The sequence below is a fragment of the Molossus molossus genome, unplaced genomic scaffold (genome assembly GCF_014108415.1).
Source record: "Molossus molossus isolate mMolMol1 unplaced genomic scaffold, mMolMol1.p scaffold_m16_p_1, whole genome shotgun sequence".
NCBI classification, from domain to species: Eukaryota; Metazoa; Chordata; class Mammalia; order Chiroptera; family Molossidae; genus Molossus; species Molossus molossus.
The window spans coordinates 105284355-105356443 of NW_023425344.1; the positions used below are offsets into that span (position 1 = coordinate 105284355).

Genomic DNA, 72089 nt, shown 5'->3' on the forward strand with positions numbered 1-72089 from the left:
GTCCAGGGAAACGGACCTGTGGTGTGTGCATGGTTGTCCAGTGAGACTCACTTCCCAGTAATTACATGTGGCTGTGGGACCCGGTTCTCTCCAAAACTGGGGCACTGAAGAAGTTGGTTGGCCTCTCCCATGCTTTCTTCCACTTTCCTACTGGGTGTGGCCTGGACATAGCGTGGTCCAGCCCTAACCACACAGAGGACAAGGCTTTGGGGAACAGCAGGGCCCAGAATGGATGGCCGCATAGAGCAGAGCCGCTCATTGGCTCAGAACATTCACCCAAGTGTGCTGCTCTACGGAACCGCGGCAAGTGTACTGATGCCCGCTGCTGTCCCAGGGCTCAAACCCCAGCCTCAGGTTAGCCACTCACAACCCTGGGAATGTTACTTAATCCTCCCCCTCAATCACCACCGTTTTCTCAACTTTAAAATGTAGATAATGGTAGTACCTATTACCTATTTTATTGGGCATTTCTGAGTATTAAATTTAACACCATCTAGTGCTTAGACAGGCCCATAGTAGATACTTTCTTGCTCTTAGATCTTATTGTTTTGCACCTTGTTTATAAAGCTATTATTCATTTCATAGACATTGAGTAACTCTTTCTTTTTTATTTTATTTTATTTTTTATTAATTAAGTTTTGTTACAGATGTTTCTCCTTTTCCCCCCACTGATTCCCCCCTCCTCCTCCCTCCCTGCCCTGTCCCCAGCTTTGTTGTCCATGTCCATTGTTCATGCATACATGCATATAAGTTCTGTGGTTTATCTCTCCCCCACAACCCCCTCTTCTGGGGATTGTTAGTCTGTACCCCACTTCCACGTCTCTGGGACTACCCCATTCCTCAGACTGTTATGTTCATTATATTCCACTAATAAGTGAGATCATATGATACTTGTCTTTCTCTGTTTGGCTTGTTTCACTTAGGATGATACTTTCCAGGTCCCTCCATGTCATCTCAAAGGATAAGAGATCTTTCTTTCTTACAGCTGTGTAGTACTCCATTGTGTATATGTACCACTGCTTTTTTATCCATTCGTCTACTGATGGACACTTGGGCTGTTTCCAGATCTTAGCTATTGTAAATAGTGCTGCTACAAACATGGGGGTACATATATTCTTCCTGATTGGTGTTTCAGGCTTCTTAGGGTATATTCCTAGAAGTGGAATCACCTGGTCAAATGGAAGTTCAATTTTTAATTTTTTGAGGTAACACCATATTGTTTTCCACAGCGGCTGCACCAGTCTGCATTCCCACCAGCAGTGCACTAGAGTCCCCTTTTCTCCACACCCTCGCCAACACTTGTTTGATGATTTGTTGATGGTGGCCATTCTGACAGGTGTGAGGTGATAGTTTCTAAATTCATTGTTGTTTTAATTTGCATCTCTCTGATGATTAGTGATGTTGAGCATTTCTTCATATAAGCCTTACACTTTGCTGAGTTCTGGACTACGGAGAAAATTAAGACAAAGTTCCTCCCTCAAGGAGATGACAGTTTAATTAGGGAGTCAGGTTTAAAATAAGTACATAATGGAATTGGAGCTATAATATAATATACACGAGGTGGGTGGTATCTTAGAAGAAGGACCCTCTGGTCCCAGGCTGTGGGTGGAAAAGGTGAGGGTGAGTATTGAGAACTTGGCTGAAACTCAGATACGCCATTTCCCGCTGTGCTGGACTATAGATGCCCAGCCACAGCCAATGCCAATGGGAGAATGCTGCTGCTGTTCACGGAGTCTCACGGGTCTGAAGCTAGACAGCAGCAGGAGGCGTGTATTTGTCTAGGTGGTTCTAACGCAGAGCTAACCCATATCTATTCAGAGTAAGAAGAAAAGTTCACCGTTGGCTAAATTGTTTACAATGACAAATCATCCTCCACCCCACCCCCATCCCCTAGTCCACCAATATACTTGCCTGGATTTATTCCTCACAGAGCACCCACACTTTTATTTTCTTCCCAAGGTAAGATTTAAAAAAATGATTCAAATGCTTCTATCCCCTACTAGGAGGGCAGAGAGTCTTCATATTGTTACCACAGTGCTATCTGTTTAAAGTCTGTGGGTTGTTAAGTGAGAAAATACAAAATATGCATTCCTAGTGCTATGGTGACTTGAATTTTAAGATGTCTTAGGAGGAGCAGAAAAGGGGGAGGGAGAGGCGGAGGGAAGCTCAATGGATATTAGAAAGCAGCCTTCCAAAGAGGAAACCCAAACCTGCGTTGAATAGTTCTATAGCAGTCATTTGGCTCCCTCTGGTGGAATTATTTAGAATTACTCATCCCCCCAGGTATAATCTGTCACAGTAACAAACTCTTTGGAAAATAGATGCAATCTGTGTGTCAATCCAAACTCTCGGCTGTGTGCCACGGCTGGGGGAATAGGTTAAGAACTTCAGGTCAATCTAGGCAGAACCAGAACTTAATTGAGAAGATAAAATTGATGAAAGTCCACTTTCTATGCAAAAAGGATATGACACTTTAGCATTCTTGATATGTTAATTTTCTAGCTACCAATGCCCCCACCCCCACCCTGCCACCATAGTGCCACTTACAGCAAAAAGCCCACTTAATACATCTCAGCGTCTTCACACACCACCCCACCTCCCAAAGACTCAAGTCCCATAAAGGTGAAGGATGCCCTCTATTGGCTGGATAAATCTCACATGTGACTTTTTTTTCTCATTAGAAATAATCAAAATCTGTACCTACACTAGAGCATTTATAAGTTCCATGACACCCCCACCCACACAATATTACTTCTAATTGGTTGATAAAATATAGTTAATGATAAAAAGTCGATGAAGTTCATGTACAATTGGAATTCTGTTAACTGTGAGTATGTGTTTGCATGTATGTGTGTGTGTGTCTGGTCCACATGCCAACGCTCCAACTGCTGAGCCAAACTGGCCAGGGCCTGGGTTCGGTTTCTGCTAAGGGTACGTACCTCAGTTGCAGTTTGTCTCCAGCCCTGGTTGAGGTCAAGTGGGTGACAACCAGTCAATGTGTCTCTCTCACGTCGTTGTTTCTCTCTTTTTTCTCCCTCTCTCCCTCCTGCTCTATCTGAAGATAAATGTGAAAATGTCCTCAGGTGAGGATTAAAAAAAAAAGAGTTTGAAGTACTTGCACACAAGGCCTCGTGCTGGATCCTGTGGAAATTCACGTCAGTACAACAGTCTCTGCCCTCAAGGAGTTTTCTTCCTAGAAGGGGAACAGAAGACAGGTGTGTATAGTCGAGTGACCAACACAAAAGTGGTGTGCAAACCTGGAATACAGCACTGACTGTCTGGTTGCACAGTAACTACTTGTTTACACACCGGTTTCTTATGTGGAAGAGGCCCGGAGCCTCAATGATGAGAACAAACACGTGTGAGTCAAGTCTGGTGGCCCAGGGGGGTGGGCTCACAGGGGGTCATGGGAGGCGGGAGGCGTCACTGGGTGCCTCCTCTCCAGTGGGTACTTAGCTGTGATAAGGGGTGTCACACTCTGCACCGGACAACTGGGACTTCCCCAGCCAGGCTGCAAACCGTCCAGCAGGCTTCTCTGCCACCTTCCGCCCCCTCCTTTCTGGTCACATCCGCCCACTCTAGCAGATAGACCGTCCTCATCTTGCCTGTTTTGGGTTGTTTTCAGTTTGGGGTTGTTTTGAATATGGAGCTGCTCTGACCTTTCCTGCCTATGCCTTTTGGCGCAAACAGACACAGACTTGGCTGGGTCTTTGTCCAGGAGTGGAACGGCAGGTCTAGGATGTGGTATGCTCAGTGTTAGAGGAGGTTACTTGTTCTGGTGATCTACTGATGCTCATAAATCACCCTAAAACTCAGTGGTTTGAGACAAGCACCACTTGGGATCTATTCTGTGGGCCAAGGATTCGCGTAAGCTCGGCGGGTGGCTCTTCTCTCATGCAGCGTTGCCTGGTGTCACTTAGGTTTGGCCACCACGTGGTCTGGAGGGTCCCAGGTGACTGCACCCACACGTCTGGTGCCTCAGCGGGGACGTGGGAGGCCAGGCAAGGCTGCAACTGCAGGGTCCTCAGGGAGCCTCTCTAGCGCTGCACGCTGGAAGCTTCTTTCTCCTCACCAGCTACAGGCAGAGCAGCTCCCGAAGAATCTGCCTCAGTCTCTAAGGGAAACGTTGGAAGCAATTGAGTCACTGTCTCAGCTTCCACCCCGCGTGACCGAGTGTCGCTGGGCTCCCTCCCTCCCTGGCTGTTCTCTCTCACCCTGGGCCCCCCACACCCCAACCTCCCAGGACACCGGACTTCTCTCAGGCCCCCATCTTCCAACTCCGCCCCTGCTTCTCTCTCAGGTATACTCTCAACCCGACTGTCTTAAAATGTGTTGAAAACTTCAGCATTTGGGCTTTTTAATGTATGTTTAGTGATCAACCCTCAATCGCAAAGTTGATCTCCAAAGAGAACGTTTTATGAAGAGGGTGAGAGAGGTTTTTAATTAAACAATGTATATACATACATTCATACAGGAATCTACACACACATACACACATATACATAAATAATAGAAACTATAAACAAAATAGACTATATTCTAATTTCTTCTGAAGGGTCTTGAAAGGGAGACACATTATTCAATTGATGAAACACAAGTTGCAGACTTGTTACTGGAACCACAAGAGGAGGGGACAGTTAGACGCCTGCTGGTGTGCAGGTCTTCAGAGGACTTTCCTGGATACCCTAGCATGTGGACCAGGGCTAAGCAGACTGTCCAGAAATCTCATTTCTGTGTCTGGAGAATCTTCTCGATACCTAAGTGATTTACTCCCAAAGGAAAACTGTATTTATTGACTTTTGGAAATGCTCCTGTTGTCCATTTTAGTGATGAAACCCCAGGAGTTATTCCGAAATGGAGCAGAGTAAGTCAGGGGTGCAAGAAGGGCCGGGGCCCCTGGTGGGTGGCAGTGCCCCACTCAGAGACCCCGCCTGACTGTCTGCCTGGTGTGGGGCCTGGCCCAGGCTGAGCAGGCACTGAGGGGAGGTGCACCCCAGCCTGTTCCGGGGAGACAACAAATCATAGCAACCGCAACAAGCTGTTTGGAGTCACAAAGGTTCCATGCTGCCGGGTGACTTGCATATCTTAGCTGTGCCCCCTGCCCCTGACGTCTTGGTGCCACAGGCAGGACGGGGCTCTCCTGTTTCCCGGCAATGAGCAGCACACATAGGGCTCTGCACCTCCAGTTCTGTGTCTGGCAACAAGGTTTGATTTCAAAGTGCTTGAGACTGTCGTGCCTGCAGCAAATTTGCATCAAGACTGGTCCACATACGGCAAGAGTCCATGGAATGAAAGCGTGCTGAGGGTGGCGTTCCAACTGTCCTTGTCACCATGTGGCTTAAAGAGCCAGAGAAAGCACACGGTGGCTGCCTCATTCTGTTTCCACAGATTGGACTGACAGCAACAGCTGTGTGACCTTGGGCCAGTCACAATTCTTCTGAACTTCATTTACTGCATCCAGGCAAATTGGAGTTGACTATGAAGATCTTTTTAGATACACAGATTCTAATTTATTTCGATTAGCCTCGAATGGTGGGCATTTAATGAATGCTAGATAATATTATATTCCAGACTGTGCTGAAATCACCCGTTACATTGCATTCTCCTTCTGACAGCCCTCTGAGGTAGGCGCTGTTATCATATCCAATTTTACACATGAGGAAACGGAGGCCAGAGAACTTAACTTTCCTAAAGCCACATAGCTAGTAAGTGGCAGAACCAGGATTCAAACAGCAGCTGGCTGCAGGGGCTGAACTCCTGCTGTGCATGAGCCCCTGGAGGGTCCGTGCTGGTCTTGTTGTCTCGGGGCACCTGTCCACTGGACACTGGGTGGGTCCCAGCCAGAGCAGGTTTGTCTGAACCGAGAGCATCGTTCCCCGTCTGCTGCAGCAGCTCCCACGTGCCGTGAACAACGGCCACGGCTTGGAAACCTAAGTGTAAATTTCATGGCAGGCCATTTGTTATGTGAACAGTGGCATAGCCGCACAAAATAATGTGCCTTAAAATTACACGGGGGAACATTTATTTGTGTGGGAAGGGCCTCAAATATATTAAGTGCAGAAAACAGTTACAGAACAAGGATTGGCTAAAATTCACGTGCAATCATGTGATGATAAAGGAGAGCGAAATACAACTGCGGCCTAACTGGCAAACACGTGAAGGTCTGACAATACCAAGTGCTGGGGAAGATCCACGGACGTGCAAACCTTTACAGACTGCTGGAGGAAGTACTGTTGGCAAACCACCTGGGCATCAGCTTGGCATCTCGAAATGTTTCTACCCTTCAACCCAGCAACCCCAGTTCTAAATACACATCTGAAGAAACCCTTGAAGACGTGCACAGGAAACATGTACAAGTTTTCTTGCCACAATGGTTGGAGTAGTAAAATATTAGAGATGACCTAAATGTTAACAATAGAGGAATAAACAAAATGTGACATGTTTATACGAGGGACTCCACACAGTTGTTTAAACGAAGCGGATGCGCCTGCGCGTGTCCACACCGTGAGCGGAAGGGATGAGGCTCGGGTCATTGTGCGCAGTAACAGCCTTCTGTGCAAATGATGTGAACGTAGACACACATACATACACATGCACACAGCAGTCCCTCCGTATCCTCGGGAGACATATTCCAAGTCTCCAGTGGATGCCTGAAAACTCAGTACCAAAGCCTGCACACTGTTTTTTTTCTATACATACACACCTATGATAAAGTTCAATTGATAAATTAGGCACAGAAAGAGATGAATAACAATAATAAAATAGAACAATTATAGCTCTAATAAAAGTTATGTGAACGTGGTCTCTCTCTTCGGTGACCGAGATGGCTGTGAGTCACTCAAGGTGGCGGGGGAGCGTCCACAGTGTGAAGACGCTGGGCAGGAGGATCCCCATCCCGGGCAGGATGGAGCGGACGGAGAGATCCCATCACACTGCTCAGAATAGTCTGCGACTGAGAATGTACAAATCGCTTATTTCTGGAACTTTCTACTTAATATTTTTGGACCACAGGTAACTGAAACCTCAGAAAGTGAAACCGTGGGTAAGCGGGGGATGCTGGATACATCTCCATGGCCCGGAAGGAGTCTTGCTATCGATTACTGTTGGGAAAGGAGGAAGGGGGCTGTAGCCGTCGAGAGGAACAAAGGGGAGGACAACGTGACCTGGGACATTTCCTTCACACAGACACACAGACACGCACACACACACACACATCACCACGATTCCCGCTTGCCAGCGCTGCTGGGTGACTCGACACTTTCTGTATTAAAATTTTTTTCACCCCCTCCAAGTGTGCTTTCATTTTAATAATATAAAAGTATGTATTTTCATGGGGGGGAAATGACCTCAAAACATTTATAATAATTACCTGTGGGTGTTGGGATTATGGTGATTTAAATGTTCTTCTTTTTGCCTATGTGAATTTTCTAAATTGAATATTTATTACTTTCATAATAAAGGGAAAAAAGTAATTTAATGTAAATTCCTGCTGAATCTAGAATCTATATGAGGAAGGAAGTTAGAGCCCCGAGTGAGGTATTTTCACCCAGCACTTGAGTGTTAGCTGTTGGGAAAAAATAGCATTAAGGTGGACTGTCCCTCCTCTTCAAGAAGAGTCCAGGGTCAGTGTTGACCTTCATAAAATGCAGGGGCAAGGACAGGCTGGTGACAGCCCATTTTCTGTAGACAAGAGAAAAACAACTTCTATCTTCAGTCCCAGCTCAGAGCACATGTCTGAAAGGCCTGCGGCTAAACTATGTAAAAGTTAAAACACGTGAATCCCTTAAAATAATGTTGGCTTCTTCATTAAGACGTTGTTATTTAGTAGAAGGATTTGTATGGACTGATACTCCTGCTAAGGTGTCCAGACACACTGTCATCCATCCTAGGTAAGGTCAGGACCACTGAGGACTCTCAGGACAGTTTCACACACAGGATGTCAGGCCATCCTGACCACGGCCATGGGGATACTCTGTGCAGCCCGTGACCCAGACTGCTGGGCTCCCAACATTCACTCAGTAATGCAAGGAGTGCCTATCGAGCACCTTCTGGGACCCAGGCACTATGTAGGTCCTGGGAAAATAACAGCAACCAAGACAGAGCTGGGCGGCCCCTCCACGGGGAGCACAGCCCTGGCGTTGGAGGTGTCTCCAGGGCCCGCTGCTCTGACGCAGTGTAAGGTCAGACTCCGGCTTTTCAGCTACACCTGAGACTCGCATATTTAAACCCACATTTAAGTCCTCCGTGGTGGGGCGTGGTGGGGGGGAACGAGGACAGGGGATGGGTTTACAGCTAATGATTGGGATAAACTGCAGCCCATAGTCACAAGAAGATTAAATAATTACATCATTTATGAATTGCAAGTGTAATATGTGACTGGAGTCCAGGGTGTACAGCAGGACTGACTTGGTTTAGCTCACAGATTTCCCTAAGAAAGTGACAGGAAGCTGAGGCCTGAGGCGCGCAGGACTTGGGCTGGTGAGGGAAGGAGGTGGGTTCCATGCAGAGTTCCTACATGTTGAAAAGTGAGAAGGAGCACATGGCACATTCATGGACCCAAATGATGCCAATATGGCTGGAGCCTAAAGAAGGACGTCCATGTGTTTGGTTTATTTCTTTATTTTTCTATTTTTTTTCAAGAAAAGAAAAATCACATCCTCTTCTTGAAAGCCTCGTGTCCCTGTGAGCATTTGACGGCAAACAGAGGCTTTCTGGAGGTTCTGAGTAAAGTGGCCTGCGGATGCGCCGGTTCCCTTGGAGGTGCCCTGGACAGTGGGCAGTGGGGGGAACAGGCCCTCCTGGGGCCGCCCTGGGACAGAGTGGGCTCTGCTCCGGCCCTCGTCACTGGGACTCCTACTGCCGGGGTCTCCACCTCAGCCTGGATGGCAGCTGTGCTCTGTCAGGGCCCCTCCGTGCGTTTTTATGAGCTGAGTGGTTTTGATGTCCCAAACTCCCTTTTGCTGCTTCTCCTGTTAGGGTTTTATCTTTCAAGGGAACTAGAAATCCTATGTCCCGCGCAGTCGCGGAGACGGGGCCCAGCCTGGCTCATCAGTGGGACGGGGCAAATCTGTCACTGATGAAAACAGGTGTTTTGCCTCTGTGGGGTGGCTCTGCCATGCTTTCTGGGGTAGGACTTTCACTACCAGCATCGTCACTGGGACCACTGGGATGTTTGCTCCATGACACCTAAGTCGATGAAGGCAGAGCCCCCACCAGACAGCACTGCCCAGCTCCTGGAGCCGGGACCCCCGAGGTGGGTCAGCGTACAGACACCCAGAGCTCTGGGTGCCACGGCAGGGCCGCACGTGCACAGGGTCACGCTCTTACCAGCCACAGCTACACACAGCACAAGGGCAGTGTACGGGGGGACACGACTGCCCAACGTCCTCACGCTCTTTCTCTGACACTCTCGGCTTCCAGGGGACATAATTATGACAGTTATATAAAGCAGTGCTAAAAACCAGATTTTGGAATCAAAGAGATCTGGGTTTGAATCCCAACTGTGCCACTCAAACTCCTTAACTGTGAGCTGGGAACAGGGAGACCTAGTCCACAGGGCTGTAGAAGGATTAAATGAATGATGTTTGTCAAACATTCAGCTTCTCAGTAACAACTGAACCAGGGAGGAAACCTTTTTTCTCTCCCTCACTCTCCTTGCTGGAGCTCATCTGCCCTGCAGGCGGGGCCAGGGACACAGGGCTATGAGGACCGTCAGCCAAAGACTTTCACACTCTGCCCATTGTTATCCACGGCTTTCAAAACTCTGATCAGAGAACTTTTGGAAGTTTGTCCTCAACACCTTGAATTAGTATTCCAAACCACCTGTGCCCCTGCTGTGTGGCTTGATAAGGTCTTCCAAATGACAAAAACAAAAATAGAACGTCCTAATCCCAGGCCAGGTAGTGAGGTGCAATGTAAAGTAAATGTTAAAAGAGGTGGTCACTGAGGTTTTTCAACATTTAAAGCATATTATCAATTTCTTATTGCCTATAACAATAGTTCGAGGTTCCCTAAACATACTTGAAAAGGAACATAGCTATGCTGATGTCTCCTGATCATTTTGGGGAGTCTCTGAAGGGGACCTCAAAGGCAGCCACCAAGCAGTTTATTAGCTGCGGTCACCAGCGCCCACTGCTCCTGGCTCTCTCCTCCCTACCGGGCAGCTCGTGTGATGCTGGTCCCTGGCTGCAACGACACACCACGGGGCTCAATGCTGCCGTGTTGATGGTGACTGCTAGGAGAACACCAACACACATGTGCGCATGCACACATGCACACACACACGTGCACACACACATACACACACACTCTGCCACAGTCTCTGGAGGTAACAGGACCGGTCTAAGGTACCTGAAGAAGCTGGGACAATAGCTACCCCCAACTCTGTGATGTACCATCCCCTAACCCCTCCCCGAGAGCTCAGTCTGCTTCTAGCTCTGATCCTTGTGCACAATCACATGGAAATTTGCATGAAAAAGGTTCTTCTTGCGATGGTTCAAACCCCATGCAGGGTCCAGAGGAGAACTGAGCCCATGCACTACGAAACAAATGCTCCGTGTGTGCATGGATGCGAGTGTTACCTACCCTGACAGCTCCTGGAGCCCAGTGTCCCACGGGCATCGCCGTGCCTCTCACCAGCATTCAGGCAGAATACGCCCCGAGCTGACTCTTATTTTTAACAGTAAAGCGGGGATTACTGATTGAAAATCAACGTAAATCAGGTTAAAAGGCAAAATAACTAAAAAAGTAGACTAAATAACTTAAAACACATTTAAATCACCATGGAGTGCACAAACATTAACAATAAAAACAGTGATTTGAAAGATTTATTTTGGATCAATATTTTTTCAGAGATTTATCAGAACCAATGAGAAAATTTTAAATTGATGGAAAACATTGTTAAGCAAGCAATAAAAACATTAGTAAGCATATTGATTTAAAGAAACAAGGAAAAATATGCCCCAATTTGGAAACACTTTTCTAAAAAATACATAAAATAGCCCTAGAACTCATAAACATTACTATTCTTGCCCAAACACTCTTACATTAGGAAGAAAAAAAATCATGGTAAGAGAAAAAAATTGCTTAAAGGCACATAAAAGTTGCCAAAATTTCTTATTACTACTTATTGCTTTATTTTTTACTATCCTTTCTATCAGTGGTTCTTCAGTGTCATAAACTATTAACCTATTTGTTTTCTAATAAATCCAAGCCACTTACTTTTCTTAAGTGCAGACTGCTCGTGGGGGTAGGGGGCCCTGGGGTCCCCATCACTTGCTATGCACAACAAAACAAAGTCTAAAACATTAGCTCAGACATTGGGAGTGTTGCTGAACTTTCAGTTTTAGTTTAGGTTTTACCAGCCACTTAAGACATTTTGCTGGAGTGAGCGGTTACCATATCCCAGTGTGTTTTGGCAAGAGGGGACACTCAGTTGTTCTTCCCGGCGTCCCCTGCTTTTGGATTGCCTGAAGGTCTTTGCCTCTGCAGTCATTGTTCTGACCCTGGAATGATAGTTTAGCCTAGAATTCAGGGATGACAAGTGTCTGAGGCAAGGTGGAAATGGTCACGGAGGTGCTCTTACTGGGGATCCGCCCTCCCATTCCTGACTCACCCAGGACCCAGGTGTGGTGAGCTTGGCTTCTCTGGGGATGTATCTTCTCTGTTTTGTCTCATCTTGGTGATTCTTCCAGGTGCCAATGCCCTGTCCAGGTGCTCCTGCCCCTTGCCATTTTCATCCCCTGTGCCTGCACCCCTTGGGGTATCACTAGGAATAAGGGGGAGGCAATAGAGGCATCTAGGATGTAAAATGTCAGGTTAGCTGCCTTTGAGGGTCTGAGAGTAAGTGCCTGATGAGCAATGAGGCGCCTCTCCCACCTCAGACCAGTCCTGGCCCTGCTGTAGGCCTCGCCCCCAATCCTCAGTGGTCCCCTCTAGGACGGTAGATGGGGAAGAGGTGATGCGGGCCAGCCACCCACTCACACGAAGCATCTTCTGCAGCTCAGGGACTCCTCCAGTCTGTTCTTCTGCCTAGATCATACCTAAAAATCAGATCATACCTGAGCTGCTGTGCAAATTGATCACCTTGCTTTTGCAAGAGAGAAATCGTTTAACATAATTTCCACCCACAAAGACCATCTAGGGGAGAGATTGGCCTAAGGATTCAGGGATCTTAAATATGCTCATGGCCATCACTAGCTAGTGGAGTCTCTCTGAGATTCTATTTGTTTATCTGGAAAATTCACAGGGGTTGGACCCAGTGATTCCTCATTCCCTTTTATCTGTGGCATTTTATGGTTCTGGGAGTCTGTTGCTCTAAGAATAATCCTGAGAGGATAGCATCTTTAGGCAAATCACCTTGAGGGCTGTGGTTGGGGGCCAGGGAGAGCACGGGGCCCCAGGGCTCCTGCCAGCACCTCCCCGGCCAGGTGGTTTCTTATGGTGACATTAGTCCTGAGCAGTGGAGACTGGAGGGGAGTCCTGGTGACTCCCAGAAGCATGTGCACAGGACAAGGCATCAAGTTCAGCCCTAACGGTAATGATGCAGCAATGGATCCAGCAGCACTGACAGCTGCCGGCCGACACAGTGATGCTCCGGTGATTCCAAGTGCTGCAGGATTGAAGCGGTTCTCAGAGCAAAGCTGAGCCCGAGCCTGTGAAATCAGTCAAGCATCCATGTTTATGTTGTGAAGAGTAGAAAATAGATGATTTTAATTGCTAGTTGTTCTCGAGACCCCTACCAAGATAATTTTTTAAAACGTGGCCTAAATGTTCTCCTCGGTAGGCATGGTGGAGGAATTACAGTTTCTTCAGAGGCTGACATGCTGCTGATTGAAGTATAAAGGAGAGTAATCAAGGTTGTTGTTTTTTTTAAATGTGGCTTTTAACATTTACAAAGAAAATGATTTCAAGGGGTATGCGCTGCAAAGAAACAAGCTGTAAACAGTTACCAATCAGCCAAATACTCCAATTACTAAGAACATTCCCTCCACCCTCATCTCTTATCACCCTTCCCCCATCAGCAGCATCTAAATGTAAGAGGAATTATTCTTTTGTTCCTAACTCTCAGGGAAGGAGGTAAAGGTTCAGGCAGAAGGACATCCTGTGCTGAGATTCCAGGACCTCATCTTGGACAGACACAACCTTCCTCTCTGACAGAGGCAGGGAGGCAGCCTCAGGGGAGGCTCCCACTCCCATGGAGGGAACAGAAGCCCCCCAGCAGGCCTGCCCAGAGGCCAGCCTCCAACCCCTGCTCCCCACAGCTAGAGGGAGCGGGGCTCATTTAGTGCATTTTAATGTGGAAGACATATTAAAAGGTCAGAGAGCATGAGAGGAAATTGGACAGATGTAGAAAACAAGGCTGTGGACTACCCATTCTTTGAAGAAGTTAGCCTAGGATTCAGGGACTATGTCAGAGACAAGGTGGAAATGGTCACCCTTTGGGCTCTAAAAAGGGGTCGATCCTCTCTTCCACTCCTGACTCAGACCCAGGGTTCAAATGCTTTGGGCCACCTCCAGACCGCTGGGTGAGGAAGACGGAGTGGATGGGCTTCAGTCCTACGGCCAGTGATTCAGTCCCTCACGTGTGTGTGAGGAACCTGCACACTGAGGCGGGGGCAGCCTCCTGCGTCTCACCCTATTATGTCTCTTCCCTGACTGGTCTTGCTTTGTATCCTTTATAATGAAACTGTAATAATAAGCATAGCACTTTCCTGAGTTCCACGACTCATTTGAGTGAATAACCGCACCTAAGGGGGGTGGTAGGGGCACTCTTGAATTTGAAGCTAACTGGTCAGAAGTGTGGGTAGCCTGGGGTCCCCCAAACTTATAGTTGACCTCATATAAGGGCAGTGATATTGGGGACTGTGCCCCAAACCTCTGGAGTGGGTGCTAATTCTGGGTGGTTAGTATCTGAATTGCACTACAGTCAATATTTATTTAAATATTTTATTTATGCTGATTTCTGGTCAAGATGGTGGCGTAGGTAAATGCAATACTCGCCTCCTCCCACAACAACATCAAAATTACAACTAAACTACAAAGCAACCATCCTTCAGAACCACCTGACATTGGGCTGAAAGGAAGTCCTACAACTATGAAACTAAAGAAGCAGCCACATGGCAACTGGTAGGAGGGGCAGAGGTGCGGACAGGCTGGTCCCACACCCACGTGTGGTGGATAAAAATCAGGAGGACACCTCGGCTGGGAAGGTCCTTCCTGAGGACTGAGGGGTCCCAGTCCCACACCAGGTGCCCAGCTCAGGGTTCCAGTGCCAGGAAGAGAAGACCCCTAACTTCTGGCTGTAAAACCAACAGGAACTGTGGCTGGGGGAGGCTGAGGCTGCTGGAGCCCCAGACAGTTCCTCTTAAATGGCCCGCACAGACTTACTTGAACCTGCTCTCTCCAGGCTTCAACACAGGGCAGGCAGCTGGAAAGGCATCACAGATATATGGGGAAGACTGAGTTGTTTGGCAACAGGGTGAGAGCTGGAGAGGCAGCTTTCTCCCAGATAGACGTTTTGGAGGAGGCTGTTGGTCCTTAGGTGAGCACCGCCCCCCCCCCCCAAGGGGGCAGGCAGAAGGGCTTTATATCTGGGACTCCAGCAACCTGGCTTACACTGCTTGCTCCGCCCTGGTGATTCCCTGAGACTCTGACCCACCCAACTTTCGGGCCCACCCAAGCTGTTTCCAGTGGCTTCACCATAGGATTGGCCTGTCTTGGATCCTGCTTCATATTTTCCTCAATTCTCTCAAACAATCAGCATCTGACCTCAGCAAGCCCCACACCTCTTACAAAGTGGCCCCAGGCCTGGCACTAGAAGCAGTCAGCCTTGGTTCACAGCTTGGCTTTGCCTGCGTACCTCTAAGCCCAGGATAAGAAGCAGCCATCTGCAGATTGCTTTGTAGCTTATGCCTGGTGGCCTTGGGTAGAACACAGGCAGTGGCTGATCTTGCTCAAGAGCCAGCACACCCAGTGGACAGCTTCAGACTACATCAAAGCATCACCACCTAACCACCTCCACAAGTGACACACTCAAGGGGTGGGCTTAGTGGGTACCAGAGCCCTGCTGAAGTAAGTCTTGCTCTGTGTGGTGGGACCCTGCACAGCTGATCCTCCAAAATGGTCAGTGAGACAGTCAGTTCTTGCAGCTGATCAGCCTGAGTAAATCTCTCCCATTGATGTGCCAACAGCAGTCAAGACTCAGCTGCAACAGAAGGGTATATAGCCCACATGGGGGTGCACCTGGAGTGCCAAGCTGGGGTGACCATGGAGGCTGTGCCACTGGACCCTACAGGATATCTGCTACAACAGGCCACCCTAGGAAGCTGAGGAGATATAGCAACTCTACCTAATATATAGAAACAGAGAGGCAGCCAAAATGAGGAGACAAAGAAACATGTCTCAAATGAAAGAACAGAACAAAACTCCAGAAATAGAACTAAACAAAATGGAGACAAGCAACCTAACAGATGTAGAGTTCAAAACACTGGTTATTAGGATGCTCAATAAACTTAGTAAGGATTTCAAGGAAGTTCATGAGAACTTCAAGGAACTTAGTGAGGATCTCAAGAGTATAAAAAAGGACTAGTCAGAAATGAAGGATGCACTAACTGAAATAAAGAATAATTTACAGGGAATCAATAGTAGAGTAGGTAAAACCAAGAAGCAAACCATCGATTTGGAATCTAAGGAAGCTAACAACACCCAATTAGAATAGCAAAAAGAAAAAAGAATTTTAAAAAAATGAGGATAGTGTAAGAAGCCTATGGGACAACTTTAAGTGTACCAGTATTCGCATCTTGGGGGTGCCAGAAGGAGAAGACAGAGAGCAAGAAATTGGAAACCTATTTGAAAAAATAATGACAGAAAACTTCCAAAACTTGGTAAAGGAAACAAACATACAAGTCCAGGAAGTACAGAGAGTCCCAAACAAGATGAACCCAAAGAGGTCCACACCAAGACACATCATCATCAAAATGCCAAAGGTTAAAGACAAAGACAGAATCTTAAAAGCAGCAAGAGAAAAGCAGTTAGTTACCTACAACAAAGCTCCCATAAGACTGTCAGCCAATTTCTCAAAAGAAACTTTGCAGGCCAGAAGGGAGTGGCAAGAAATATTTAAAGCAATGAAAAGCAAGGACCTGCATCCAAGATTATTCTATCCTACAAAACTATCATTTAGAATCAATGACCATATAAAGTGTTTCCCAGACAAGAAAAAGCTAAAGGAGTTCATCCCCACCAAACTAGTACTATATAAAATGTTGATGGGTCTTCTTGAAGAACAAAAATATGAACAATAAAGTGGCAATAAATACATATCTATCAACAATTGAATCTATAAACATAATGAGCAAGCAGAACAGAAACAGACTCATAGATACAGAGAACTTTTTGTTGGTTGCCAGATGGGAGGAGGTTGGGGGGATGGGCAAAAGAGGTGAAGGGATTAGGAAGTACAAATTTGTTGTTGGACTGGCGAACCTCAAAAAGAAGGGGGCAGGGTGGCGCGAAGAGATCAACCGAAGAACTTATATACATAACCAATGGACACAGAAAATAGTGTGGGGAAGGAAAGAGGAGGGTGGTAGTGAGGAGGAGGGAGTCAAGAGGGGATAAAGAGGGTGACATCTGTAATCCATTCAACAATAAAGCTAAGTTTAAAAATAAAAAATAAATCTTTTTATACTATTTAACATTAATATTTAATATTATATAATATTAATATTTTATTCCTTTTAAAATTAATTTATTTTCCAATTACAGGTGACATACAATATTATATTAGGGTGTGCAACATAGTGATCAGACATTTATATAATTATGGCGTGATCACCCTGGTAAGCCTAGTATTGACCTGACACCATACATAGTTACAATATTATTGGCTATATTTCCTATGCTGTACTGTACATCCCCATGATTATTTTGTAACTGCCAATTTGTACTTTTTAATCCCTTTAACTTTTCCCCAACCCCTTAACCCTCCTGCCATCTGAGGACCATCAATTTGTTCTCTATCTATAAGTATGTTTGTGTTTTATTTATTATTTTTTTTAGATTAGACACGTAAATGAAACCATATGGTACTTGTCTTTCTCTGACTGATTTATTTCACTTAGCATAATACCCTCTGGTTCTATTCATGTTGTTGCAAATGGCAAGATTTCATTCTTTTTTATGGCCATTGTTTACAGGATGGGGTATAAGTCCGTTTTTAGCTGTGAGTACTGAAAACAGTTATTATTGTATTATTAATAATTATTGCATTATTTTCCATACAAACAACTATAAACCTACTTTTGTCCCACATCTTCTTCATCCATTCATCTATCGATGGACACCTAGGTTGTTTCCATATCTTGGGTATTGTAAATAATGTTGCAATTAACACAGGATGCATATATCTTTTCAAATTAATGTTCTGGATTTCTTCAGATAAATACCCATATATGGAATTGCTGGGTCATATGGTAATTCTATTTTTAATTTTTTGAGGAACCACAATACTGTTTTCCATAATAGCTATATTAATTTACAATCACACCAACAGTGCACGAGGGCTTTTCTCCATATCCTCTCCAACACTTTTTTGTTGATTTATTGATAATAGCCATTCTGAAAGGTGTGAGGTGTTATTTCACTGTGGTTTTAATTTGCATTGTTTTGATGATCAGTGATGTTGAACATCTTTCCATAGGTCTGTTGGCCATTTGTATGTCTTCTTTGGAAAAATATCTATTCATAGTCTCTCCCCAAAATGCTCTCACACTTTGATATTCCTTACAGATCTTAAGATATAAGTCAAACCAGTCACTTATGGGGTGTTTGGTTTTTTAGTTAACAAAGAGGAAGAGATGTGTAACCAACCCACCCACACATAATCCAATGATCATTTCATTAGTCATAACTCTCTGTCACTGGTTTCAAGTTCTTACTGTATCTATTTTTTACACTGTATATGTGTGCTAATTTGATGATGAGAGGTAGACAAAGTTCCTGAATATAAGGTTAATCTATCAAGTTGTAAATCCATCAAAAATGATTATCTTCTGTGGCCAAAGGATATAATATCCTATTAAATTGCTATAATTTTTCCACTGCTTTAGTCAGTGCTTCAGTGTGAGAGTGGTACACAGTTAGTACTTGGTTTGCATGGTAGAGGCTTCCAGAAAGCTGGGTAGACTGAGGCAGCAATAACTGTTTTTATTTTGGGGGAAAGTCCTTCTCAAATGAAAATGTAGTCAGAGTGAAAACTGTGGCAAAACAGATCTTGTGGCATACACTCCTGTAATCAGGAAATCCTTGGGGGAAGGGCTACAGAGGTGGACACCAAATGGGCAAAGGTGCTTGTCTGATTAGCCAGTATTTCCTGAATTTTCTTTTTCCTCCGCTCTTATATTTGAGATTCTACGAGAGCCCAAGAGTCTGAATTATATAGTCTCTGACAATTGGATTGACTTTAATTCCTTTGTATGCATTTGGGTGAGAAGCAAAGAAGAGCGGAAGCAGAGCCAAGCAGAATTTGTCTCCTAGAAAGAAACCAAAAGGCACAAAAATGAAAATCGACATTTAATGTTAAGAAAAAATGGCCACCATATAAATACACAATTATTCTTCTTAGAATCCCTTTTTTTTCTATAATAAATACATTTCCTCAAACTGTTAAACAAAGATAAAAAATAAAGTAGTAGAGCCCAACTGCCAGGCAAAATGAAATTGGCACCAGCTTGCAAATGGAATCTGTAGTCCTTAATAATGATTTATACACACACACACACACACACACACACACACATATATTTTTCTTTATTGATTTTTAGGGAGAGGGAGAGATAGAAACATCGATGAGAGAGAACATCGATTGGCCACCTCTTGCATGTCCTTCACTGAGGATCAGGCCCACAACCTGGGCATGTGCCTTGAGCAGGAATCAAACCAGTGACTTCTTGGTACATGGGTCGATGCTCAACCACTGAGCCACACCGACGGGGCATGATTTATATTTTTTATAATATGATGATAAGCAGGTGTTAATGGTAATTTATATGTTTGTGACAAGATCTCAACTGGCTACAATATGAATATACTTTAAAACCCACTAAAGATTGGGAGCCAGAATACAGCAGGTAGTTTGTATTCATTGTCAGTATCCAGCACAAAACATCTTGATTCATCAAGCACCACAGGATGAGTCAAAAGGCTATTAGGACTTCGGCCTGAATTACCATCTTCCAATAATTTGCCAAAATGGCGAAAACAAAGGGAAAGAGGGAAGGAACCCATTCTATTTTCTCTAAACCTATTAGAAAGCATGGAGCTGTTCCTTTGGCCACATGTGTGAATGCACAAGGAAAGTGATACTGTAGACTTTCAAGGGAATGCCCCACCAATGTTACCATGGCAAAGCCAGAAGAGTCTGCAGTGTTACCCAGCATGCATAACCTCAGTGTTCTGGGTAAACTAACAAGGTTAAGGCAAGGTTCTTGCCAAGAGAATTCATGTCCATGTTAAGCATATCAAGCACTCTAACAGAAGAGATAACTACCTGAAACACATGAAGGAAATGATCAAAAAAATTGTGGTACAGGTTACATGACAGCATAAAATTACTAATATTCAGAAAATTGTACACTTAAAATAAGTGCATTTTACTATATGTAAATAATTTGGGGGGAAAAAAAATAAAGGAGTCCTTGATTCTGATCGTGGGTCATAGGAACTAGAATAATGGGGTGTAGGTACCTGTGTTGTAGTCTTGACTTGGCTTCTTATCCATTATCTGATTTTGAATATCATTTACCCTTCCTGAACTTTCATTTCAAATATAAAATAGAAATAAACATAGTGTCTTTGTCTCCTTCTCATGAATGTTTGTGAGGGCAAAGTTAAAATTGGAGACTAAAAATTGTGGGCTATTATCCAGGAGCAATGAGTACTTAGCAGCATAACAGCACTTTCACCCAGAAAAACTACAACAGATAAACAAAAATATGGACATTATCTCTCTGTAGGAAGCAGAGATCCTTTGCAGTAACAAGAACTAAAGGGGCCTAGATTCCTGTATTAGTTTTCTAATGCTGCTGTAACAAATAACCAGAATGTGGTGGCTTTAAAACCCGTATTTATCTTGTGCAACTGTGAGAATAGAGACTCACTGGGATAAAACAGATGTCAGCAGGGCTGCATTTCTTTCTGGAGGGTCTAGAGGAGAATCCATATTTTTGCCTTTTCTGGCTCCTAGAAGCTACTCCTCATTCCTTGGTTCGTGACTCTCTTCCTCCACCTTCAGAGCCAGCAATCTAGCATCTCTTTGACCATTCTTCCATCATCACATCTTTGTCCTCAGCCATGAACGTTCTCTACTTTTAAGGACTCATGTGACTAGAACAGACTTACCCAGATAATCCAGGATAATCTATCTCCCTGTATCAAAGTCCTTAACTTATTCACATCAGCAAAAACCCTTTTGCCATGAAAGATAATTTATTTACATTTCCCAGGACTAGGATTTGAACATGTTTGGGGAACCATTATTCTGCCCACCACAACTCCAGGGAGGAAAGAACCCCAAAGAGCCACTTTTATCCTGGGATCATTTGCCAATTGTGAACTCTGCCAACAATCTGGGCTTTGTACCCACAAAGGGCATCTGCTAGGGCACACAGAAATAAGCAGAGCATTAGCAGACTTGGGACCCTTAAGTAAATGGCTAGTTTTCCTCCTAGCACATTCGATGAATGTGGGATCTGGTGGGTCAGGGTGCTAAAACCCTAAGTGGAAAGCCTCTGAAATACAGAGTATTGTTTTTCATCACTTTCGTGAGCAGAGATTAACAGTTCAAACTGTTTTAGGATGAGGGGCCTCACAGAATACACAGGATTTCAGTTGACCTTCTGGAAAGTTAAGGGTAAAACAGAGGTAGACTGAGCTTTATCAGATGTACATCCAGCTTCTGGATATACAATTAACCCAGTCTCTGCCTGAGTTAAAATAACTGGCCACCACTCTATCTACTCAGCATGGAGAAAAGTGTACCCTCTCTAGAGGAAGGTAGTATCAGCTGGGAGTACAACATTTTTTAACATACATAATATTTGAAATTCAATTTGAAAACTCCTAGATTTCAAAAGGCAAGAACACAATTAAAAAAGCAAAAAAACAAAGGTAACCCCGATAGTGAAGTTTAGTTAACAAGGGTTTTTAAAACAGCTTAATATGTTCAAGAAAAAATTAAAATATGAAGGAAAAGTACACTTACGGAAAACTTCACCAGATAACTGGAATTCATAAAAGAGAATCAAATGGTTATTTTTAGGAATAAAAAAGTTTAACATTTAAAATAAAGAATTCATAAAAGGTGTTTTAAAGAAGCCCTGGCCGGTTTGGCTCAGTGAGTGTTTAAAGCGTCGGCCTATGGTCCAGAGAGACACGGGTTTGGTTCCTGCTAAAGGCACGTACCTCGGTTGCAGTTTGTCCCTGGCCCTGCTTTGGTCCTGTGGGTGGCAACCACTCAATGTGTCCCTTTCACATCGATGTTTCTCTCTCTCTCTCTCTCTCTTTCTCCCTGACACTTGATCTGAACAAAAAATGGAAAAATGTCCTCGGGTGAGGGTAAAAAAAAAAAAAAAGACTAGACAAGCAAAAAGATGAGACTAGAGAGTGCAATGACAGAAAATTCCCAAACTGAAGTACAGAAATGTTAAAGAATTAGAAAATACAGAAAAGAGCTGTTGAGCTATATGGAATGCAATAAATGGTCTAAAATTTGTATAATTCAACTTCCAGAAGGAAAGGAGAATAGAAAAAAACCAATAGTGAAGAGATAATAACAGAATTTTCCAAAACTAATGCAAGTATCAACCTAAGATTCACAGAGCTCTATGAATCCTGAGCACAATAAACACAAAGACAACCACACCAAGGCACATCACAAACTGCTGAAAATTAAATAAAAAAATAAATTAATAAAAACAGCTGGGGAAGGAGGGGAACACATTACCTACCTTCAAAGGAGCAATAATAACACTGATAGCTGATTTATCAGAAGAAACAATGGAAGCCATAAGACAATGGAACAAAACTTGAAAATACCAAAACAAAATCTCTCAAAATTAGAATTCTATACTCAGGGAAAATAATTCCTCAAAAATGAAAAGAGACCAAACTCATAATAATTCATGCACTAAATATGTACAAATGTTTTAAATATAAAATTTCCCTTAATAAAGCTTTAAAAATGAAAGAAGAATAAATTTTCTCACCAACAAAAACTGAGAAGATTCACTGCTAGGAATCATGAAGTAAAAGAAAAAGTCAAAGGAGTTCTTCAGGCAGAAGGAAAACAATCACATAGGGAAACATGGGATATCAGGCAGCAATAAAGAGCAACAGAAAGTGTTGTAAATATGCAGATAAATATAAATGATATTGACATATACATTAATAATAATTTGTGTGTAAAATTAAATATTGTCAAAATTAAGTTATGACAATAGTAACATAAAATATGGAAGGGTGTTAATGGAATTTAAAGTGTTCTAAGGTATTCTTGGAGAAGTAAAAAAAAAAAAGTAATAATTTTCATGACTATAACAAGTTAACAATGCATGTTGTGATTCTCAAGGTAACCACTAAAAGAAAAAATTAAATAATGTACTACAAGTGAATTAAGAGAAAATAGAATAATTTTCTTTTCCGACCATAAAATCCCAACGAAAATTATTTAAACACTTTCAATAGCAAATTATTCAAGACACTCAATTTATAAAACACAAGTGTTTTATAAAACACTTTATAAACAAATGCCTATGATCATATAATCTAATTACTTTTTGGCCTTTTATTTAGAGCTTTTTTTTTTTTTTTTTGATACAGAAGTGTTTCTTTAGTTGATTTGGTTTAAAATGTGTATTAAAGAAAAAAAGTAAAAATAACAACAACAACAAATCCCCTTATAGGCACAGACAGTATACAGGTAATTACCAGAGGTAACTCGGGGTGTGGGCACGCAGAAAAGGGTAAGGGGAGGATAAATGTGAATGAAAAGACACTTGACTTCTCATGGTAAACACACAGTACAATATTGCAACAATGTCACTTACAATAGTACACTTGAAACTCACATAATTTTATTAACCAATGTCACCCTAAGGTATTCAACAATTTTAAAAACTATAAATGTATAATGAATCCAATTTTTTAATCCTCACCCGAGGACATTTTTCCATTCTTTGTTCAGGTAAAGTGGGAGGGAGAGAGACGAACAGAGAGAAAGACAGAAACATTGACGTGAGAGGGGCACATCGAGTGGCTGCCACCGCACGACGAACCAGGGCCGGGGACAAAATGCAACCGAGGTACATGACCTTAGCGGGAACTGAACCTGGGTCTCTTGGGACCACAGGCCGATGCTGAGCCAAACCGGCCAGGGCTGAATCCAATTTTTTACCAGTGACTATTTTTCATCCAGTGCACGTCTATCTATTTAGAGCTTTTTTTAATAAAAAAGCAAATTCATAGACTTAGACAAAGAGCAAACATAAATGTTAGTAAATATTTTATTTGAACACTTAAAAGTTTAACTTTGCAGCCACTTTTGTCCACTACTTCTGAAATCTAACAAGTTCCCGTTGGAACTTATTTGAGGGTTGAAACGTTGGAACCAGAATGTTCGATATTCCAAAATTTTGAAAAAGAATCAGGTGGCTTTTCCATCACCACACGTACCTCCCAAAACACAGCTCTCCTGCAGCCCTACCCCTCGGTGCTTCTTTTGATGCTGGATCGTTGATTAACCCCATATTTTCCTTCCTCTTTTCACTTAATCCCTCATGTATATGCATCCATGAAGAACTTTACTGAAATGGGAAGTTCAGGGTTTTGTGGGAATTTTCTGCCTTATAATCCATCAGCCTCCTAAGGTCCCCAAAGACTTGTGCCCTCAGGCCCCAGGCAGAGCCCACGGAAGTCAGTTGACTAGAAATGGCTGCCACTCTGTCATTCTGAGAAATTCCACAGTCAGAGCAGGAGTCAGGGTTGAGTTCATTCCAGATCAATAAATTAGAGAAGCCGTGACTTTGCTTGGTGCCAGCAGCAAACTCAGCCCCGTTTGGTATTAAGTAAAACAAGTCACGGGAATTTTTAAAACTGAGGGTATAAATGAGGAGTGGCAGGGGAAGGGACTCTTGGAGAGTCAGGGTTTCCCTGGTTTGAACTTCAGTGCCACACTGTTGATGCAAAACCTCTGGCCAGCAGGCCCAGGCCCGTCAGGAAACACATGGCCAAGGTGAGCTTCACACTGCAAAGGAAAGAAGCCTCTGTCACTTCTCCACTGAGAAAAAGCTTTTTACACAAAAGTAAACAGATGCACCCACAGGGCCAGCCAGTGTTTGACACCTGTGAGGGGAATAAGTCCATTGAATTTGATTAAGAAATGAAAGACTGCAGAGCACAGAAGTGGTAAAGAACTCTGTCTTATCAGTGAGAATGGAACAAGTCATTGAACTTAGGCCTTGATTTCCCCATCCATAAAACAGGAATAATGACTATACCTATTTAATAGAACTGTTGTGACAATTAATTGATATAATGCATATAAAACATTAACACAATTCGTGGTTAAGTACTCAGTAATGTTGTAGCCAGCGTATTATTTTTGTTGTTGGAGTTAAGATTATGCTGTTTATCTGCTTGTCTTTGGTGTTTTACAAAAGCAGAACATTTGAGCACACGAGGATGTCAAAAGGAATCTGCTATCTGGATGAAAGTGCTTTCTCCTACACGCTCAGAGGGACCAGTGTGCCGATGTCAGCTCCCGTGTTGCTCTGACTGTCCATGACACATAGCCAAGTGGGGGAGAAGGTGGACAGATGCCAACCACCCTAGGCCTTTGCTGCCTGCCCTTGTTCAAAAGCATGTGTAGGGCCAATTCTTTCTTTCAGACCCTCACCCTGCTCCCGGCTCTGGAAGGCAAGAACCAGAAGCGGCTACTCAGAGAGAGGCTCAGGAAGGTTCTTTCTCTCATCTGCAGTGCCCAGAGTGATGGGAGGGAGGGATCGGAAGCGGCATAAGTAGAAATCCCATGTGCTTCAGTGACAACTAGACATGCCAAGGACAAGAGAGCTCTTTGGGGCACTTGGGGCAGCGTCAGGGAAAACCCAACAGACAAAACAAAGACCCTCACCTGCTTGCAGACAATCTCTGTGCGCACCGATCCCATTGAGGTGTCCACACGCCGCAGGATTCCTGTGTTACTTTCATCAGAGCCAGACGTCCCGTGGGCCTCAGAAAATGAAGGCCATCCGGTGCCGGAGGAGTACTTTTTCTTGGAACTAAGGAAGACATTCCCAGCACTACCATTATGAACACACAAATGGCATGTTATGCCCCAACTCATTTTTCTACCGAGCAGATCTAATGCCCTCCACCTCTGCCAGACCCCAAGGCCAGTGACGTGACAATCAATCCCACAGGAATGTGTCCACTGCACCTTCACTATTAAAACCACTGTCCCATCGCAGTGAAAGGATTTCTTGTTCCTTTGATGCCAAAGACTTCCTCCTCAATGTCCAACAAGGACCTAAAAACACTAGGAGCTTTGTGAACTGTTGCATATTAAGAAACACCGATCAAATCCATGTGTTGTAAATGTAGAAAAGGGGGAAATCAAAGTGAAATAACAGCGGGAAGGAGAGGGTCATGGGGAAAAAAGGGGGACAGCTGTAATACTTTCAACAATAAAAAATAAGTAAATAAAAATAAAAAACAAAACAAACAAAAAACAAAGTGAAATAACAGTGGTTGAAGGAGGGCGTAATGGGCTTGGCAGATCAGAGAAGCGTGAGGTCTGACAGAAAAGCCACTTTCAGCAACAGAAACCGGGTTATCTAAACACAGAAGCCTGGCTACCCGCAGGGATCCGAGAGCAGCTAGCAGCTGCCACTTTCTAACTGTGTGAAACTGGGCAAGCTGCTTCTCCACTCAGCCCCAGTTTTCTCATCTGTAAAATGGGGATAATACCTACCTTACAAAGATGCTTTGAGAACTGAAAGAGCTACTCTGTGTAGCACACATAAGTGCTTGCAAACAAAAGTTCACTATGACTACTATTGTTAATAAATAAGCCTGGCCGCTCTGAGTCAATCACTGCAGTGGCCCTGACCCTCCTGGGGAGGTCCCATAGGGACCAGTGATGCTGAAGGCTGGGGAAGGCAGAGAAGCTGGCAAGAGAAGGAGGAGGAAGGCAACCAGCAATTGGCCTACCAAAGACCCACTCTTAAGTGCTTTTAAAGATAAGCTCCCTTAAATGCTGCTAGAAAAATGTATTTATAAATTTGAAATGGCAGTGAAATGGCTCTTCTGAGGAAAAATGCGAAAAAGGAAAAGAAAAAAAAAAAAAGCTGAGCAAAGTGAAAAAAAATAATATGGCAAATATCAAATCCCTAGACCATGTACAGGGAAGGAAGTTCAGTTTAGAGCCCAAATCCCAGCAGAAACATCCAGTGTAACTCAGTGATTCTCCAACATTCTGGTCTCAGGACCTTTTAATACTGAAAAGCTACTGAGGACTGCTGAGAGCTTCTGCTTACATGAGTATGTATATCAATATTTAACACATTATAAATTAAAACTGAGAATTAAAAAATATGCATGCATTATTTTATTTTATTTTATTTAAATTATGTTTATTAATCAGTTTTTGTTACAGATGTTTCTCCTTTTTCCCCCACTGACAACCCCCCCCATCCTCAGCTTTGTTGTCTATGCTCGTTGGTCATGCATACATGCATATAAGTTCTGTGGTTTATCTCCCCCCCCCCCCCCAATATCTCCTCTTCTGGGGTTTGTCAGTCTGTACCCTACCTCTATGTCTCTGGGTCAATTTTGTTCATCAGTTTGTTTAGTTCATTATATTCCACAAATAAGTGAGATCATGTGATATTTGTCTTTCTCTGCTTGGCTTGTTTCGCTTAGGATAATACTCTCTAGGTCCCTCCATGTCATCTCAAATGATGAGATCTTTCTTTCTTACAGCTGCATAGTACTCCATTGTGTACATGTACCACAGCTTTTTTATCTACTCATCTACTGATGGACACTTGGGTTGTTTCCAGATCTTAGCTATTGTAAATAGTGCTGCTATGAACATAGGGGTACATATATTTTTTCTGATTGGTGTTCAGGCTTCTTAGGGTATATTCCTAGAAGTGGGATCACTGGGTCAAATGGCAGTTCCATTTTTAACTTTTTAAGGTAACACCATATTGTTTTCCATAGTGGCTGCACCAGTCTGCATTCCCACCAGCAGTGCACTAGAGTCCCCTTTTCTCCACACCCTCGCCAACACTTGTTGCATGCATTATTTTAAAAAACAATAAATTCATTACATAATATAAATGACATTTTTATGACAATGGTTATATTTTCCAAAATGAAACAAACATTTAGTGAGAAGAGCTGCACTGCTTTACACTTTTGCAAATCTCTCTAATGTCTAACTTAACTAAGGGCAACTGAATCTTCACACGTGCCCCCGTATCCAACCTGCTGCAGTGTTGTTCTGAACTGAAGTGAAGGAAGTGTGACCTTCCAGATACGTAGTGAGAAAAGAGAGGGCCTCACAGGTCCCCTAAAAGGGTCCCAGGAGCTCTCTGGGACCTCAAACCGGGCTTAGAGAACCACAGGTATGACTCTGAGGAGTAAGGGCTTCAACCTCTGAAAGACTTGGGTGTGAATCCAGTCTCTGCCTGTTACATCTATGTAACCTTGGCAAGTTACTTTATCTTTTAAAGTCTTAGCATCCTAATCAAGAGATTAGTGATGATTTCACAGGGCTGCTGAGAGGATTCACTGAGATACCTTCGGGATAGCATTGTGTCAGACACATGATATGTCAGTCAGTAGCTAGTATTTTTTAATATAATTATTATTATTAATAACAGATATCCATAAAATTTGAACAGCTGTTGTTAGCACTTTCAGTCTGGGTTCTTTGCGATTCTTTTGCAAGGTTTTGAAAACATTCATCCGTGCCACTCTGGCTCAGGGAAAAACATGTTAAGTGGTTTTTTTTTTTTTTTTTTTTAATCCTCACCCGAGGACATTTTTCCATTTTCTGTTCAGATAGAGTGGGAGGGAGAGAGAGAGGTAGAGAGAGAGAGAGAAACATCGACGTGAAGGGACACATCGAGTGGCTGCCACCCGCACGACCAACCAGGGCCGGGGACAAACTGCAACCGAGGTACATGCCCTTAGCGGGAACTGAACCCGGGTCTCTCTAGACCGCAGGCCGACGCTCTAACCACTGGGCCAAACCAGCCAGGGCTTAAGTGTTTTTTATTTTTATTTTTTTATTAAGTGTTTTTTAAACATATCCTTTCAACCCTCAACATTATATATAAACTAGTGATCATTAAAGAAATTTCAATGGAGAATGATGAATATAATAAATTTTTTCAATAAATGAATCTAAGACTAATGAAAAGTCATTTAAAACATTTTATGGGAAACAATGAACATTTATTGATGCAATTAACAGAATTTGGATATTTTGCCAAGTAATGTGAGAGGGCCACCATACATAATTTAAGATTAGAAACCTAAATATTAGGGTCAATTAGAAATTCCAATATACATACTGAAATAATTAGCAGATTATAAGGCCTGCCTTTGAAAAACTAAAACCATTCTGGATCATCACTTCTCATATACTCTTACATTTATTATTCATTCCTGGAAACTCTACAGCCTTCAAACAAACAGCACAGGAATCTGGTGATTACTGACAACCCTAGAATCTTAGAAAATTTTCTGTTCATTCGAAGGAATGAGTCCCCAAAACAGTTTTAAAGAATGTTAGTTACTGGTAATGTGTAGGACATCAGATGTCACATAAAAAGAGAACTAATATCAGGCTCTCTGTTCTCTTCTAAGATTTATGACCATGAAATATGTGATTCCACAGTAGATTTTAAGAAACACTTCCAGAACTGGGAAGGATAAGGAAGGTGGAGAGAGGAAGTAGGAAGGGGGCGAAATCACAAAGTGACAGTCTGGAGTCCTCAGGGAACTGATAACATCCTGAGCGTGTTCTTGACCCAGAAAACCCTGATTCAAAGGCCTCTGATTTGGAGAGTGGGCAGCTCTGCTAGAACACGCAGCATATTGGCTCCGTTTGAAGGCAAGTCTGCAAGCAATAACGAGCCCATGTGCCTAGAGCCAGTGGTCCCATATCCACTTGACTCTAACTATTTAGTTTTGGTTAACTTACTTTTCACCTCCTTTTGACTCTGTACAAACATTTGAAGGAATGTTTATCTTTCTCTATCCCTGCACCCTATTATTAAGGCTGTAACTGGGAATAGAGAGATGGGGAAATGAGAGGCAAAACAAGAATAATTCCTAAGACTAGTCTCTTGAATGGAAAGCATGCTTAGGAATAGATTCTTCATTTATAGATTTTCATTAATTAGAATACATTCTCATGAATTCTTCATCATCGAAGATACATTCATGTATGCAGCGCTAAAAAGGATCTACCTCTATCATTGCTAACATTGCTGGTCTTGAGTGACTGGCATGTGCCAGGCATTGCTCTGGTGCTCTTCTGTGTATTAACTCATAATTCAGCTAATCCTCCCAACAACCTTATAAATTTGGTACTACCATCATGCTCATTTTACAGGTGAGCAAGTTGAGGCACAGAAAGGTTAAGAAACTTGCCCAAGGTCACAAGGCAGTGGAGCTGGGATGTACATCTAGGCAGCCTTAACCACTCTGCTACACAATAAAACAAATGCATCTTTAAAAAAAAGTATATTCTGGAACTTAAGTGATTCTTATGAATATATTCTTATTTCTCTTAGTCCTGGCTGTAACAGCAGCTGGAAAATGGAACAGAAACAAACTCAAAAGTCCTTAAAAAAAGAAAATAAAAGCTTTTCAACTACGACTAAGTGATTGAAAAGAAACAATAAGGTTGGTGAACTGGCAGTTCGGTAAACTGGCCACTTGGTACACAGGCTTTGGAGAACTGTCTGGTTTCCTGTCAGTCTTGGTTGCTTCACTGCCTCAGTGACCTAGGGCTGGTCATTCACCTTCCTTCATTTGGACTACTGCTGAGCTAACACAGTAGCTGGTGGCCTTATAAGTTAAATTAATTAAAATAAAATAAAACATTCAGTTTTTCAGTGGCATTAGCCACTTTTCAAGTGCTCAATAGCCACATGAGATTAGTGGCTACCACATTAGACCAAGCAGATACAGAACATGTCCACCGTCGAAGAAAGTTCTACAGGACAGAGCTTTCTGCCCTGGTCTCTAAGATCCTCCCTGCTCCAACATTCTCTGATTCCATGTCTGACCTAGTGAAGGGATGGTGGGCACTGTGTAGGAAGAAGGTCTTGTAAGGTCGGCAGGCTCTGAGCAGTCACATGACTTCAGTGAAGGAGACGGCCCAAGGAGAAATCGGAACCACCAATCAAATACCTCCTCTCTTCGTCATGCAGAATCACCCCACCTTTCCCCTCGACCAATCAAGTACCTTCCCTCTTCATTCCTCGACCTCCCCTATAAAACTCTCCAAGCCGGACATAACAGTGCGACTTCCCTGGCCCGAACCCCTGGACCAGCGAACCTCGCCCGGGAGTGCTCCAATAAAACTTTCTTGCCCGCTTTTGCGGCTCCATTTCACTTTCTTCCTTGGCGAGAAACCTTACAGGTCTCAACCTTACTTTTGCATAAACTAGAACACACAAGAAGTAAAAAAATGAAGACTACAATGTAGGAGAATGTTCTTACGAGGATGCCTTCAAATCTTGTGTCACACACAGTCCAAAGACAGAACATGTCTTGTTGCTATACAGTAACAGGCAGCCTCGATGCTTTTACAACACAGCTTTGGCTTAAAGCAGGTTGGCCATCTCAAGGTCTTACTTCTCCTTAATAGAACAAAAGAGCATAATTGATGTCTCAGAAATACATGTCCCACATGTTACTATGTCTCCTAGCTGTCCCCAGGCCATCCTGGGCTGACTGCCGTCTTAGATATTGTGTCAGTGGCCACTGACAGAATGAATGAATCTGGGAAAAGGCCTTCCTTCCATGAGCATGAAGGAAAATCAATCCTAATCATTCCTTGTCCTTGAAGGTGGGGTCTGGCTTTCCAAATTCAGTCCACATTAGCAGGAAAGCCCTTTCTGCTCAAAGCCCAAAGGACATGATGAAGAACTGCCTAATGGAAGACTCACAGAGCTGGCTTGATTTATATTTTATTCTAAACCAATTTAGGGTTGATGTAAAAGAAAAAAAAATCTTTGAAGTTCTGAAAAACAAGACTTCAAAGATATTTTCCTTTCTTCTCCATTGAGTCTACTTTTTAAAAAACTGTTTCCTGCATGTCTAAACAAAAAAGTCTTTGTTGAGAGATTTCAGATCCTGATTGACTCAAAAGAGGCTTTGAAATCAAGGGACAATTAAATTTACTTTTAGCCATATAGAAGAGGGCATGGTATTCACTATTGTCAAGCATTGTGGGGAATCTGTCCTCATAAAATTCTACATTTCCTAAATTGAAGTATAAACCCATTTTCCCTGAGAGAGATATAGTTTTAATCACATATCCAAATAAATACTATTACAGTTTAGATTTCTTTAAATATTTTCCTAGTAAAAAATTCTAATAGCTTTCTCTTATAGTTCCCACCAAGTTTTACTATTTTGCTATTTCTCAGGGATACAGAAAGGAAGAATATAGGCTAAGAAGTCTTATAACTGCTCTAAATGCTAGAAATGAGTAAGACAAGCAAGTATCTTATACAAATAGCTCTCCTTATAGCAACCATGCCAAATGAGAAGGACAATGAAAAACAACATGAGTACGTTTTTATCCAAGACCTCAAGTGAGGCAGAGCTGAAGGATCTTCGACGTCTGTTCTCCTTCACTTACTTGATCTTTTCTCTCACCTGAAGAGTGGGCTGTCGCAGCACACACAGTGATACATTCCTGGCTCCTTGTTGTTCAAGTAGATCCCGCTGAAAGGCTGAAAGTCAGTTAGATACATATGTTCAGGTTTCTCATCATACCATCAGGAGATAATACAGTACCTTCAAATCCAAGGTGAAGTCCTCAAATAAAGAACTTTTTGTACTAATTTGACAAAGTGGAAATATCACAAGAAAGTTACCACACACCCAATGGAACAGCCTGTGGGCTCATTTACAACCCAAACTTTATTGTGCCAAATATTCTAATCATGACATTAATAACGTCCTGTATTTACATAGCACCTTTCATCTGGGAACAGTCCTCTGGATTGTGTGAAATTTCAGTCTCCATTTGAAAAGAGTCAATACAACAGGAATCTAGTCCTTTGTCGAAAACACTTTGAAATCTCCAATTAAAGACAGAATATAAATACATAAGAAGTATAGCTCAGTGACATCAGGGTTGTGACTTTGATATGCTTCATGTACTGTTTAGGACACTGCACACTTAATACATGTTAAATAATAAGCTAGATTCTCCCAGTGCCTAAGTGACGACTTAGATGAAATTACTCTGCTAACGCAGAGTCTGCAGGTTCTCAAAGGTCTCCTGAGAGGAACATAAGGAGACTTGAGGCAATGAGTGAGCTGAGTCAATGCTTCTTCAAATGTTATTTTACAAACTGAATTGCATTGGTTAAAGAAAAAAAAAATGTTTGTCTAATTCTTTTTGTTATCTCCTGTCAAAGAAAATTAAAGAAAAAGGAACCCTTTCACTAGCCCACTATGAACCACTGTCCCATTTTACGGGAAGGAAGGGAAGCAGAAGTACAGAATGGCTCACTGAGTCACAGTGTTAACTCAGGAAATACCTGGGACTCTTCTGGCCACTCCAGATTTCCCAATTCAACAAGTTCACAGGTCAAATGTTCAAATTCCCTGTGGTGGTATTACAGCACATTTCCAGTGAGCTGGAAGAATGGGTTAAATGGACTTCAAATGAAACTACTGAGCCTACCATCTGGGCACACTTGGATGTTTTCCCTCTTTAAAGACCCTAAACTTAGCTGAAGAAATCTGTACAGTAGTGAGCTGGTGGTTTTATGGCCCGTCCCCGTGAATGCTTGCTCCCAATACTGGCACAAATGAGCACTTGTCATGACGAGGAAGTTTCACATCTTTCCACCTGGGCTGATGAGACACACATGTCCAAGGGCTCCCAGTCCTAAAGCTGATCTAGAAAAACCTACTTATAGGATCCAGACAGACTGATAACATTAAAAATCTAATTTTGTCATTGCATCACTGCAGGGGACAGCTGGATAGAGAAAGTGACAGGTAACTGGTATTGTAGTTTTTTAAAAAACGGAAATAAAAAGGAAGCTCTAGCTGACATACTTGATGAAATGACATCGCTAAGCTGCCCCCTTGCCAGATTTCCTGATGTCTCCCCCAGTTTTATATGAGTCCTAGCTCTTACTCAGGGCCAAGCTCAGCTTCCATCTCAATTTACTTGAAAACCTAGTATTTGCCCAGTGGAAACCTAAACTGGGTGTGCACACAACATCTGCAGGAAGAATGGGTTGGGGCAGGGGCAGGAAGACACTGGGGGCAAAGAACAATCAAACAGCCACTAATGCAGGCCTGGATTTGGCTGTGGCAGAAGCAGTGGTAATAAAAAGAAGAGGATAAATTCAAGAACTGTTTACAAGAGAGAACTAAAATGACTGTAAGGGGATGGGGACAGGGTCAGAGACACCATGACACTTAAGATGCCCCTTGGGTTTTCAAGGTCTGTGCTATGGACTGAATGTTGAAGTTCAATCCCCAGTGCGACAGTATTCGGACATGGGACCTTGGGAAGTGACTAGGTCATGAGGGTGGAGCCCTCATAAATGGGACTAGTGCCCTCATAAGAAGAGATATGAGAGAGAAAGCTGTTCTCTTTCTCCACCATGTGAGGACGCAGCAAGAAGGTAGCCATCTGGAAACCAAGAAGAAAGCTCTCTCCAGTCACTGCATTGCTGGCACCTTGATCTTGGACTTTCTAGCCTCCAGAACAGCAAGATATAAAAGTTTGTTGTCTAAGCCCCCCAGTCTATAGTATTCTGTTACAGCAGCTCGAACCGCCTAAGACAGTCTGTCTGGACCCATGGGAGGTCTCCCTCATTTGATCTTCTCAACACAATATACTTTTTGGAAACAGGTGGCACTCTGAAAAGAGATGATTTGTAGATAAAGTAATACAGAACTATTTACAAAGTTGGGGACAGGGCCAATGGAAACCAACAAGGGAGGGTGAAACACCCCTGGGCCAGTGACCGTAAGAACACACTACCCCTATCAGGCGTGTGGGACAGAGGAAGGGGCAGTTACCAGAACCTGTGACGCTGCAACTGTAGGTGAGGGCTGCCTGCGGCAGCTGCAACCTGCACTAGAGGAACACAGGGAGGACCCTGGGTCCCAGCTTCTCTATCCTGCCATCTGATCTCTCTGGTATCTCCCACTGGTCAAACTCAATCAGTGGCCAGAGGGCAAGGGAGATGGTCACTCTTCCCCGAGCTCTGAGCAGGGTAAAACAAGTGGAGAGCAGATTTGGAGGGCAGACAGAGGACGGCCTGCATTAAGCCTACCTTCTATTGCTATCTGACATTTTGTCGTTGCTCAACCAAGCTGTAAAAGCCTTCATCTTACCTAGCAGGGTGCCCATTACTGCTGCCCAATAAAAACACGTGGAACTCAATTTTAATTTTGAGCCACCAAATAGAAAGCTTAAATGTTTTACTTCTCTTTCCTTAGCCTCATGAAGCTAACAAAGGATTATATTCTAAAAAATTCAATGTGGAAATGGATCAAATAAAAGGGATTTATAATATGAGTTAAAATAATGAAGCTCATTTTGTAAAATGGCCAAATGCACATCTGTTTAAGAATCCCACAGATTTGTTCCCCTAAACATCTGGCAGCTCATGTCCAGGCTCTGTGTATATACCAAACTCTGCCTGAGGACAGGGCAGGCTTAGAGTATTCTGGGAATACACACAACTGTACAGAGCATCAGTGGCTCCCCTGTGCCATTGCAATAGTGGCACATATAGTCTCTTTCCCTGTGAAGGCTTTATTAAAATCCCACTCACAGAAAGTTTTCAAAAATATCAGTCTTTCACAAAAATCTTTTGGGATATGCTACCTGTCTTATGACTTTAGCATAAAAGTTGAGAGTGAGACCATGATTGTAAGACCACATGCACATGGATGGCCACTTGAACTTTTCAGGGACTGCTAAGGTAAAGATATAAATACTCTACAACTTTGCAAAACCACTGTGCTGTGGTCCACTCTGCAGGGTTTGCTTCACAAATGAAGGCATCTAATAACAAATTCGACAGCTACAATCCAGTGGCCATATTTGAGTCTAAGACAGGCCACTTGCTAAGAAATGCAGGGCTATAAAAATGGTATTATAATAAGAAACCACTGAGGACTGTTCTCTCAAAAGATGCATACAGGTGAGACTGTTGAATGTAGTGTAAATAATGTTTCCGCCTCTTAGCCTTTAGTTATTTAACATTCGGAAACTTTGTTTTTTGAGTGCCAGATACCACGTTATGTGCTAGGAATATGCCAACGACGGCCAATGCTATGCAGGAAAAGGACTGGTGAAGGCAAACCCAGCGTGGGGCTGAGAAAAGGCTTCCCTGAGGAAGTGAGGTTTGGGCTGAGAGCTGAAACACAGGTTTGAATGAGTTGGGGTGGCGGTGGTGATGAGAAAGGAGAACAAAGGGTACAAGGGCCCTAAGGGAGAAGGGAGCTCAGGGTGTTCGGGAGGTAGAGGACAGTGTGGCCAAAGTGCAGAGCTCGAGAGGTAAAATGACAGGATCTGAGGAGGGGGATGGGAGGTAGGGGTCAGAGCTCTTCGGGCCTAATTAGCTGTTTGAACACTTTTCTCTTTACCTTGGAAGCAGTGGGGAGCCACTGAAGGGTTTTGAGCAGGGGCCTGATGGGATCAGATTTGCGTTTTGAAAAGATCTCTCTGGCGGCCGCGTGGAGAACGGCTAGATGAGGAGCAGGAATGGCTGTGAGTACAACGGTTGAGACTATAGCAGTCCAGCCAGCGAGGGATGGTGGGAGACTGGACCAGCATGGCAGCTGCGGGTGGGGGAGCAGAGTGACTGGGAGGTCACTTAGGAGGTAGAACAGATGGCAAAGTGATGCAGGGCAGAGAGTGACATGTCCAAGGGAAAGTTTCTGGCTTCTACAGCTAGATGGATAATGATGGCCCGAGAAGAACAACGGGGGGACCAGGTCTGCAGAGTGGATGATGATGATGTAGATTTTGTAACTAGATCTATTCCAATCCCGATCTCCATGTAGCTAATCAGAAAACGGTAAGTTAGTTGAGCTTACCGGTTCAGTTCCCTTTTCTCTGGTGACATGGAACTGCTCCGGGGTCAGCTTCTTTCGCCACTCACTCTTGGCAAGAGATGGCTCATTCTTTGTGAGAGACCCTGTATTGTTAGATAAGATTTAAAAAAACTAAAGCCAAAAGGTGCAATGACCTTTTCTTCCTCAGCCTTTCTCCTAAAGCGCACTATCACCCAGCAGAGTAAGTCAGCCCCTTCCCCTCTCCCGCTCCTTCATTCTTCATAGGGACCAGAAAGCTCTGGTACAAAATGCTTTAATTGAGTCATTAGTTTAATAAGAAATGAGTAATTGGTAGAGAGCCAGTCTTCTCGCCCTGGGGCATAGAAGCTACAGAGGCAGCTGAAATATGAAATAATGCAGAGTAAATTCTCCTCGGGTACCTAAGGGTAGAAATTGATCCTTCTTCCATTACTATGTTCAAAGGAGTAGTTCCTGTCAGGATACCGCGGGGAGTGGTTGAGTGATTGGAGAGAACAGAACATTGAGCTAGTGGGTTATTAAACTCCTTTCCCTCGTGGGTTTCTAAAGATATCTCTGATTTTGTTTGTCAAGGAAGGTCTTTATTAAAAAAAATCTTCTTGTGTGGAAAAAAGAAAAGACTCCTATAGCATATACTCCTGAGAGGGAAACAGACCCATTATAATCTCTTCTAATGCTTCATGGTTTTTGTTCACATTTTGCTTTCTTTCTTCTACTCTCTCTGGCTCCTATCTTACTATTTCTATTCCAATGGGTGTAAAAAAATATATTTTTTACCCAAAGCTGAGAATCTGCATATGCAGAGGGCCAACTAGTAATGTGCAGATTTTTTACTGCACCCCAAAGCCCCATGTTGTTCAAGGGTGAACTGTACTCTCTTTAGCCAAAGGGGGACAGGAAGCCAACATGTATAATAAATGTTTTAATCATCCAACTTTAAGAGTCTGAAAGGATCTTATCTGTCCATCTGAACTTTTAAATGAGAAAAGGTAAGTAACTGGACCAAAGCACTGAAGATGAATGAGATGTTCAACACCTGTGAGCTCACTATCAAATATCAAACATGTCAGAAAATCATATTTGAAATTCATTTCTGGTTGCAAAAAATCCCTAAATAATCTTTCAGCAAGAAAAGACATATATCTTCATCACCAGGTCATTTTAAAATGTGCAATGTGTTACTTCCACATTGCACACTGTTGATTGCTTATGGTTGTTTGCATTTTATTAATAGGTTTTTACCTGTTCAAATATATTAAAAGTTGTCTTTTCTTAAGTAGTTTTTATAAGGCTACAGGAATGCCTTTTTTCCTATGGAAATATGCCTCTGAAATTTTCCTATGGAAAAATAGCTCAATTACACACAATTTTTCAGGAACTCATCTCTTGGGAAACAAAGCAATATGTATTTATATGGCAATTATTACTGGTCAGTGGCTTTCAGAGTTATGAGGCAAAGTCCCAAGTAATAAATGAAGAAGAAATGATAAAAAATTTTAAATCACTAAATTTTTGCAATCACTAAAATAATAACTGGTTCAAGTAAGAATCATCAGGGGATTCTAAACCATCTGGGTGAAAGACTGTTGAAGAATGGATTAGTCAAACATTTTCAAACTATGATGCCAAATATTATTAATTATAAGGAAGAAAATATTCCTTCACAATGGAAAAGTGAAGAAGTCATCCCCTTAACCAAGTAAGCAAAGTTAGCATCAGCAACACTGGGGCAAGCTGACATAACGTGCCGAGGACACAGCACCCTTCGCCAGCCACTGCACTGACTCTGTTCTCAAAGGGCTCAGAGGGCTTCTAAGTAAAAGAAGTGTTCCAGGGTACGCCGCATCCTCACCTCCTTTACTTCTCGATGATACTGACATTTGATATTCTCTCTTTTGGGGTATATTCTATTCCTTTGGCTTCCATGACACCAAATTTTCTTGAGCATCCAGTTACTGCCTTTCCGTGTCTTTCCTCAGCTCCCTTCCTCTAGCCATCCCTGGAATCTTGGTGTGTTTCAGAGGAATCTGTCCATCCTAGGCTTTCTTCTATCATCACTCCACACTTGCCCCTTGGGTGGTTTATCCATTTTGTAGCATAAAGATCCATCTACATGATGAAATTCCCAAATCTACTTCTCTCTCCATCCTTGATCTCTCTGCTGAGTTCAAAAGCTGTATACAAGTTGGGCAAAAGTAGGTTTACAGTTGTGAGTGACACTCTTTTGGATTAATAAAGCTATTGTGATAATCATAATCTGCATGCCTTTTTTCATATGAACAACTATAACCTACTTTTGCCCAACCTGTATCATCGACACCTGGTTATCTCCACCAGGATGTCCCATCACAAACAACATGCACCCCACCCCAAATTTGCTCCTCCTCTCACATGTTCTAGCTCATCCACCCCACGTTTCAAACCAGAAAGCCAGGCCATCGTCCATGACTCTTCCCTTTTCCTTGCACCAAGCCCTGTTGGTTCTACTTCTAAATACTTCCAGATCTCTTCATTCTCACTTCTCTGCTACCACCTTGCACTGGCCACCATTATCTCCAGCATAAATTATGACAAAAGTCTCCTCATTTGTATGCCCTTTCCTATCCTGACCACTTCCTTTCATTCTCTGCCCCAAACTGTTCAATACACCATAATACACTCAAGTTAAATTCCAGACTCCTGAACGTGACTTGCAAGGCCCTGTATGATTTGGCCCTGGTTACCACCTTCAACTCTTCCCTTCCACTACGCTCCAGTCCTTCTGAGCTGCAGTTTTCTGAGTTCCCCAGGACATGTCATAGCTTGTTCAGCTTTCACTTGTTAAGATGGAATGAACACTTCCAAAATCCTTTATATTCTGGACCAGAAACTAGAGGTCTCCAATCTCTGATTTTAGTGTATGTTATATTCTCCAGGAGACCTTTCCTGATCACGCCCCTTCCCCAAGACTGAGCTGCAAGATCCTCCTTTGTGTTCACACCCCTTAGTATTTCCTTGATAGACTATTTAACCACAATGATTGGAGATTCATTTTTCAGGAACCTCTTTAGCCTAGAAGCTGAAAGTCTGCAATAACTGTGTCTTTGTTCAGTGTATCCCTAGTATACATGTACTGCTTTGGCATTTAATAAATATTCATTTTTTCATTCATTTAGTTAGTCAACAAATGTTTATAGAGCACCTACTGTATGCGAGATACTATTTGAAATGTTGGGGATTCAGGGGTAAAGAGAACAGACAAGAATCATTGCCCTTAAAGAGTAGAGGTAAAATTAACTAAATAAGTAAAGAACATAGAACTTCAGGTGATTTTTCAAAAATCACAAAGGCAAACAGAGTGATGATGTGTGTATAAGTATGTATGTATGTATGTGTGTTTGTGTATGTATGTGTACATGTACACACACACACAATTTCCAGCAGAGTAGTCAGAGAAGGCCTTACTAAGAAAGTGACATATCAACAAAGACTTGAAGGAAATGAACCAACATGCCATGTGAATATCTTGAAGAGCATTGTAGGCAAGAGAAAAAACATTAAGGAGACCAGAGCCACTGGGGAGGAGTGAACAGGGGAAGGTTAGTGGAAGTGAGAACAGAAAGGTAATGGAAGCCAGATCATTTCGGGCCTTGAAGGCTGTTGTAAAGACATTGGCTTTTGGAGAAGTTCTAGATGACTGCGGAGTAGGTGGATCCTTCTTGCACCTCCTCCTAGATCCATACTGGAAACAAAACTAAATTGGGAAACATTCACCCTGAATTACCAACTGAAGACTTGCTGAAGAAGAGACTTTTTTCCTTTCTTTTTTTTAAATCCTCACCCAAGTATATATTTTTTCTATTTATTTTCAGACAGAGTGGAAGGGGGAGAGAGGGAGATAAAGGGAATGAGAGAGAAACATCAACGTGAGAGAGACACATCAACTAGTTGCCTCCTGCTCAACCCTGACCAGGGCCAGGGACAAACTGCAACCAAGGTACATGCCCTTGGCCTGAACTGAACCCGCAACTTACTGCTCTGGGGGCCGATGCTCTACCGCTGAGCCAAACGGGCCAGGGCTGAAGAAGAGATTTTTAACAAGGAAGGGCAGAAACCACCTCTAGACTGGTAGGAAAGGTGGTGCCTCGAGAGGGAGGGGTTGGCCCAGTTCCCACAGGCAGCAGGCAGAGGCTGAGGAGGGACATCTAGGCTGCACGGGGGTTTTTCCTGAGAGGACTGAGGCCTGAATCCCAGGCTGGGCTCCCCAGCCTGAAGCCCCAGAGCCAAGAACAGCTGCCCAATTAACATCCAGATGTGAAAGGCAGCAGGGCTTCTATTCGGCAGGGGGAGAGACAGCCTATTGGAGATAAAGCCACTTAAAAAAAAACCAACAAACAGAACACAAGATTTCATTTGTAGCCACTCACTCAGTGGAGGGAAAGCTGTGCTGACTGAAGTTGCCTGGGGAAAATCCATGGTGAGAGGCCCACTGTGCATCTCAACCACTGCTCAGGAGGCTGCAGCAGAGGCCAAGCCTACAGTCTGGGCAGTTTCAGGAGGCTTTTGGGTGGGGACATTCCCTGTACTGTACTGGAAATCTGAAGGTGCTCCTCCCTCAAAGGAGAACTGATAGAAACTTCTGCTACCAGCAGACACCACCAGACTATATACGAGGGACTCCACCCTCCCAAGGTCAGGGGAATATTATGGGACAGACCCGGGTATGCAGCTCTGGGATGGAGCTCTGGGATGGGGCTCTGGGATGGGGCGGGGGCACACTCACCATCTTCCCTGAAATCTGAACAACACCTCCCCCTCATGGGAGACAAAAACGCCCTTTCAGAAACAGCTTTTTCAGTGGCTAAGTCTGACAACTGGCTGGTAGGCAGAGGCAGGCAGAGGTGGAGCCCAAAGTTCTTTGGGACATTTGCTGAACTGCCCCTGGCCACTGTGCCACTGAAAAACTGGCTCTAGAATACAGCTTGGCCTTTCCCAAGCACAGTCAAGCCCTGTGAACGCAGCCACAAACTGTGGATCGCATAAGCTTTGAGCAGGTTGCGGACAGCCAAATGTGGACAGCTTCTAACAGTGGCTCACACCACAGTACCTCCTGGGAGGTCCGGAAATGGCATACAAAAGAGTGAGCCTCAGTCAACATAACAAGAGGGCCTCAAAGGGTTCCCAGGAGGCACTAAACTCTTCTGATATGAACTGCACTTCACTTTTATGTTTTATTGCATTGTTATTATTTTTGGCTCTTTTTTTTTCTTTCATATCTCTTATTTTTCTATTTCCTTAGCTTACTCTATTGTTCTCTTTCAAATTCTTTTTCTTGTTTTATCATTTTCTTAAATTTTTTTGCTCCTTTCTCTTCCTTTTTCCTTTTCATAATTGTTCCCTTCTCTTTTCTAGTGTTTTCCTTTTCCTATTGTTTGTTGTTGTTGTTGAACATATTATAGATGTCCCTCTTTTTTCCCCACTGACCCCCTCCTTCCCACTCCCACCACATTCCTGCTTTCCCCAGCCTAGTATCTGTGTCCATTGGTTGTGTATATATGCATATAAGTTCTTTGGTTTATCTCTTCCCACCCCTCGCACACCCCATCTCTCTGAGGTTGGTTAGTCTGTTCCCTTCTTCCATGACTCTGGATCTCTTTTGGTCAACAGCTTATTTTGCTCATTGTGACCATAAATAAGAGAGATCATGTGGTACTTTTCTTTCTCTGACTGGCTTATTTCGCTCAGCATTATACCCTCCAGGTCCCTCCATGTCATCTCAAAGAGTAAGAGATCTTTCTTTCTTATAGCTGCATAGTATTCCATTGTGTAAATGTATCACAGCTTTTTAATCCACTCATCTACTGATGGGCACCTGGGCTGTTTCCAGATCGTATCGATTGTAACTAGCACTGCTATGAACATATGGGTACATATAAAAATGGCAGTTCCATTTTTAATTTCTTGAGGAAATACCATATTGTTTTCCATAGTGGCTGCACCAGTCTGTATTCCCACCAGCAGTGTACTAGAGTCCCCTTTTCTCCACACCCTCACCAACACTTGTTTGATGAATTGTTGATGGCGGCCATTCTGACAGGTGTGAGGTGATACCTCATTGTTTTAATTTGCATCTCTCTGATGATTAGAGATGTTGAGCATTTTTTCATGTGTATCATTTTTTCCTTTGTTTCTCTTGACCTAGGTGATGTATTAGTGAAAACTCCACCACATATGATGTCTAAGAGTTTTCTGCCTGTTTTCTTCTAGGATTTTTAAGATTTGACTAGTTTCCTTTAAGTATTTTATCCATTTTGAGTTGATTCTTATGTATGGTGTAAGTTAATGGTCTAGTTTCATTTTTTGGCATGTACTTGTCTAATTTCCCCCAAACCATTTATTGAACAGACTGTCTATTCTCCATTGTATAGTTTTGCCTCGTCGGATATTAATCATGCATACTGTTAGGGTTGATATCTAGGTTCTCTGTTCTGTTCCATTGATCTATATGCTTATTTTTGTGTCGGTACCAGGCTGTTCTGATTACAATGGCTTTGTAGTATAACTTGATCTCTGGTATTGTGATCCCTCCCACTTTGTTTTTCTTTTTCAAGATTACTGTGGCTATTCGGGGTCTTTTATGGTTCCATATAAACTTTTGGAGTATTTGTTCTAGATCTGTGAAATACGCCATTGGTACTTCAATAGGAATTGCACTGAATTTATAGGTAGCTTTGGGTGGTACAAACATGTTAATGATACTGATTTTTCCAATGCATGAACATGAACTTTTTTATATCTTTCTCTATTTCTTTTTTTCAATGTTCTGTAGTTTTCTGAGAAGAGGTCTTTACCTCCTTGGTTAAGTTTGTTCCTAGGTATTGTATTTTTTTTTATTTTTTATCTTGCAATGGTAAATGGGATTGTTTTTTTAGTTTCCCTTTCTGAGTGTTCATTATTGGTGTATAAGAATGCCATCAATTTCTGGATGTTAATTTTGTATCCTGCTACTCTTGCAAATTTGTTTATTAAATCTATTAGGTTTTTAATAAAGTCTTCAAGGTTTTCTATGTACAACATCATGTCATCTGTGAATAATGACAGTTCTACTTCCTTTTTTCCAATTTGGATCCCTTTTATTTTTTCTTCTTGTCTAATTGCTGTGGCTAAGACTTCCAGTATTATGTTAAATAAGAGTGGCAAAAGTGGGCATCCTTGTCTTGCTCCTGTTCTTAAGGGAAATGCTTTTCCTTTTTGCCCATTAAATATGATGTTGACTACAGATTTTTCATATATGGTCTTTATTGTGTTGAAATATGATTCCTCTATTCCCACTTTGCTGAGCAATTTTAGTAAGAAATGGGTGATGGATTTTGTCAAATGCTTTTTTCAGCATTTATTGATAGGATCATATGGTTTTTATCTTTTATTTTGTTTATGTAGTGTAACACATGTATTGATTTGTGAATATTGTACCAGTCTTGCATTCTTGGGATGAATCCCACTTGGTCACGGTGAATAATATTTTTTTAATATATTGCTGGATCCGATTTGCTAACATTTTGTTAAGGAAACTGGCATCTATGTTCATCAGAGATATTGGTCTGTAGTAGTTTTTTTTTCTTTGTAGTGTCTTTATCTGGTTTTGGAAATAGGATTATGCTAGCCTCAATAAAAGAGCTTGGAAGTCTTCTTTCTTCTTGAATTTTTTGGAAGAGTTTGAGAAGAATGGGTGCTAGTTCTTCTTTGAATGTTCAGTAAAACCCCCTGTGAAGCCTTCCAGACCCAGTCTTTTGTTTGCTGGGAGTTTACTGATTACAGCTAAATTTCCTTAGTCGTTATTGGTCTGTTGAAGTTTTCTGTCTCTTCCCAGTTCAGGTTTGGGGGATGTGTGATTCTAGAAACTTGTCCATTTCATCTAGCTTATCCGATTTGTTGGCATTCAATTTTTCATGGTATTTTTAAACAATTCTTTGTATTCCTGTTGTGTAAGTTGTTACTTGTCCTCTTTCGTTTCTGATTTTGATTATTTGGTCCTCTCTTTTTGTTTCTTGGTGAGTTTGGCTAAAAGTTGATCAATCTTGTTTATCTTTTCAAAGAACCACCTCTTCCTTTCATTTATCTTTTGAATTTTTTTTTTTTTCCAATATCTCTGTCATTTATTTCTGTGCTGACCTATATACTATTTCTTTCCTTCCACTTGCTCTGGGTTTTTCTTTTTGTTTACTTTCTAGTTCTTTAAGTTGTAGAGTTAGATAATCTATTAGAAATTTGTCTTGTTTCTTGAGGCAGGCCTGTAGTGCTATGAACTTCCCTCTCAGGACTGCTGCATTCACTGCATTCCATAGACTTTGTTGTTGTGTGTTCATTTTCATTGAATTCCAGAAAGTTTCTATTTCTTCCTTGATCTCCTTAGTAACCCCCATTCATTGTTTAATAACATGTTATTTATCCTCCATGTCTTAATGTTTTTGAGTGTTTTTATTATAATTGATTTCTAGTTTCATGCCACTGTGATCTGAGAAGATGCTTAATATGATTTCAATCTTCTTGAACTTGTAAAGACTTGTAGAAATTTTGTCCTAACATAAGGTCTATCTTTGAAAATGTCCTTGTGCACTTGAGAAGAATGTGAATTCTGCAGTTTTGGGGTGTAATTTTCTGTAAATATCTATTAATCCCATTTGATCTAGTGCATCATTTAGAGTCTCTGTTCCCCTGTTAATTTTTTGTCTAGAGGATTTATCCAATGAAGTCAGCAGGGTGTTGAAGTCCTCTGCTGATTGTATTGCTGTTTTTCCTTTGAAGTCCTCCAGAAGTTTTAAAATGTATTTTGGTGCTCCTATATTGGGTCCATATATGTTAACCAGGGTTATATCCTCTTGTTAGATAGATCTTTTCAATATTATGTAGTGACCTTGTTTGTCTCTAGTTATGGCCTTAATTCTGAAGTCTATTTTATCAGAGATGAGAATTGCTACCTCCCAGCTTTTTTTCATTTCTATTTGCTTGGAAAAAATTTTTTTCCATCCCTTCACTTTCAACCTGTGTGAGTCTTTTGTTGTGAGGTGGGTCTCTTGTAAAAAAAAAAAAAAAAATACATACACACATATGTGTGTGTGTGTATATCATGCTTTCTTATCTGTTTAGCTACTTACTCTGTGTCATTTGATTGGAGCATTTAGTCCATTTACATTTAAGATTATTCCTGATATGTACTTATTTATTACCATTTTTACTTATTATGTCTATGTTTCTTTCTCTATTTTTTTCTGCTTATTACAGCAGTCCTCTTACCATTTCTTGTAGTGATGGTTTGGTGCTAATATGTTCCCTTAGTCTTTTTTTTTTTTTTTAATCTGGGAAGCTCTATATTTCACCTCTATTTTGAATTTTAGCCTTGCTGGATAGAGTAGTTTTGGACTCAGATCATTGTTTTTCATTACCTTGAACACTTCATGCCATTCCCTTCTGGCCTGCAGTGTTTTTGTTGAGAAATCAGCTGACAGCCTTATGGGAGCTCCTTTGTGGGAAACCTATGGCTTTTCTCTTGCTGCCTCTAAGATTTTCTCTTTATCTTTAATCTTTGGCATTTTAATTATTATGTGTCTTGGTATGGGCCTCTTCGGGTTCTTCTTACTTGGAGATCTCTGTGCTTCCTGAACTTGTATGCCTTTTTCCTTCACCAAGTTAGGAAAGTTTCTGCCACTATTTCTTCAAATATATTCTCTAACCCTTGCTCATTTTCTTCTTCTTCTGGCATTCCTATGATGCAGATGTTATGTTTCATGTTGTCCCACAGCTCTCTTAAACTGTCCTCCTTTTTTTAATTGTTTTTTTTTCTTTTCTTTTTGGTTCTCTGATTGGGTGCTTTTTTCCTACCCTGTATTCTAATTTGCTGATCCAATCCCAGCTTCCTCTATTCTGCTGGTTATTCCTTCCAATGTGTTCTTTATTTCTGCTATGTTACTCTTCATTTCCACTTGGTGGTTTTTCATTTGCAATTGGTTGATTTTTGTTGTTTGATTTTTGTTGTTTCTATATCTTTACTCATGCTTTTGAGCCTCCTCATAATCATTACTCTGAACTCTACATCTGATAACTTGCATAACCACATTTGATTTATCCCTTCTTCTGTAGAATTCTCTTGCTTTTTCATTTGGGATTTCTTTGTTCCACCATTTTGGCTGTCTCAGCAGGGTTTGGAACCTGCCAAATTTTGAGTGTCGGTGTCCCGCTGATTGTGGCTCCCTCTGCCGGATTTGGATAAGTATGGAAGGGACCATGCTAAACACCAGTGTCTAGTCTTACTTTCCTGGGTGGAGTCACACACCAAGCAAAGATTCAATTATCTCAGAGCTTTTGCCTGCAAGCTGAATATCAGTCTCAGTTACTTAATACGCCCGCCCGAGATTGTAGTCCTCAGCTGAATGAAAAATCTCACAGGTGGGCAGGGTAAGAGGATTTCCAGTGGGCGGGGTAATTGCTTTCCCCTGGGCTCAAGCTGCTCTAAGAAGAAAATGTTTCTGCACTGTGGGTTAATGGCTCAGCGCAGATACCTAGGCCTCAGCCTTCACAGCTCAGACCCCAAAGCCACGACACCCAACACTGAAAGTCAGACACAAGGCCCAAAGCCTTTAGAATCTTGCCTCTACCTACTGGCTGTTGGTAGTCTCTGACTGTTAATGAGCCTCGGGATGCACTTCTCTGGCTGAGGTGATGTTTAATTCTGAGGGAGGGGCAGTTGCTTCTCCCCCAAGCCAAAACCGCTCTAATGGGGCTACCTGACAGAAATGGCTACTGAAGGATGGGGGAATTGCTCAGCATAGGAACTCAGGCCTCAGCCTTCAGAGCTCAGTCCCCAGATCCATGACCCCCAATACTGAGAGCAAGATCCAAAGCTCAAAGGGCTTGAAGAAGATGGCGACTGTCTTGTGGAGGAGTGACTCAGCACAGAACTCCTGACGGCCTCCTTCCCAGATCTCTCCCCAGTGCCACAAACCCCCAACTCTCCTCACACAGTTATAAACCAGTCTGCTCTCCCTCCACAGGAGCCCAAGATGAGTGGCTGTAGCTGTAATATAGTGCACTGGCCCTTCAGGGAAGTGATGGTGTTCCCTGATCCTCTCCTGGCCAGACAAAACCTCTGCTCTTGTGATTTTCTCAGCCAGGTGTTACTTGGGTGTCTTTCCTTGTTCCACCACTCTGTGCTGGAAAACAGGCTTGGATTTTAACCCCCAACTTCTCAGAGGGAACTGCTCACAGCTAAGACAGCCCTCAGCTACTGCTATGGGCACCCAGCCAGCCCTCTCATGCTTCTGTAGCTCTTACCAGTCTTGATTTGGGGTCTTCTTTACATCCCTGGTTATAATGGCTCTCTCTAGCTGCTCTTCAGTTGGTTTTCCAGACGACTTGTCTTTATTTTAGTTTTAATTCCAGTTTGGTCCTGGGAGATGGTGTGTGTAGCTTCCATTCACTCTGCCACCATTTTCATTCAATCCCTTTTCATATTCTTTATTCCTATTTTTTCTCTTCCTTCTTTCCTTTCATATTCTCTCCCCCACAGCTTTCTTTCCTTCTTGCATTTTCTTCTTATTTTTCCTTTTATTATTCTTGCTCTCTTTTCTCTTTCCTAATTCCCTTTTGTTCTGTGGCTGTTGTTGTAGTTGGGGTGTTTTGTATGTTTTTGTTTTGTTGTGTTGTGTTTCAACCTGTCAGAACCTTCACAACAGCTCACACAACATGAGCCTCACAGCCAGTCAGACTGAGGGGAGAGCCCATTTACAAACAAGACAACAATCATGACCCAACTACAACAGGAGAGCCCAAATAACTCATACAGGAAATATTCTTAGAGCATCCAGGTTAGGAGATCAAAGAGACTGCACCTCTGGGTCCCACAACACTTACTACATATGGCCACCCTACAAAGACTAGGAGGCACAGCAGTACCATCTAATACACAGGGAAAAAAAGACAGCTAAAATGATGAGACAAAGTAACAAACCCCAAATGAAAGAAAAGGAGGAATCTCTAGAAAAAGAGCTAAAAAAAAATGGAGGCAAGCAATTGTTCAGATATAGAGTTCAAAGTAATGACTATAGGAACTTAGCAAAAATTACAAGAAATTTAGTGGGAACTACAACAAGATAAAAAAGGAAATAAAAACCATACACAAGAACCACTTAGAAATGAAAAATACCATATCTGACATCAAGAATACACTGGAAGGGCCCTGGCAAGTTGCTCAGTGGTTAGAGCTTTGGCCCATGGTCCAGAGAGACCCAGGTTCGGTTCCCGCTAGGGGTACGTACTTCGCTTGCAGTTTGTCCCCGGATCCAGTTGGGGTTGTGTGGGTGGCAACCACTCAATGTGTCTCTTTGACATCAATGTTTCTCTCTCTCTTCCTTCCTCTCTCCCTCTCGCTCTATCTGAAGATGAATGCAAAAGTGTCCTCAAGTGAGGATTAAAAAAAAAAAAAAGAATATACTGGAAGTAATAAAAAGTAGAATGAACAAAGCAGAGGATAAAATCAATGATATGGAAGAAAAGGTAGAAAAAAAACACCCAATTAGAGTAGCAAAAAACAAAAAGATTTAAAAAGTTGGAGGATAGTTTAAGGGAATGCTGGGACAATATGAAATATAACAACACCCACCTCATAGGAGGAACAGAGAGAGAAGAAAGTTAACAAGGAATAAAGAACCTGTTTGAAGAAATAATGACAGATAACTTCCCTAACCTGGTGAAGGTAAAAGTCACACAAGTTCAGGAAGCTCAGAGAGTCCCAAGAAAGATGAATCCAAAGAGACCCACACCAAAACACATCATAATTAAAATGACAAATGTTAAAGACAAAGAAAGAATCTTAAAGGCAGTAAGAGAGAGAGACAGAAAGTTACCAACAAGGGAGTTCCTTTGGTTTGGCAGCTGATTTCTCAACAGAAATCCTTCAGGCCAGAAGAGACTGGCATGAAGTATTCAAAGTAATAAAATGAAAACAACTGAATCTAAGACTACTCTATCCAGTAAGGCTATCATTTAAAATTGAAGGTGAAATACAGTTTCCTAGACCAAAAAAAGGCTAAAAGAGTACATTACCACCAAACCAGCATTGCCAGAAATGTAAAAAGGACTGCTGTAAGAAGAAGAAGAAATTGAGAGAGAAAGGAACATAAGTATAAAGAAAAAATAGCAATAAATATCAGTGATAACCTTACGTGTAAATGGATTAAATGTTCCATTCAAAAGACATATGGTAGCTGAATGGATAAGAAAACATGGCCCACATATATGCTGTCTACAAGAAACCCACCTCAAAACAAAAAATTCACATAGTCTGAAAGCAAAGGGATGGAAAACAACAACAACAAAAAAGCTGGGGGTAGCAATACTATATCTGACAAAATAGACTTAAAAATAAAGGCAATAATAGACGAAGAAGGTCACTACATAATACTAGAAGGATCAATGCAACAAAAATATATAACCCTTGTAAACATATATGCACCCAATGTAGGAGCACCTAAATATATAAAAAACTCTTGGTGGACATGAAGGGAGAGATAGACAGCAATACAGTTATAGTAGGAGACTTTAATACCCTACTGACATCACTGGATAGATCTTTGAGGGAAAAAATCAATAAGGAAATGGAGACCTTAAGTGACACACTAGATCTGATGGATTTAGTTGATATTTAAAAAACTTTTTGTTCCAAAATATACTTGAGTAAGCTGCAGAGTATACATTCTTCTCAAGTGCACATGGAATATTCTCAAAGATGGACCACATGTTATGACACAAAATGTCTTAAATTCAAGAAGACTGAAATCATATCAAGCATCTTCTCAGATCACAGTGGCATGAAACTAAAAATCAATTACTATAAAAAAAAAAAAAGAAAAAAAACCTCAAAAATATTCAAAGACATGGAGGCTAAATAGCATATTATTAAACAATGAATGGGTTACCAGTGAGATCAAAGAACAAATAAAAAACTTCCTGGAAACAAAACAAAAAAATGAACACACAACAACCCAAAATCTACGAGTCACAGTAAAAGCAGTCTTGAGAGGGAAGTTTATAACATTACAGGCCTACTTCAAGAAACAAGAAAAAACCTGAATAAACACTCTAACCCTACAACTAAAAGAATTAGAAAGAGAACAACAAGAAAAGCCTCAAGTAAGTAGAAGCAAAAAAATAATAAAGATTAGAGCAGAAACAAATGTAGGGACTAAAGACACAATACAAAAGATCAATGACCCTAATAGCAAGTTCTCTGAAAAGATAAACAAGATTGATGTACCTTTAGCTAGACTTATCAAGAAACAGAGAGGACCCGAATAAGTAAAATCCAAAATAAAAGAGGCAAAGTAACAATTGACATCACAGAAATACAAAGGATTGTAAGAAAATACTATGAACAACTAATAAGCCAACAAACTGGACAACCAGGGTGTAATGTAAAATTCCTAGAAACATTCAATCTTCTAAAATTCAATCAGGAAGAATCAGAAAAATCTCAATAGGCTGTATCATCTAATGAAAGTGAAGCAGTAATTAAAAAACAAAAACAAAAACAAAAAAAACTCCCAGCAAACAAAAGTCCTGGACCAGATGGCTTCACAGGCAAGTTCTACCAAATATTCAAAGAAGAACTAACACCTATCCTCCTCAAACTACTCCAAGGAAATCAAAAGGAGGAAAGTCTTCCAAGCTCTTTATGAGGCCAGCATTATCCTAATTACAAAATCAGATAAAGACCCTACAAAAAAGAAAATTATAGGCCAATTATTCCTGATAAACATAGATGCTAAAGTCCTGAACAAAACACTTGCAAATCGGATCCAGCAATACAAAAACCATCATATACCATGACCAAATGTGATTTATCTTGGGGATACAAGGCTGGTACAATATTTGCAAATCAGTAAATGTGATACATTACATAAAAAAATGAAAGATAGCCCTGGCCGGTTTGGCTCAGCGGATAGAGCGTTGGCCTGCGGTCTGGAGAGACCCGGGTTCGGTTTCTGCTAAGGGCACGTACTTTGGTTGCAGTTTGTCCCCGGCCCTGGTTGGTCGTGTGGGTGGCAGCTGCTCGATGCGTCCCTTTCACGTCGATGTTTCTCTCTCTCTCTCTCCCTCCCACTCTATCTGTACAAAAATTGCAAAAATGTCCTCGGGTGAGGATAAAAAAAAAAGAAAGATAAAAATCATATGATCATATTAATAGACATAGAAAAAGCATTCAACAAAATCCAGCACCCATTTATAATAAAGACTCTCAGCAAAGTGAGAATGGAGGGATCATACTTCAACATAATAAAGACCATATATGACAAACCTATAACCAAGATCATACTCAATGGGCAGAAACTAAAAGTGCTTCCCTTAGGAACAGGTACAAGACAGGGCTGTCTACTTTCACCACTCTTACTCAACTTAGTACTGGAAGTACTAACCACAGTCATCAGACAAAAAGAAAAAATAAAAAGGATCCAAATTTAAACGGAGTAAGTGAAAGTGTCATTGTTCGCAGATGACATGATATTGTACATAGAAAACTCTAAAGACTCCACCAAAAAACTAATAGATTTAATAAATAAATTCGGTAAAGTAGCAGGATACAAAATTAACACTCGCAAATAAATGGCATTTTTATATACCAATAATGAACCCTCAGAAAGAGAAGCTAAAAAAAAAATCCCATTTACCACCACCACAATAACAAAAGATACCTGGGAATGAACTTAACCAATGACGTAAAAGACCTGTACTCGGAAAACTATAGGGCATTAGAAAGTAAATAGAGGAAGAAACAACCAGTGGAAGCATATACCATGTTCATGGATATGAAGAATTAACATTATTAAAATGTCCATATTACCCAAAGCAATCTACAGACTCAATACAACCCCATTCAAATACCAACGTCATATTTCGAAGATCTAGAACAAATATTCTAAAAATTTCTATGAAACCAAAAAGACCCCGAATAGCCTCAGCAATCTTGAGAAAAAAAGAACAATGCTTGAGGGATCACAATACCAGATATCTAGCTATACTACAAAGTCACTGTAACTGAAACAACCTGGTAGTGGCAGAACAGGCATATAAACCAATAGAACAGAAGAGAGACCCAATAAATCGACCCATGCTGATATGGTCAATTAATACTTGACAAAGGAGGCAAGGGCTTACAATGGAGTAAAGATAGTATCTTCAGTAAATGGTGCTGGTAAAACTGGACAAGTACATACAAAAATAAAAATAAAACTAGACCACCAACTTACACCATACACAAAAATAAACTCAAAATGGATAAAAGACTTAAATGTAAGTCATGAACCATAAATATCCTAGAAGAAAACATAGGCAGTAAATTCTCAGACCTCTCTCATAGTAGTATTTTCACCAATACATCTCCTAGGGAAAAAGAAACAAAGGAAATAAACAAATAGGACTACATCAAACCAGAAAGCTTCTGCACAGCAAAAGAAACCACCAACAAAATGAAAAGGGAGAATATATTCGCCAATGATACATTTTTTTTTTTGGAAACATCTTTTTAGCTTTTTTTTTTTTAAATCCACACCAGAGGATATTTTTCCATTTATCTTCAGATAGAGTGGGAGGAAGGGGAGAGAGAAAGAGAGAGAGAGAGAGAAACATCAATGTGAGAGAAACACATCAACTGGCTGCCTCCCACATGACCTGACCAGGGCTGGGGACAAACCGCAACCGAGGTACACGCCCTTGACAAGAACTGAACCTGCAACTCTTTGGTCCGCGGGCATCTGACACTCCATCTGTGGAGCCAAATCAGCTAGGGCACCAATGATACATTTGATAGGAGGTTATTTTCCAAAATATACAAAGAACTCATACAACTCAACACCAGAAATAATCCAATTAAAAGGGCAAGCGGCCTGGACACTCCCCCAAAGTGGACATACAGATGGCAAAGAGACATATGAAAAAATGCTCAATATCACTAATCATCATAGAGATGCAAATTAAAACTACAATTTGATATCACCCCACACCTGTCAGAATGGCTATCATCAATAAATCAACAAACAATAAGTGTTTGTTTGTTGTGCACCTATGTTAGGAATGCAGACTGGTGTAGCCACTGTGGAAAACAGTATGGAGTTTCCTCAAAAAATTAAAAATGGAATTGCCTTCTGAACCACAGATCCCACTTCTGGGAATAAATCCTAAGAATTCTGAAACATCAATCAGAAAGAATATATGTACCTGAAGTTTATGGCAGCATTATTTATAATAGCTAAGATCTGGAAACAGCCCAAGTTCTCATCAGCAGATGAGTGGATAAAAAAAATCTGTGGTACATTTACAAAATGGAATACTATGTGGTGATATAAAAAAAGGAGCTCTTAACATTTCCAATAGCATGGACAGACCTGGAGATTATTAAACTAAGTGAAACAAGCCAGTTACAGAAAGACAAATATCATATGATCTCACTTATATGTGGAATCTAATGAACAAAATAACTGATGAATAAAAACAGGTCCAGAGCCCAGCTGGTGTGGCTCAGAGGTTGAGCATCCACCCATGGACCAAGAAGTCAACAATTCGATTCCCAGTTGGGGCACATACCCAGGTTGTAGGCTCAATCCCCATTTGCTGTGTGCAGGAGGCAACCAACTGATGTGTCTGTCTCTCTCATCAATGTTTCTATCTCTCTCTCCCTCTCCTTTCCTCTCTCTCTAAAAATCAATAAAAATATATTTAAAAAAAAAAATAGGTCCAGAGACATGGATATATGAAATAGAATGACAGCTCTCAGAAGGGAGAGGGATGGAGGAGACGGGAAGAAATAAATCAAAAAACATATATGCATATAGGCATAGCCCATGGACACAGACTTTAGTGTGGGGAAGGCATAGGTTGCATAGGGGTTGGGTGTTGGGGAGCAAAGGAGGGAAAAATAGGGGTCATGTAATACTGTCAACAATGAAAAAAAAGACATTGGCTTTTATTCTGAGTATGTTTGGAAGTCACTGGAATGTTAGCAGAGGTATGTCATGATCTAACATTTGAAAAGGATTAGTGGCTCACATATGTTAAAAAAAGAAAAAACAACAACAATAAAACTGAAACAAGGCAAAGGCTGAAGCCAGGAAATCAGTGTGAGGGTAACGAATGATCTGGCTGAGAGATGGAAGAGACTGGGATGAGGGTGGGAGCTGTAGAGGTGCTCAGAAATGGTCAGACATGAGAAGCATTCTGGTGGCAGGTCAGGAGGATGTGCTGATGGATCAGATGTGGAGTATGACAGAAGGACAGGGATCAAGGGTCACTATTCCAAGGATTTGGTCATGCACTGGATGATGAGGAAGATGACAGGAGCAGTCAGTTTGGAAGCTTGGTGTTAGATGAAAGTTCAACAATGTCGATCAGATATTCAAATGGAGAGGTCAAACAGGCAGTTGGATGTATGGATTTAGAGTTCAAGGAGAGGATCAAGATAGAGAAGTAAATTTGGGACTCCTCAGCATTAAGATGTATTTAAAGCAATGAGACTGGAAGATCCCCAAATCAGTGAGTATAGACAGAACAGAGAGTTCCAAGAGCTTGATTCTACGGCACTCTAAACATACAGGCGAGGATATGGAGAGGGGTGGACATAGATGGTAAGGAAACCCAAAGAATATGGTGTCCTGGGCGCTAAGTATTTTAAGAAAAATTTGCATAATCTACTGTGTTGAAAGACCAAGAAAGAGATGACTGATACTTGACCACTAAGTTTAGCAATGTGGGGATCACTGGTGACCTGAAAAAAGAGCAGTTTTTAGGTAGCGGAGTAGAGGTGAATCTGACTGCAACAGATTTAATAAGAGAAAAGGAAGCAGGAAAGGAGATGGTGTCTACCATCCGGAGGTAGCTGGAAAGGAAAGTGAGGTTAAGAGCATTTTTTAACATGAGAAAATCACAGTATTCTAGTATGTTGATGGGACTGATCCAGTGGAGAGAATAAATTGATGATTTAGGAAGAAAGGAAAGAATTGTGAGCTAATCTTGACCTCAAGTATACCAAATATGAAAAACAATTGAATTAAGAAAAATTTACTGACTACATAAGCTTTAGATAACTATTCAAGATAATATGGGAGTTTTATAAAACGATGCAAGTTTAACAGAATGGTGGAAACATTTTAAAATAATTTTAGGCACTGGCCAGTTTTGCTCAGTGGTTAGAGCGTCAGCCTGCGGTCCAGAGAGACCCAGGTTAGGTTCCCGCTAAGGGCATGTACCTCGGTTGCAGTTTGTCCCCAGCCCTGGGTGGGTCGTGTGGGTGGCAGCCACTTGATGTGTCCCTTTCACGTCGATCTCTCTCTCTCTCTCCCTCCCGCTCTGTCTGAACAAAAAATGGAAAAATGTTCTCGGGTGAGGATTAAAAACTAACTAAATAAATAAAAATAATATAATTTTAGGCTGGGTTTTTAGGTAGAATTATTTTTGTTGCTATTTTAAGAGCAAGTAGGATCAGACTAGTTTTAATAGATGTGAATTATTTCTTTAAGTATAAGGTAAGTGGAAGGCATTCCACTTCAGGCAATTTAAAAGACTGGTAGATATATGGGTATAACTACATTTTGTAAGCCTTCAACCAAGGGCAAGATGCTAAGAGATGACCAGTGTCAATGCATCAGAGTGATCTAAGATGAGACTAGTCACACAAAGGCCACCCTAAAGGGTGAAAAATTGGAAGGTAAGAGTAAAAACAAGATTTGCTAGTTAGAATGAACTGTCCTTGATTTCTCCTCCTAGAACCTAAAGTCTGGTCTAAAGGGATATTTGTGAAATCTGAACCCTAGCTATCACTGACATCTATCAAGGAAAGAAGCAATAGAGCACCATGATGAAAGTTCTCCTTACCCTTCAAATCTCTGCCATGCCATGCCACTCCACATGTATTTTTGGCTTTGGCAAAGATCTTGCATTATTTATATAGATAGCTTAAAGGAGGATCATATTTTGGTGTTAAGGTTCGGATTTATAGCCTACAAAGTTGCCACTATCTTCCTATCTCCTTTTGGGGAGGAAGTAGAATTGTATTAGAGAAAAAAAACCCATTGTCTCCTGGAAGAATTGCCCTAAGTGTCTTTCAACATTCAGTACAATAAAATAGCTGACACTAGAAAATGGGAATTCATGAAGGGCTAAACTCAGTGGAACTCCTAGCTTCAGCATTGAACCTAAGGCATAAATCCTATATGAGCTCCTCGCTCCCTCTCCCCCAGCTCTATATTTTACTACACCTGTTAGAGTGCCCACCTGGTTTCAGACACCCACCTTCTCCCTCTGCCCTGTTTTTAGTTTAAATTTTATATTTAAATTGTTAAACAAAATTACTCCATCTAAATACAATAAGAAACTACATTTTTCATGGCTCTTCTAATCCTTATCTATATGTACCCTTTACACTATTATTAATGTGTGTGAAAGGTTCTATGGGTGGGTATCAATGTTCAGACTAGTTGAAGCTTCAAGCACTGATTATACAATATTTTGTTGTCAATCTGTCAGCCTGGAAGACTGTGTCAAGGGAAGACAGACTGCCTTAATAGCCAAATTGTTAAATGTGGACTCCACTTTTGTCTTTTCCATTTATTTATATAAAAATAATTAACATTTATTGTGTGCTTACTAAGTGCCAATCATTGTAAAAAAGCATTTAAAATTATTTTCCCATTTATTCTGTACAACAACCCTACTATTGTCATTATCCATGTTATAGAAGAAAGAAACAAGTTTAAGCTTACCAAGTTCAAGATGTGCCCAAAGACAGCCAGTAAGTGATACTGTCCACACCCAAGCTCTTTATTACCTGTTAATCATGTTTAATGGATGCCTAATAGTTTGTTGAATTGAACTTTTCATGGTTTATGTAAGCATTCCTTAACAGATGGGCATTGGGTTATAGCCAGTTTCTGGTTCTTAAAAGTAGTGCTCTTAAAAACATCTTTGTACATTTAGCTTCATTCTTTTGCATAACTTCCTTAGGATAAATGCCCAGGAGTGGGTGTCTGATCATTTACACAGCCCTTGTTATGTATTGGTGTCTGCCCAAATTTTAATGTTGCAGATCCAAGGGCAATTCATTAGGCTGTTTCCAACAGCACCAAGTATATTCATAAAGGACACATTTCTGCCGAAACCACTGGCTTATAAAGGGGAATGAGGAGAGCTCGCCCTACAATTGTGATATTTACATCACTGGTGGATCTCAGCAAACCAATGCTTGGCCCACAGTAGGCAGGTAATGTATATCAGATTAGCTAATTATAGACACCAAGGGGTTCTTAAGGCCATGACCAGAGGTCATGTTAGACTAGCCACCACTCCATAATGCTGGCGCTTCTATTTAACACTGCATTTTGAAAACTTCCAGGATCAATAGTTCCAACTGACCGGGTACATTTTCAGCGGTGTTGGGTATCTCTAACTGTCTTTAATGGACACAGAACAGAACTGGATTCAAAGATGACATGGAAGCCAAACCTCGGGGGCCACTAAATTACCCTGAAACACATCCAAAATACAGGGGACTCCGAGCTAAAGAGTGAAACATACAGGTGCCCGAATATAACAAGGCGTCAGGGGCATTTTGCAGAAAACACATTCTCCTGCTCTGTCTCAGCCACTGAAAGACCATGCTTATCAGTTTACCGGGTCCCCCGTTTCCCTGGGTCCTGAAACATACAGAGAAACAGAGCAGGGCAGGTAGCCAATCCTCAGGAACTCGGTCTGAACCGCCTGCTTGCAGGCGCGACAACCAGCCCTGAAGGGGGACAGCGAGAAGACGAGGCGCCGTCGCAGGGGAGCGCGGCGTCGCGTTGGGGCCTCCACCACCTGGAGTCTCAGGATAAGCGTCAGGGCTCCGGAGCCCGACATTTGATGGGGAAAAAAAATGGGTGCACGTTCTGGGCGAGGATCTATACCGGTCCTCCAATTCTCAGCGACCCCCCGTCTGCCCCTCCTAGGTTACAATGCGGTATCCCAGCGGGTCCAGAGCAGCGCTCAGGCACCTACGCCGCGGCACGTGAAAATGAAAGACCGAAAGACGGAAGGCGGCGGCGGGGCCCGCGAGGCCTGCGTCCTACCTGCGTCCCTGCGTCCAGCCCCAGCGCCGAGGACACCGCTCACCGGCCGGCCTCGCACAGCCCGCCGAGGCGCCGCTCGGAAGGGCAAGCTCCAGAGTGTGCGGAGGAGGAGCGCCATGATGCGGGCGTCCGCGGTCCCCGGCCCCGCCCCCGGGCACGCCCCTCGCCCCGCCTCCTCCCTCTCCAATCCACTGCGTCCCCGCCTCCGCCCTCCGCCCGCGCACCCCGCGCTCCTACCCCTCCCGCGTCGCTCCTCCTTCCCCCTCCTGCCCTGCCCTTCGGCACCATCCGTCGGCTCCCTGGCCCCGCCCCCTTGCCCTTTCTCGTACCCCCTCCCCCTCTCCCTGCCTCTCCTGGCCCCTGCCCCCTCCTGCTCCTCCCCGGGACCCTGCCGCACACGACCATGCCCACTCCACTCCTCCCGAGACCAAACTGGTCTGTTTTAGCTTGTATTTTCTAGAATTATAAATAAAGGGAACTATAGATTAGTTTGCATTTTCTTGAGTGGAATATCAATGAAATCATGCAATATGTATTTGGTTTTGTCTAACTTCTTTTACTCAGCATAATTATTTTGACACATTCATGTTTTTTAGTGTAACAGTTGTTCATCCCTTGTCAGTCTGAGTAGTACTCCATTTATGAATGGACACAATTTGTTTATCTAGTCACCTGTTGGTTGACATGTACATTGTTTCCAGGGTTTCCTCATTGGAAATAAAGCTGCTAGGAACAGTCCTGTCCACGTCTATGTACTGACATGTGCTTCCTTTTCTCTGGGCTAAATATCTGGAAATGGAACGAATAAGTCATAGGTCAGAGTAACTTTTTTAAAAATTACAAAAATGTTTTCCAAAATGGTCGTTTCCTTTTATATTACCACTAGCAGATATAGAGTTCAGTTTCTTTATGTATGTACTTGTCAACACTTGACTATCCATACTTTTTCATTGTAGCAGTTCAAATAGTGAATGGAGGTATCTCATTGTGGTTTTATTTTGCATTCCCTAATGACCTATACTGACATCTTTTTCATATTCTTATCCACAGTGGATATATTTTCTTTGGTGAAGCATCTGTTCAAATCTTTTGTCCATTTATTATTGGGCTGTTTCTTATTACTGAATGCTTTATATATTCTGGATACAAATTCCTTATCAAATATATGCTTTACAAAGATTTTTTTCCCAATCTGGCTTGGTTTTTCTATCTCCTAATAGTGTCTTTTGCATTTTTTTTTTTTTTGTGGTACGTGCCCCTAGCGGGAACCGAACCCGGGACTCTCTGGTCTGCAGGCCAACGCTCAACCGCTGAGCCAAACTGGCCAGGGCTCTCCTAATAGTGTCTTAGGAAGAGCAAAAGTTTTAAATTTTGATGAAGTCTAGTGTATTGTTTTTTCTCTTTTATGATCATGCATTTTAGTGTCATATTTAAGAAATTCTTGCCTAACTCATTTTTCTCCTATGTTTTACTCTAAGTTTTATAGGTTTTTGTTTTGTTTTGTTTTGGGTTTGTTTTACATTTAGGTCTATGATCCATTTTGAGTTAATTTTGTATATGACCCAAATTTTTGTTTATTTTGTTTTTACGTATTCTTGTTTTTCCGTTTTTGCATATGGTTATCCAGTTGTTCCAGCACTATTTGTAGAAAAGACTACTTTCTCCACTGACCTGCCTTTGAATATTTATAAAAAATCAGTTTTCCATCCATGTGTGGGTCTATTTCTGGATATTCTACTCTGTTCTATTATTCGGTTTGTCTATCTTAACATCAGTACCGTAAAGTCTGATCACCACACTTGGAATCAGTTAGTGTCAGTGCTGAATTTTTCTGTTATTTCCCAAGGTTGTTTAGGCTATTTTAGGTCTTTTGTATTTTAACATAAATTTCAGATTCAGCTCAATTTCTGCAGTTTTGATTGGGATTGTATTGGCTCTATCTGTAAATTTGAGGATTGATATCACAATAATATTGAATCTTCTGACCCATGTGTACCGTATTCCTCTCAATTTATTTAGGGTTTCTTTAATTTTCAGTGTTTTATAGTTTTCAGTGTATAGATTTTACACATCTTTTGACTGATTTATCATAAAGTATTTTATATTTTTTATATTATTGTATTGTTTTATTAATTTCAATTTCTGATTGTTTATTTTTCTATAATTTGTATCTTGATCTTGTATTCTTCAACTTTGCTAAAGTCATTTATTAGTTCTACTAACATTTTTATAGATTTTATCAGATTTATCAGAAAGAAAGTGTTCAGTCTTTCACATTAAGTATGAAATTAGCTATAGGTTTTTCGTAGACACTCTGTCAGATAAAGGAAATGCCCATCTATTTGTAGTCTGCTGAGAGGTTTTTATCAGAAGGGAATGTTGGGTTTTTACTTAATACTTTTGCTGCAGCAAAATATTCATATATTTTTTATTTTTATTTTATTGATTGAGTTTCAAATGTTAAACCAAATTAGTATTCCTGTCATAAACACAACTTTATCTGTTTTATTATTCATTTTATATATTGTTGGATTTCATGGATTAATTTTTTTTAAATTAATTTTCATTGTTGAATGTATTACAGATATTCTTCATTTTCCCCCCATTGACTGCCTTCTCCCCACTCCCTCCTCCCTCCTGCCTTTTCCCACACTGTTGTCTGTGTCCATTGGTTATGCATATATGCATATAAGTCCTTTAGTTTATTTTTTCCCACTCCCAACCCCCCCTCCCTTTGAGGTTTGTCAGTCTAGCAACCCATTTGTACTTCTTAATCCCTTCACCTTTTTCACCCATTCCCCCATCCCCCCTCCCATCTGGCAACCAACAAAATGTTGAGAATGTTTCTGTTCTGCATTTTGTTTGTAGATTCAATTGTTGATAGCTATGAATTCATTGCCATTTTATTTGTTCATATTTTTTTATCTTTTTCTTCAAGAAGACCCTTCAACATTTCATATAATAATGGCTTGGTAGTGATAGCTTTTTCTTGTCTGGGAAACTCTTTATATGTCCAGCTTTCAGGATAGAGTAATCTTGGTTGTAGGTTCTTGCTTTCCATCACTCTGAATTTTTCTTGCCACTCCCTTCTGGCCTGCAAAGTTTCTTTTGAGAAATTAGCTGACAGTCTAATGGGAACACCCTTGTAGGTAACTAACTGCTTTTCTCTTGCTGCTTTTAAGATTCTTTGTCTTGAACCTTTTGCATTTTGATGATGATGTGTGTTGGTGTGGGCCTCCTGGGGTACATCTTATTTGGGATTCTCTGTGCTTCCTGGATGTGTATTTCTGTTTCCTTCACCAAGTTAGGGAAGTTTTCTGCCATTATTATTTCAAATAGGTTTTCGATTTCTTGTTCTCTCTCTTCTCCTTCTGGCACCTCCAAGATGCGAATGTTGACAAACTTGAAGTTGTCCCAGAGGCTCCTTACACTATCCTCATTTTTTTGGATTCCTTTTTACTTTTTGCTGTTCTAATTGGGTGGTTTTTGTTTCCTTATATTCCAAATCAATGGTTTGCTTCTTGGCTTTACCTACTCTACTATTGAATCTGTGTAAATTATTCTTTATTTCAGTTAATGCCTCCTTCATTTCTGACTGGTTCTTTTTTATGCTCTTTAGGCCCTCACTAAGTTCACTGAGGTTCTCACTAAGTTCATTGAGCATCCTTATAAGCAGTATTTTGAACTCAGCATCTGTTAAGTTGCTTATCTCCATTTCGCTTAGTTCTTTTCCTGGGTTTTGTTGTGTTCTTTCATTTGGGACCTGTTTCTTTGTCTCCTCATTTTGGCTGCTTCCCTGTGTTTGTTTCTGTGTATTACTTAATGAGCAGTAAGGGGCTAGCTGAGACCAGATGCTGCTTGTTTGAAAGAATTTAGGAAAAACCTGAAGCAGGATCCAAGTAAGGCCAATCATATGGTAAAGCCACTGGCAACAGCTTGGGTGGGCCTGAAAGTTGGGTGGGGTGGGGCGGGGCCTCAGGGAGTCACCAGGGCGGGGTTACCAGTGTGAGCCAGGTTGCTGGAGTCCCAGATATGGGGGCTGTCTGCCACCCCAGGGAAGCGCTCACCAAAGGAACAAAGGCCTCTGACAGCACGTCTGTCCCATAGAAAGCCCCCTCTCCAGCCCTTGCTCCAGTGCCAAACAGCTCAGTTCTTCCCTGTATGTCTCTGGTGCCCCTCGAGCTGCCTTCCCTCCAAGCTTAGAGGGAGCGAGTCCAAATAAGTCCACACGTGGGTGCTTTCAGAGGAGCTGCCTGGGGCTCCAGCTGCCTCAGCTTCCCTGAGCCTCAGTTCCTGCTGGTTTTTCCAGCCAGAAGTTATGGGTACTTCTCTTCCTGGCACTGGAACCCTGAGCAGGGCACCTGGTGTGGGACGGGGACCCCTTAGTCTTCAGGGAGGACCTTCCCAGCCGAGGTATCCTCCTGATTTTTATCCACCACACGTGGGTGTGGGACCAGCATATCTGCCTCTGCCCCTCCTACCAGTCTCGATGCAGCTGCTGCTTTAATTCCGTAGTTGTAGGACTTCCATTCAGCTTGATGTCAGGCAGTTTTGAATGATGGTTGTTCTGTAGTTTAGTTGTAATTTTTACGTGGTTGTGGGAGGATGTGGTGCCGCGTTTACCTACGCTGCCATCTTGACCGGAAATCCTCATGGATTAAAATTTTGCATAGAGTTTTGTATTTATGATCATGAAGGATAGTGATCTATAGTGTTGTTTTTTGTTTTGTTTTTGTTTTTTTCTTTTTCTTTTTCTTGTAACTTTTGTCTGGTTTTGTATCTGAGTAATAAAGAAACTAATTCAGATGCAGGGAAGTTAAGTAGCATGTCCATGGTCATACTGCTAGTTAATGGAAGAGTTTGTAAAGCCCCCCTAAAGTTTAGAATTTAGAAACTATAAAGGAATAGCAGATATTTAACCTACCCATCTTCACTCCTCAATCACAAAGTTAAGAAATTAATTTAGCCCTGGCTGGTTTGGCTCAGCGGTTAGAGCATCGGCCTGCGGTCCGGAGAGACCCGGGTTCGGTTCCCGCTAAGGGCATGTACTTCGGTTGCAGTTTGTCCCTGGCCCTGGTTGGTCGTGCAGGTGGCAGCCACTTGATGTGTCCCTTTCACGTCGATGTTTCTCTCTATCTCTCTCTCTTCCTCTCTCTCCCTCCCACTCTATCTGTACAAAAAATGGAAAAATGTCCTCGGGTGAGGATAAAAAAAAAAAAAAAGAAATTAATTTAACTTGTGACATTGTGAAAAAACATGGAGTCTGCTCTAAGACCCAATTTAGGATATCTTACATCTAAAATGTGCATGACCTTGGTCAAGTATTCAATCTGTCTCAGCTTCAGTCTCCTCATCCTTAAAACTGAGTTATTACAAGTATAAGAGACAGTATATATTTAAGAACCTAGCAAACCCTCTGGCACATAATTGGTTTTAATAAATGTTAGTTATTGTTATGAAGACTTAATTAGGAAGACAGTGATGGGTAAACAGAATTGATAACCAACCGGTGCCTGCATTTCTGTGCTTCCCACACTCACAGAACGACATTCTAAATACAGAGTGAGTACCTCCCTCTCTACTGCTATTCTCCCTCAAACTGCTGTGAGAACTCTTGCCTCATCTTTGCTCAGGCCCTTTCTGGTCTTGAAATGCCCCCAGTGCCCACCACCGTTTGTCTGAATCCAATTTAATCATCAAGACCATACACTATTTCTCTAATTAACTGTATTGTCTTAGCCTGAATAAACTTTATGTTGTACCTTCCACCTAATACACTGAGTGGAAGAGAGAATACTAGTTTTTCTGCCCAATATCCATTTTCCTCTCTTTATTTACAATTAGGTATTTTATTTTACTGAGGGTAGCAATGTGCCTAATTAAAATGTTACACCCACCCACTAGTTCCCTTGTAGCTAGTGCTGGTCATTTCACACAGTTTGGACAACAATAGAAGCAGATATCACCAGAAGGCTTCCAAAAAAATTAAAGAGAACCTGACTCAATTAGCACCAGCCTTTTGCTCTTTCTTTTCTTTATGCCTGGAAATTAGTCATGGTGGCTAAAGCACTAGCAGTCTTCTGATACATGTGATGATAAGACCCACACTCTGATGTGAAGAAGTAGATGTCAGGAAGGGGCCTGGATCCCTGATGACTCTATGGAATCAATATAATGGCCCTGGATCGCCTGCCTTCAGATTTCCCAATACATGAGATATAAATTTATATTTTCTTTAAACCAGTGTTATTTGGATTTCCTGTTGTACTTTATGTCTGGTATCCTGAATCTGATTGTGAGAATCTCCTGAAAAAGCAAGATTCTGTAACTTTAGCTCCTTGTGGGTCTTACATACTTCCCTTCAGACTATGAGTGCACAAGAAACAATTGTTCATAATAAAATCATTTGATACATAAGATAGAGTGACCCAGAAAATGGGCGATTGGTTCAAAAGCCAATTTGCTTTTCCTTACCAAAAAAAAAAAAAATTCAGGAAAGTATGATGTAATGGAATAAGCTTTGCACATTTTCTCCCCACTGAAGAAACCGTATGCCCAAAATTCAACCTCAGTTACCACTCTTTTTCTACTACATTCTAGAAAATTCCAAGAAATAAACTGGAATATACCTACCATCTGTAAAAGAGAGTTTTAAAGTGGTAAAGGCAGCTGATGAAGGCTTGAATAAATGGTGTGATAGAAAAAGTGTGGAATAAGACAGGCTCTGGGCTTTGTTTCCAGCTATTCCCTCACCAGACACAGGTTTGGAGGCCTTGGTTTGACCATCTGTCTCTGGATCTTGGGTTGATCATCTATAAAATGGCATGGGTGCAGGGCAGGGTGGCCTACAACTAGAATTTGAATGATAGTCCAACTCTCTTATGTCTGTAATCATTTGACTTACGGTGGAAAATGGAAATATATACTCTCCTGTTGACCAGAAAGTTGAAATAGTGAAGATTAAAATAATGTCCAAGTTAATTAATAGATTTAAGTAATATCATTTATAATCTCAATGGGTTACTTTAAAAAACATGACAAAGTAACAACTAAAATAAATGTGGGAAAAAGTACATTTTTTTAATGAAGGTAATACTGGGAATGTGGCCTCATCACATGTTAAGTATCTTATTAAGGGACAGTAGTTATCCAATGGTCTAATAAAAACTTAGGCCAAGGAGATAAAATAGATTCTCTAAATTAATGTGTATTTTAATGTATTATATACAGAGGGATATAAAAGTATTCAATATATGTTTTGAGAAAAGAGACTATTAATATGAGAAAAATAACCTTAGAGTCTAACTTTAGATTGATAACTCACTTCAACCAAAATAATTAATTTTTCAGTTAAATATAGCATCACATATATGTATATATACAAATGAAATAACAATGTTGCACTTACTCGTTTTGGAAAAAAAAAAATGAATTTTAACAATGGGAGTAATAAGAGGAATTACCAATGAACTGACAATAAAGTTGACCGGTTCTAGTACATGAAAAAAATACATACATACATACCAGCAACAAAATATTAAGGTTCTCCAAAGACACAAAGCCTATACACACACACACACACACACACACACACACGGAAGGAGAGAGAAGAGAGAGAGAGAGAGATGGATTTATTATAAGATGCTGGTGTACATGATTATTCAAACTGAGTGGTCTGCAAGCTGAATACTCAGGAAAGCCAGTGCTATAGTTCAAAGTCCTGAGAGGTGGAAAGTCTTCCAATCTGGGTCTGAAGGCCTGAAAACAAGGTGCACTAAGAACAGGAAAACACTGATGTCCCAGCACTAATTTTTAGGCAGAGAGTAAATTCAACCTTCCCTGTGGTTTTGTTCTGCTGAGTTTCTCATTGGATTGGATGATGTCAACTCACTTTTAGGAGGGCCACCTGCTTTACTCAGTTCAATTCGAATGACAACCTCTTCTAGAAACACCCTCACAGACATACCTAGAAACTATGTTTAACCAGTTATCTGGGCATTCCATGGCCCAGTCAAGTTGACACATAAAATTAAACATCACAGACCCAAATTGGAAGAATAAAAAGGAAAACAACAGGGGAGCATTGTAATAACCTATAAACATTTATTATTAGGACTATAACGGAAATTAATATTATCTATGTGGGAAATACTCAGGACTGACTAGATGGTTAAATGATACAAACATAAGGTTTGCATAAGGGAAAATACAAATAGTGAAAACACACTTGGGAAAATGTTTATCTTCCTTAATAATTAAAGAATTATAAATTAAAATAGCCCAATATACTACCTCATACATATTAAAGCATAAATAATAGATTTTTAAAACTAAAGTTAATAGCACTTCGGAGATTCAGGTATACTCATACATTGCTTGTAGAAATAATGGCATACATTTTCTGGAAAGAAATCTGACAATATGTACCAAAGATCATAGATTATATTATATCCTTTGAATTGGAAAATCTGCTTTGGAAAGCAAACCCTAAGGAAAGACTTCAATATGGGGAAACCCAATTTTTGCAAAGATGATTATAGCTGTGCTTTTCATAGAGGTAAAAGAATCCAAAATCACTAACAGTCAGGAAATGGTTAACTAAAACTTGATATAGTAATAGAATGAAACATTATATAGTCATTAAAACATCAAATATGAAGATTATCTGGACTTATGGAATGATCTATATGAAATAATGTCAAGGGGGAAAAGAACACAAAATAGTTGATACCTAAGAATATTAACATGTGAAAGTATGCACTATGAAAATGATCTGTTCTGAAGCATAACATTTTGGAAGGAAATATTTTTTTATTAAAAGATATATATATATTTGTATTTTTCAAATAATTATCTTTTTTTTTACAAATACTTTATATTTCTTATAGATAAAATAGAAAATAGAAGAATACACGAAACATTTTGAACACTATCTCAGAAATCTTTACTGATAATATTTTGATGCATATTCTTTCAATCTTTTTTCATATATACTATAGTTGATGTGTTTTAGTTACTTCTCCTTCTCCTTGAACTATACTCTTGATTTTTCTTTGAAGTATACAGTCCTCTCTCCGATTCTCTGTTATGTGATTTGGGGAGGGTGATCTAGAGCAAAATTTCTCAGCCTTGGTACTTGAGCCATTTTGGGCCACAAAATTCTTTGACGTGTGTTGGAGGGAGGGGAACTGTGGTCCTATGCGTTGTGGGTTTTTTAGCAGCACTCTGACCTTTGCCCACTAGATGTCAATGGCATCCTCCTCCAGTTGTGACATTGCCAATCATCCCCTTGGAGCAAAATCACCCTTGGTTGAGAACCACTGATAGCATACAGGTACCTGTATTCTAAAATAGTTTAAACTATTGTTTAGTACCTTTTAAACAATAGAGGCATTATAGTGTTGATATGTTTTTATGACATGATTTTATCATTTACTATTTTACTTTTTAAGGATTCATTGAGATAGACAGAAAGATATAGATTTAGTTCATTAATTATAATGGCTATATAGAATGTGTTGTATCAACAAACCAGAGGATATCCATTATTCTACTTAGAGACAGTAAGATGTTTTCATTCTTCAGCTGTTACAAACCATTCTACCTTGCTAGCAATGAACAACTTTGGACACACCTCCTTGTTTATGCAAGATTTCTCTGGACATCTAGAGAATGATGAAATCAAAGAATAGTGCATCTTCACCTCTCCTAGGACGTCCCCTATTGTTCTTCAAAGTGGTGGCATGAACAAGGTATAAGACTCTGTTTCTCCACATCTTCACCAGTATTTAAAGTTATAACATTCACTGGTTTTTGCCAGTTTGATGGCTGAAAATTGGAGTTTCATTAATTTTAAATTTTTATTTCCCTGGTTGTTAATGGAGATGAGAATCTTTTCAGACATTTATTTGCCTCTACGGTTTTCCTTTCTGTGAACAGTGTGTATTCTTGCCTCTCTTTCTTTTTGATTGTTTCTCTTTTTGTTACAGCCTCTTTGGAATTCTGTTATTTTGCATGATGATTATTTGCTGATTGTGTGGGCTTTAGTTATTTTCTCCCATTATGTGAATTGGATTTTTACTTTGCTCATGATAGCTTTTTTAAAGAAACTTTAATTTTTAGGTAATCAAATTTATGTATCTTTATTTTTATAGTTTATGTCTTTTTACTGTATTTATTCTCATGTGTATGTGTATAGTTTTTTACAAATAATACATATTATTGTCATCAGCTGTTTGTATTCTTTTCCAAATGCTATTTTTACTCAATATTTTGTTTTAAAAATTTAACTGTAGGGATTTTTAAAAATCCATTTTATTTATTGTAATGGATCTTAACTAATAATGATACTCTCTTAACATAATCTTCTAAAGCTAACAGTTTTGTTTTTCACATTTAAGTTTTTAGTGGTGCCACAAAACTATTTTTTGTATATAGTGTAAGGTAAGGGTTTAATTTTGCCTTTTTTTTACACAGAGATCCAATTGTCGAACCACTTGTTAAGTGTCCATTTGTTCAAACATTTATTAAGAGTCTATTCTGTTCCATTTGACTATTTGCCCCTGTACCAATACCACACTGTTTCAAAACTATAATTTTATATCAAGCCATAATATTTGGCAAATATGAATCTCCCTTCTTCAGAATGTGCTGGCTACTCTTGACTCTTCATCCAAATAAAATATAAGATTACTTTCCATATGAAATGTTAGCTGCATAAAAATAACGCTATTGGAATATTGGTTGGAATTTCATTGAATTTGTAAATTAAGGGGCAGACGATTTTTATTTTTGATAATATTTATTCAAGTAATGTAGCACTCCATTTATTTAGGTTTTTATATTCTATAGCTTTATATTATTATCAATAAAGGACCTGCCCATCTCTTGTTAAATTTATTCATAGAAACTTTGCAACTTTTGTTGCTATTATGTATTTATTACATATTCTAATTTCTAATTATTTGTTGAATGTTTATTTGAATGTAGTTTGAGTATATCAATATTTTATCTAGTAATCTTGCCAAACTCTCTTCTATATTCAACAGTTTGTCTTGAAGAATTTTTAAATTTTCTAATCGTATTGTTACCTCATCTTTCTTTCTTTCTGATCCTTTTATCTTTAATTTCCTATTGTGCTGGCTTTGACCTCCAATAAATAGTGAATAGATGAAGTGATAATAGGCCCTTGTTGTCTTCCCAACTCTACAGGAAATGCTTCTAACATTTCTTCAATACATATAATTTTTTTGGTAGGTGTTTAGTAATCTTTACTAGGCTGTAGATATTCTTTACTATTCCTAGTTTACTAAGTTTTTGACATGAATGAGTGTTGAATTTTATTAATTGGCTTTCTTATACCTAGTGAGATGACCATATGGCCTTTCTCTTTTACTATGTTAATGTACTGTCTTACATTAACAGATTTTCTAATGATGTTAAACCATCATTGAAATCTTGAGATCAACTCAACTTGGTCATGATGTTTGCTTGTTTTTCTTTTTTTTTTTTTAATGCATTTTTAGATAGTTTGCCAGTATTTTATTTAGGAGTTTCACAATTATATTCAAAACTGAGTTTACTTTGTAATTTTTTTTTCTCATGGTGCCATTGCCTGATTTTAATATCACACTTATGCTAGCCTCACCAAATGAGTCTAGAAGTCTTATGTATATTGTTCAAAATCAATTGATGTAACTATGTATCATAATTTTAATGGCTTCACTATTGTGTGAAGGTGATATTTACTTAGAAATTGAAAAAGATACTGTGTCCAGTTTGTCATTAATTTTAATTATGAAGATAGTATATATTTAATAAAAACAATTTTATTTATTTATTTTCATCACTATACCATTCTTTATTATTATTATTAATTTATTTTTGTTACAGATGTTTCTCCTTTTACCTCCTTGACACCCTCCTCCCAATCCCGCCTCCCCCACCCCCCACAGCATTGTTGTCTATGTCCATTGGTTATGCTTATATGCATAAATTCTTTGGTTTATCTCTCCCCACCCACCCCCCTCCTCTGAGGTTTGTCAGTCTGAACCCTATTTCTATGTCTCTGGGTCTATTTTGCTCATCAGCTTATTTAGTTCATTATATTCCACAAATAAGTGAGATCATGTGATACTTGTCTTTCTCTTATTGGCTTATTTTGCTTAGCATAATACTCTCCAGGTCCTTCTATGTTGTCTCAAAGAATGAGAGATCTTTCTTTCTTACAGCTGCATAGTATTCCATTGTGTATACATACCACCGCTTTTTAATCCACTCATCTATTGATGGACACTTGGGTTATTTCCAGATCTTAGCAATTGTAAATAGTGCTGCTATGAACATAAGGGCGCATATATTCTTTCTGATGGGTGTTTCAGGATTCTTGGGATATATTCCTAGAAGTGGGACCACTGGGTCAAATAACAGTTCAATTTTTAATTTTTTGAGGAAACACCATATTGTTTTTCATAGTGGCTGCATCAGTCTGCATTCCCACCAGCAGTGTATTAGAGTCTCTTTTTCAACACCAGCACTTGTCGTTCGATGATTTGTTGATGGCAGCCATTCTGGCAGGTGTGAGGTGACATCTCATAGTCATTTTAATTTGCATCTCTCTGATGATTAGTGATATTGAACATTTTTTCATATGTCTCTTAGCCATTTGTATGCCCTATTTGGAGATGTCTATTTAGGGCCTCTGCCCATTTTTTAATTGGGTTCTTTATCTTCTTTTTGTTGAGTTGTATGAGTACTGTATATATATTTTTACCCCTTATCTGATGTATCATTGGCAATCACGTTCTCCCATACACTGGGTTCCCTTTCCATTTTGATGATTGTTTCTTTTGCTGTGTAGAAGCTTTTTAGTTTGATGTAGTCTCATTTATTAATTTGTTCCTTTGTTTCTCTTGCCCTATGTGTTGTATCAATGAAAATTCTGCTGTACGTAATGTCTGAGATTTTGCTGCCTACGTACAGCAGAATTTTCATTAATACAAAACCTAGGTGTCTTACAATTTTTGTTGCTGCCTGCATTTTCTTCTAGGATTTTTATGGATCCATGAGTCACATTTAAGTCTTTTATCCATTTTGAGTTTATTCTTGTGTATGGTATAAGTTGGTGGTCTAGTTGTATTTTTATTTTTTATATGTACGTGTCCAATTTTCCCAACACCATTTATTAAAGAGACTGTCTTTACTCCATTGTATGCTCTTGACACCTTTGTCAAATATTAATTGAGCATAATGTCTTGGGTCAATTTCAGGGTTCTCTGTTCTGTTCCATTGATCTATATATCTGTTCTTGTGCCAGTACCAGGCTGTTTTGATTACAATGGCTTTGTAGTATAATCTGATATCTGGTAATGTGATCCCTCCTACTTTGTTTTTCTTTTTCAAGATTGCTGTGGCTATTTGGGGTATTTTTTGGTTCCATATAAACTTTTGGAGTATTTGATCTAGTTCTGCAAAATATGTCATTGGTATTTTGATGAAGATTGCATTGAATCTATAGATTGTTTTGGGTAGTATGGACATTTTAATGTTGTCAGTTCTAATCCATGAACAAGGTATATG

General features: G+C 40.9%; 1 protein-coding gene across 1 annotated transcript; it reads right to left on the bottom strand.

Moving 5' to 3' along the window:
- Positions 1-23631: 23631 nt before the first annotated feature.
- Positions 23632-58637, bottom strand: MSRB2 (methionine sulfoxide reductase B2). The gene is made up of 5 exons (XM_036277871.1): positions 58512-58637; positions 36394-36494; positions 31966-32042; positions 25187-25334; positions 23632-24301 (listed from the first exon to the last, which is right to left on the bottom strand). Exons 1-5 carry the CDS (start codon positions 58627-58629, stop codon positions 24197-24199), a joined length of 549 nt encoding a protein of 182 aa, XP_036133764.1. The 5' UTR covers positions 58630-58637; the 3' UTR covers positions 23632-24196.
- Positions 58638-72089: the final 13452 nt, after the last annotated feature.

Bases quoted from the DNA above. Each gene is read 5' to 3' on its own strand.
- MSRB2 (XM_036277871.1), bottom strand. From the start codon at position 58,629: ATGGCGCTCCTCCTCCGCACACTCTGGAGCTTGCCCTTCCGAGCGGCG. The intron at 36,495-58,511 runs GTAGGACGCAGG...CTAACAATACAG, and splicing joins GGCTGGACGCAGGGACGCAG to GGTCTCTCACAAAGAATGAG. The intron at 24,302-25,186 runs GTGAGGGTCTTT...TTTCCTTTGCAG, and splicing joins CAGAGATTGTCTGCAAGCAG to TGTGAAGCTCACCTTGGCCA.